The sequence below is a fragment of the Prunus mume genome, linkage group LG1 (genome assembly GCF_029339155.1).
Source record: "Prunus mume cultivar Tortuosa linkage group LG1, ASM2933915v1, whole genome shotgun sequence".
NCBI classification, from domain to species: Eukaryota; Viridiplantae; Streptophyta; class Magnoliopsida; order Rosales; family Rosaceae; genus Prunus; species Prunus mume.
The window spans coordinates 5276675-5342594 of record NC_142698.1 but is presented as its reverse complement, the minus strand read 5'-3'; the positions used below and the strand labels follow the sequence as shown (position 1 = coordinate 5342594).

The following is a 65920-nucleotide window of genomic DNA, read 5'->3' as shown; positions in this document are numbered from 1 at the left end:
GAGGAAATTAATGTTCTAGAATTTGTAAAGTTTCTTTTCTGGGAGACTGATTTAAATCAAATACCAATATAAAAACAACGACTGTTTGTTGTTATACCGTCATCTTTTTAAACTAAAGCGACGCAATATTTTTTTCGCGACGTGGATTCGTTTTTCAAACATCGTTATGTGTAATATAACCGACGTGGATTTTATTTTTATAATTATAAATATAATTTTTTTCCCCTTTTTCTTTCAATTTATTTTTCAAAAACAGTGCCTTATAAATAGAGTTTTTTTTCCCGAGGAAATTAATGTTCTAGAATTTGTAAAGTTTCTTTTCTGGGTGACTGATTTAAATTAAATACGAATATAAAAACAACGACTGTTTTTTGTTATACCGTCGTCTTTTCTTGTCGTCTTAAGTAAGACTAAAACGACGTAATGTATTGTTAACCGACGTGGATTATTTTTGTTAAACGTCGTTATGTGTAATATAACCGACGTGGATTTGGTTTTTTAATTATAAATAGGGTTTTTTTTCACGGGTGCTTTCAGTTTTAGTATTCGATTAGGGTTTCAACTTCTTCTTGCCCCTTTCTCTGTCTCACCTCATCTCTTGGGAGGCAATTGCTTGAATTTGGTTTGTGTGTATGTTTGTGTATCTGATTCACAAACATACACACATCACCAATTTTAAAAAATTGTCTCTCTGATTGCAAATCTGTGGCTGCCGTCGTGAAGTTTTAGGAGGCAATTGTTTGGATGTTGATGTGTGTGTGCGTTTGTGTAGATACACAAATGCACACACATCATCCATTTCCAAAATTGTCTCTCTGATTGCAAATCTGAGGCTGCCGCACAAATTTCAGAATCACTTTTTTGATGTTAATGTGTATGTGCGCTTGTGTATCTCAAAGACACAAATACACATACATCATTAACCTCTAAAGTATTGTCTTTCTGGTAAGATTATGATGAGCAACAGAGTTCCATCTTGTAAGATTTCCTAACCCTTGTGATCTCAGAAAAATCTGATTATGTCGGCGGTTTTCTATATAAACCGTCGTAGTTATTTCAATTCTTGTCATTAAGTAGATCTACCGATGTAGGATAACAAAATCCAAGAAATAAATTGTTAAAAAAAATTCTTATTCAGACGGCGGTTTAAATATAATGTATGACGTATAAAGTGGATAAATACGACGTTAAATTGTATAATACGTCGTTAAATGAAAACCCCAACTTGGTGAGATTTAAAGATATCGTCGTAGAAATACGAGAAAGACGTCGTTATATTTATCTTTGCCGTAGTTGTACATTAATTTAATACGACGATATTTTGTATTTTACCGCCATGGATTTATTTGTAATTATACGGCGCCTTATACGAAAACTTGGTCGTGTTAATGTCTGGGTAAAACGACGGCTTTTTTGAAATCGTCGCCTTTACTTTCTACGTTGGTCGGTTCATCACTTCCGCCGTTATTTGTTGGCTATGATTTCACCACTTGAAAATCCTATTTCAATAAGACGTCGGTTTTTTTAATTAAGTACGTCGTGTTTTAGGAACAGCCATTTGAATCTCCATTTTTTAGTTGTCTAAGGTGTTATTACACGGCGGTTTTATAAAACCGTCGTCTTTTAAAAAACAACGACGGTTTTCACTTAGACCGTCGTGTTTTTCTGGTCGTCTTTTTCACTTTTTGTAGTAGTGCTCTTTGATAGGTAGCCCTTGCGTTCCTCAAACCAAAAGGCATTACAACATATTCAAAAGCACCTATATGTCCTGGACACATAAAAGCAGTTTTGTGGATGTCCTCTTCTGCCACCATTATCTGATTGTAACTTGCATTGCTATCCATGAATGCATTTGGTTATGAGCGGCTCTGTCTACCAACATGTCTACCATTGGCATGGGGTACTCATCTTTGGGAGATGCCTAATTCATGTTCCTGTAATCCAAGCAAACTCAGACTGCTCTTGTCTTTCTTTTGAGAACCAGTACAATATTAGACAACCAACAAGCATAAATGGCTAGTCTAATAAAACCTGCCTTGAGCAGTCTTTCAATTTTCTATTTGACTTTCAGCTCTGTCTCCATGGACATTCTTCTTCCGGCATGCTTGACTGGTAAGTAACCTTCTTTTATCGGCAATTTGTGCTCCACCAATCTTTTGTCCAGTCCAGGCATTTCATAGTAATGCCATGCAAAACAGTCCCTGAAATCATGCAAAAGTGCAATGATTTCACCATTCAATGGATCTTCTAGCAATGCACTGATAAAGTTGTAGGCCTAGGATCATCTTCTGTCCCCAAGTTTATTTCTTGCACAGGGTCTTTCACCTTTATACTTTCATGCATGAATTCTACCATATTAACTGCTAGATTCTGCATAGAAAGCTTCCCTTCTGCCCAATATACCAACAATCCATTCGTAATGGATTAGATTGTTGCAGCTCGATCCTTCTCTTGTTGGTTTGAGTTAAACATTAAAGATTTGGAGGTTTAGGACAAAAGACCTATTCCAATCTTCTAGAGAACCGGCCAGACCTTCTTCAATAAGCCTCTGGGCAGTGACAACATAGGGGCAGCCATTCTGATTGACTCCAAAGAAAGTAAAAGGACCAAGATCATCATGATAATACCTGGCCTCGAAACATAAGGCAGAAGGTAAAAATGGTTGTGGATCGACCTCTACTATCTCCTCTTATGCTAGAGGGCCAACTGTTGGTGTATAATGGAAGGAACACATAGGCTCTGATGGATCCAGTCCCTCCCGAGCAGTGCATTGTAGGTAGTAGAAGTGGTTCCCACTATGACATCCACATCTAGTATCCCATGAGTCTTGGTGATGCCCCCAACGAAATTGGTGACTGTAAGACGTATTGGGATTAGATCTTTCTCTATTTTGCCCTGCTTAACCAACATATCGTAAGGTAGTAGATTGATCGCTGCACCTCAAACTACCCTTACTTTAGGACAGGAGTCCCTCCAAAGTGTGCAGTGATGAACATGGGTCTAAGATGATTGGCCACCTTCTTGGTAGGTTTGGAAAAACACAACTATTCTGCAACTATTTTTGGGGCATTTTGCCTATTTCGAAAACATTGTTTTGTTGTTATGGCAATTCCTCCTCTCAATTAGCTTGCAATCGAAGCTTTCTTGGGATACTACATCCCCCTCCATATCGTTTTTTTGTCCTTCTGCTGCTCTAAACTTCTCTGACAAGAGAAACACCATATTGATGCCCAAATCACCCTACAACAAGCTTTCCAATTCTGCATCGAAAGCTTGAGTTTCTTCATCTTGTTCTCCTCTGTATTTCACCTGTTCTTCTTCATACTCTTCAGTCCAGTTCTCTTGATCATCCTCTTCAGCCCGATCTTGCTATTACAAAGGTCCCAACTGATCGTCTGAAGATGGTTCATAATCCACCTGTTCTTTTTCATATTCTTTAGTCCAGTTCTCTTGGTCATCTGCTAAAAGGAATCCGGCCTAATCCTGTATCTGTGAGAGCTCCAACTGATTACTCAAAGATGAACCTTGGTGGAAAGAGGATTCATTTGGGAATCTTGCTCCCTTCAGTTCCTCCAGTTGATACACTGTCTGTTATGCTTGAATATCCTTTTTCGGATCATTCTCGATTCTGGCATAATTGACTTTGTAAACACTTGCATGTTATCCTTGTTCTTGAGGAAGGTGTAGTATTGCCTCTGGATCCTCTTCCTCTGTGTTCTGGTTAGCTCTAAAGTTGGCCTGCCATTCTTTCCTGCAGAATACCACCTGCCCTCTATGATAGTTTCCAATGGTCTATCATTTCCGGGCATTTTAATTGGCATTTCCTTCCTTTTTTGCTCAGTTATCTTTCTAACATGTTGGGCATGTTTCTGATAGGTTCTCTGTTTAGCTATGTTCCCGGATAGAACCGAAACTGTGGTATGTTGGTGTGATGCTCCGATTCTATAAAAAATGCCCAGAGTATGTCGATTCTATTCATCCAGAGTTATTTCTAGCTCACATTCGCACTTGCACCTACTGCACAGAACTACTCCAACTGAGATATTAGCCTTTGGCCTTTGGTTCACCTCTTTTGTGACCCTTCTACCCATTTTAGTGCTGACTTCCACAATCAGTTTGCCTTTCTCCTGTTTTGGCCAGTTTAGGTTGACCATGTTCACTTGAGGTTGAGGAAAAGGGTCTTCTGTCACTGTAGGAGGTTTCTCAGCTAGTTTGAGCCTTCTTGCCATTATCCCTTATTGTACAACGTCCATGAAAACAAGACAACTGTTATTGGAATGATTCCAAGAGTTGTGCATATGTCATACTGCCTTCCCTTGAGCTCTTCCAGTTTAGGCAATTTGTGACGCGTCTCTATGGCCTTTTGTAAGAGCATCTCATCGAACCTAACGTCAACTTTGGTCAAATCAAAAGAGTAGATTTTGTTTTGTGCTGGATTGTCTGGTACAAAATCGCCTGTGAATAGTGGCGGCTTTTAATCCTTTGGCGTCTTTGTCAAATCCTTGCAACTGATAGGATGCTTTAACTTTGCCATTTCTGCCACCGCCACCTCCATCTCTTCTGGACTCTCTTGACCCTCTTCCGATTCCACCTCAACCAAATGGACTGATGAAGATGGTGTCTTGTAGTATGTACCTTTGCAAGAACATTTCTCTTCTATTGTTCTTCATTTAACAGTTCCTTACACTTGGAGGCTTTATCTGCCAGTTTTGCCAAGTCTCCAAACACCATTCCATTGAATCTAATTTTCAGAGAAATCTTGAGGGCGATTTGAGCCATTTGGATGAAATGTTTTTCTTCCATGGGGATTCTGCATTTCATTTTGAGCTTCCTGAACCTAATGATGAAATCTTGAGCAGGTTCATCTTCACTCTGTTTAAGAGCAGCAAGATCATTGATGGTGACCTCTAATCTGAATTCTAAAATAGTAGTCGTGGAAAGCATTTTCTATCTGCTCCCATGTCTGGATGTAATTGGCTGGTAAATTGGTGTACCCAGTAACGGCTTGTTCAGATAGGGAATTCCCAAAAGGCCTAAGCTTCAACAAGGGATTATTCTCTATGGCTAAGCATTGGACTGAGAATCTGTCTTCTCCATTGAATAGAGTGAAGTTTGGTACTTTTAAAACCAGATGGCAAAGGCATTTGATCAATGTAAGTCGAATATGGCTTCCTGTAGGTTGGTCTCTCTCCCCTCCTGCCTCATGATCCATCTCTCTAATCATTCTCTGTAGTGCCCCAATGTCGTTTAAAGCATTAACATGAGTTAGGTTCTGACCCTGTTCTATTCAATTCTGTGTGGTCTGGGTACTATCTCCTCCTTTTGTTGTTTTTCTTCTTCTAAATCTAGATGGTTTCTCCAGTTTGCTCCCTATTCCTGTCAAAGTTGGCAAAAGGGTTAACTCCTCATCTGCCTATTCTAACTCCTGCTAGTGGGGGAAATGGATTAGGATCCATTCTTCTAGGTCTATAAGGCACCACTATTGGCTATTCAGGCAGATGGCAACCGGTGGTCCTTGTGGAGCCTCCGGCCATGGAGTAGGTGGGAGTTCTAGCTAATTTTAGGGAGCCAGAACTGCTACTAGGCCTACTGGAAAAGCTGGAACTTCCTGTTCTTGGATGATAAGGGCTCCTCCCCTTAGTCCAGCCCGAGTCTCTGACAGTTCAAGTACTCCAACCATCTGTGCAATAAGGGGATTTTCTTGATATGGCCAGGCAATCCTGGTGGAGGTCCGAAGGGAGTTCTAGTCATTGGACTACAGCGTCTGGATTTGGAATTCTTGCAGCAGCAACTTCACGATCCTTCCTGAATTTTCTGTTACCTTGCCATTACATCATGGAAGTCATGTTGTTTAGAGTATCTTGGCTTCTCTGAGCTGCAACCTCCTGCCGAGTATAGCAACCTATATCTGATTTATCCTTTGGGAGTTTGATCCGGAACGTCTACTCATGGTACTGCCGTGAGTTGATTGCCTAGCATCACTCTCTTCTGACTCATGTCCTTCCTAGAAATCTGGTTGATCTCTTTCCATGGAAAAGCGTGGAATTTGGCTAGATGTTTTTAGGAGTATGTATACTGTGAGGTCCCACCGGGCTTGCCAAATTGTTCACCCGATTTGATTTAGTTCCTGTGGTGGTATGGTAAAATTCCCCATTGGCTTGAAAACCATTGGTGGTCAACAAGTCAACTTTCTTTGGTGTGTGAGTATGCCACTGTTAGCGGTTAAAACCCTAATAGACTTATGGAAAATAAATAACTTGTGCCCCAAGTTACTAACTTTAAATAAGTGATTGTGAATTTGGGTGAGGAATATCTCCCAAGTTCTTTTCTTGCCGCAAATGGGTGAGGATTTTACAATATCTCATAGTAAAAACTAGTAATTTTAAGCAAAATAAATATTGAAAAATACATCAAACTGCTTCAAAGCGAACTGCCTTTTGCACAATTTAAACAAAAAAGAACTACCAAGTCTTGAATTGTTGCCTATGACTCAGGCTAGATTGAATATATCTGTGCTGGATTTGAACCTCAACACCTTCAACTAATGGGGTTCAGCTGGAAATCAATACAAATGTGGAGATTGGCAGAGCTTTAATCAATTCTAGCTATGGAGAGGCTTGCCAAATGGGTAGAATTGAGGTCTCTTCACCGACGGGACCGGAAGTGGTGTATGGACCATTGATGACCTAGAGCTCTACTTCAGTACCTATTCTGCTTAATTGTGGATCACCTGAGAGCTATTCTGGTGATTCTGAGATGTCAATGCATCTTTGTAAATTTGTTGAGGTTTTCATATTATGAAAAACCTGAATTTTGCTTGATTCTCATGTGCTGAACCAATTTTGTAACGAGAGAAATCTCGTCTCCTTTGTGAACTACTTCCTTGATTTGAACTAAAGTCTGAAATCTGAGTTCTACCTGTTCTGTGAAAGACTGGATGTCTTTTAAACCAAAAAATTTAATTGCCTCAAAGTCTGAAGGCTTTTGAGATATTGTGATCTTGCTTGATTTTGTCAGTAGTGTGACTGAGAGTTTTTGTTTTGATTGAATTTTTTTGTTGTCTTCAATCCTGTTCACACCCTCTCATATTTATAGAGAATCTGCATGAGTGATTATACTGTAATATCTGGAGGACATATCGTTGAAAGGATCATTTGCTCCAGCACAAAAAGGGTGGTGGTTTAGTCTGACGAGAAAGGTCCCCATCAAGAGTCAGTTTTCAAGGTTGATTAGTTTTGACTTTTTAGACAACCCTCTTATTTCTTGTTTATCTCTTATAAAACCACTTTTATACTGACGAGAAATCCTCACGAGTATGGGAAGGAACTTGGCCTTATTTTCTGGCATTTAATGGTTGTTGGGAGTGGTTTTCTGGTTTAACCTTTCTACCAACTCCCTAGCATGTCCTCTGCTCCTTCTGTAGACGTCTTGTCGTTGGGGATCACGTGGGCTTTTGTGGAGAGAACAATCCTCCCCATTTTCTGCTGATTTAATTTCTGAATCTGGTGATCAACAGTGGTGATCAAATTTTGAGCCTTTGAGAAAAAACAAACACTAGAAGCTGGGTATTTAATCAAACCAATTAAATCTGGATTCTTTAAGATTAAATTACCATAAATGGTAATTAACCCTTAACTTGTGAAAAATATTTTTACAATTGGCTTGAAATAGTCTGGGTCTCAAAACAATTTGGGTTGGTTTCCAACTTTGGTAAAATAAGACCCAAACTTTGTTATTGATAAACCCCAGTACCATGATGAGCTGACGGGCAGAAATTAGGCCCAAACAGAAGCATTCTAATTCATATACGAATGAGCAATATAATATATTACATTTAATTGATTTTGAAATGAGAAATCCATGCTTTGTTAACATTGATCATTGAAAGAATTCAAATGCTTAGTTCACATTGTTTTCAAATGAGGAATCCACGCTTTGCTGTTGTCCACTATGGTCGTAAGTCTCCAAAGCACAGAGCAATGGCACAATTATTATCCCGTCCAGAAGAGCATGACCTTCAGCAATAAGCACATATATACCACAAGAACAAGTGCTAGCATATAGAGGGGAACCATTTGAATCCCTAATAACATAACCCGCCGAACAGTTTCCATCGAAACGAACCGAGCCATCAAAGTTGATCTTCAAATAGCTAGGAGCAGCAGGATTCCATTTGATGGTTGGAGGTGGGGGCGACTGGTTTGTCAAAATGACGCTAGCTTCCCAGAAACTAGCTCCTATAGAAGCAGCCTTGTGTATCACTCTAACAGGATGAGGGTTTTCTTGGTTGAAAATCTTCTGATTCCTAGACTCCCAAACTTGCCAGCAAATGAGAAGCAACTTGCTTAGAAGAAGCTCACTGCTACCACCAATTTGAATATTTAGGACAGAGTTTTGTAATCAACGTACTAGGTCACTAGATGGAGGAGGAGTAGGACTGCACACAACTCCAAACAGCACGAACTAGAGGGTAATCCTCAAAAAAATGATTTAGAGTTTGGGTTAATTACGGTAATGGTCCCTGAATTTGTACATGTGTTTCACTTTGGTATATTCTCAGTTATTAAATTCTATAGCCCTAATATTTTTACTCATACACTTTCGTCCTTACCGTTCTGTCAAAAATTTTGTTGACTTCAAGAGTCATTAGTAACTGCAGTTCTCATCTTAAACAAAAAGATGATTTACTAGGCTAATGGTCCCTAAATGTGTAACCAGTTTCACTTTGGTCCCTCAATTTATTGACATTTTGTTGAACTTAGGGTGGCTGTGGGTAGGGATGATGAGGGGGGCTAGGATGAAGCCCTAATTATGATTACTCTATGTTTTTAATTGTTTAAGTTATATGCATTCCTGATTTTATTGTTGAAGTCTTAATCATTGTTTTACTTGGTGATTGTTTCGAAATTCTCTTCTTGATCACCATTAGTGTTGTAAATCTATAGTCTATTTGCTGCGCAATTATGCGATTGATATCATATTGCATGTTTGGAATGCTTCTTCGGATGTAAGAGCTGTGAATTCATGATGCATACCCAGATATATTGTGGTTTGTATGTAGAAATATTTGAACCTATCGTACCAAAGGGTAGATTTCATCCTTGGAAGAACTTGTGGCATATGTACTCGACCAAGATCATATGTGTGAAAACCGTCAACAACTATCTGTAAATGTGTTAACTTGTTACTGAGAATTTGAGTAAAGAGTATTTTTTGTTTTTGTTTTTTAGGTCAAGAGTAAGAGTATTAGTGGTGGATTCAGATGCGTTTAAGGGTCCGTTTTATAACCATTGCATTTTCACTTTTTAAAAAAATTAGTTTTCAAAATCATCCTTAGTTTTGAAAACAACTTGAAAGTGTTTTTAATTTTCAATTTTTGTTTTCATTTATTTTTTCCTCCTTTATCATTCATCCAATTTTACATCACCACACATACAATGCACTCCAATAGTCAAAACTTGTTATTTGGGACCTCTCGACTTGGACTCGGCTGCTCAACTCTTGCATTTGGGTGCTCACCTAGTCCGAGACTAGGGGATCTCTTGCTTTTCAATTCACCAAAAATTAATCCTAACCCCAAAAAATTCACTAAAAAATACTACGGACTAACTCTATGTAACATGCACTTTTATTCTATAACTTTAAAGTCATAATTTGATCCCAAAAAAATTTTCATTTGCAAATTCCACGAACTGTAATTAATTACCAAAACAACTATTAAACTGTTTTCGATTTTTTGAAAACTCAAATTTGGGTACCAAACAAGTTTCCTATTTTTTGTTTTTTTTAAATGAAAACTGAAAATTAAAAATTAAAAATTGAAATGGTTAACAAACAAGAGTGTTTCTTCATATGTTGTTACATCCTTAATTCTTGAAATTGCCTTCTTGGTATGCAAAATAATTGTTTTGCTACAAATTTCACAACCATTCACTGCCATAGAACCGTTCCAACTTGCTTGTTTTCTTGTTTACCTATTTCTGTGACTTTTAGGTTATTAGGTCTCAAAATCATTCTTCAATTAAGCTAGTTAGAATTAAGGGTCCATTTGGTATCTTATTAAAAATATATATATATATATATATATGAACTCAAAAATCATTTTTTTTAAAATATGGTTTTTAAATACTGATTTTAGAATCTAGAGAGAGAGAGAGAGAGAGAGAGAGAGAGAGAGGAGCAGAGGGAGAGAGAGGGAGGCGAGAGAGACAGACGAGAGAGAAAAAAACTGTAAAACCTCACTTTTTTGTTTTCAATAATGGGGGTGTTTTTGAGTTTTTTTTTTTTTTTTTTGTTTGAGTTTTTAAAAATGGGCTTGTCAAATGGGTTTTTCGAGTTTTGGACTTGAGATTTGTTTTTGAGTTTATAAAATTGGATCCAAGTAGAATACCAAATGGCCCTAAGTTATTTGAAAATCAACCTCTATGGGTATGACCTCGTTCTTACTTTCTGAATTGCAATACATTTGTACCTTGTGAGTTAGTAAAATTGGTTTGGAATTAATCTGTTTTACGTTGTTGTATATTTTCATGTTTATGCCATATCTGACCAGACCCTCTCAACTAGGACACATAGGATAGATGATCCAAATTAAAGGCCTATACACCCTAGCCCGATCACTACGGCTCGCAACAACCACCGGTTGGGATTAGCCTTTGGAATCTCACATGTTGATTCGACTGAACGAAGGTACCTGCCATACCACTTCCATCTAGGGACATGTGGTAGCCCCTCGAGTGACGCCAACAGTCCCACATTGAAGTAATGACCCAAGGTGCTCCACCTCTTTCCTCTATAAATAGGCCTCTCGCTCCAAAGCACCAGGTAATAGTAATTTGGCACTAGTACCGTTACTCTGTCTAATTACGTTACACACTCCGTCCTTAAGATAACTTAAGCATTCGAGAGCTTTCGTTGAGTACCACACTAGTGCCTAAGATCTTCACCTTTGCTACTCCTGCAGATCCGTTCTACATTTGCTGCAGGACGCACTCAACCGAAGGCAAGCTCACTTCTAAGTTGAATCCATTTTCCAACATCAACATTTGAAAAACACTAGCTTGTCCTAGCTATGCGCATTATCTGAATTAAACTTTTACAGCTCTACGTGGAATGATCGCACTCCATATACATCCTAGACAGAGAAAATAGAAATGAAACAAGGGATCCAAAGGGAAGCCGATTTGACAAGCAGAAGGTTCTAGGCTAAAGTAACTAATATATTTAACATTAAAAGTTTAAAAGGGATAAAATGTTTACACATATTTAGGCTTTTAAAAAATAACTTTATATTCTATCCAATCAAAAAATGTTAACAGTTGGAGAGTACCACTTGTAAATTTGCTTGTGTTATTCTGAGAAGTAATATCTCTCAATCAATCTTAACGAAGCCTTGATTGGCATAACCTAACAGATCATGTTTAGTGTATGTTGCTGTTGAGGACAAGAAAGGCCCACCAAGTAGACATAACACCACTGCATCCCACGTGATTTTCGTACATGACATTGTTCATCTCCTTATCTGAAAACGATCTTAGTCCCACCATTGCTGGGTTTTCTCCCTTCATTAATTAATGCATGGTTTCTTCCATGATTAATATCAACTACCTACATTATACATGTACTGATGTATATAAGTATCTGTAATTCCACTTCTTTCTTTTTTTCTTATATCTATTTACATGAATCTATACCAAGTTTTAAATAGTGTCAAGGAGTGGCTTGAGTTTATTCTTACAAATTATAGTTTGACATGGTTGATATTTCCATACCAAGTTTTAAATAGTGTCAAGGAGTTGCTTGAGTTTATTCTTACAAATTATAGTTTGACATGGTTGATATTTCCTTATAGGGAATAATATCAATAAATATTCACTTCAATTATCACACATGGAATAATTATAACACGTGACTGTACTACCGTACTATATATTATGCATAATAAAAAATGCCGGTTGATATTTGGAAGGAATTAAGTTAGGGATATGAAATATGAGAAGGAGGTAAAGAATGCTTGAAAAGCACGTCTTTATGTTTGTCCCCAGGCCCAGCACAGCCATTGTTAAATTTGCCTTCAACATGTATTCAAGTCCAGCTTAAATATTGTTTCACCGTACGTAGTTTTCAAAACCCCAAACAATAAAAAACTGAGCCACAAAAAAAAAAAAAAAAAAGGATAGGATTATAATTGATCAAAATAATTGGGTGCTAGTGATAAAACTGGTTGGATTATTCCTCTTGCTCAAGGGAAATCGCTCTCGATAAACATTTCCTTTCATTTTGAAAGTTTACCTAACAGAACTTGTCATGGTCTGGTTATTAGGCTGGGAAATGTCTGTGCCCACTTCGTCCACCGCGGTTCAATATATGGCCTACAGATCTTGCTTGTTGTAAGGTGTTCCCTGGTCTCTATTTCTCAGAACAAGCAATGTCTAAACATAACCAGAAAATGAAGGAGAGCAAGCTGCAAAATTAAAGATAACTACCAACAGGGCTCAAAACACTCAACTGTTCACATGTATAAATGCTGTTTGTGTCGATCTATTTGGGTATTATATGATTGGAACTAAAAGAAAGAGGAAGTCAATGAAGTTTTATTCACCACAAATTAATCCAAGGCTACTGGTCAAAGCCTCGTCGAAAAGTGCTAGTTAAAGTTAACTTTGGTCCTATGCTTTCCTTAAATAACCTAGGGTTCATCTGGATACAAGGATTCCAAATCTAAGGATTTGTATGCATGCCAAGATTTGAATAAGAATGAAATGAATAAAACAAATGGATTTCAAATGACTCCTTGTATAGTAATTCCAAATTTTTTTAATGTATTACATCTAGTTATTTCAAATACATTGAATTTAATGTAATTGAGTTTTTCTTTCAAATACCTCCATCCAAATGAAAACTAAGATCTCCCGACGCATATATTACAAATGTGGGATTTAGCACGAAATCCAATTATGCAGTATTTCTACATGTCCGTCTCAAGAGTTTACGCGCAATAAAAGGGAAAAGAAACTATTGAGACGAATATTTAGAAAAATATTGGTTATAAAAGGAAAACTTTTAAGAAGACCATTTAGAAAGTACATTGGAAAAATAGATAAATAAATAATCTTTTTAAGACGCGCATAGCGCGAATGATTAAAAAATGCCTCTTGCACATGCGGAAGTGTGTGCGAAGTGGCTAGTATCCCTTTAAAATAAAACAAAAACTGCGTTCATAAATCAATTTTATTCATCTTTTTTTGTATCCCTCTAAAATAATAAAATTCACCTCGACTATAGGCTATAGCCTCCTCACCTTGGTTCGAACAAAAGCGAGACCCCTTTTAAGTAGCTGGTTGCCAAATTGAAGCAGATGACAAAACTGCATTAATGAATTTTTGGTCATTAATAAGAGGGTTTTGTCCAAGCATCTTTTCCACACTAGACCAGCAGGAGACATTGATGTTGACACTGTAAGACCTTCTTGCTCACGTAGAGAGTTACTACAAATTTAAGTCGCAGTCCAATTGCAGCACATGTCTAAGTATCTAGGTAGCACAAGACTGTTCATCCATCTGTCTATAAAGACCCTGACCATCAAGGCACTCTCTATATATGCAGATAGAAGGACTTGAGATTTGATCAATATTACATGTTGCACTACTACTTGGACTAGCTCAAGCTATAACCAAGTCTAATTATTAAGATCATATGGCCGCCATACCGTTCAAGCACCTTCTCCTTGTGGCCTTCATCTTGCTTTGTTTCATCTCTATCACAGCTGAAGGTAAATTATTTATATATATTTCTTCTTGTTTTGACACATAATACAAATTGCACAAATTAAGTCCAATTACTTAGCACTAATTAAACTTGGTTTATGTCTTGTGTTTGTGATTCGTCGCAGGACGAAGCTTGGGAGTGGTTAGTAAGAGTGCTGATGATGGTCATCAGAAGAGCCATGATCTTCATGACCCCTTTAAACAGAAAGAAGAGGTGCCAGATGAGAGCAATGATTTTCTGGCTATGGATTACACTCCAGCAAGTAAAAAGCCTCCAATCCATAACTAAACAAGCTGCGCCTTGAGGCGATTTGACGACGCCTCCCCATGACTCTCGCAAGCCTCAAAAACGCTTTTCAAAACCTTGGTATATTGCAGTTTTGTTCAAGCAGTACTAGCAAGTTAAGTTTTGCTTCCTAGCTAGCCCAAAACTCAGAAGAGTGTTAGCTTAGTCTCAATCTAGACATATATCCTCAATCCTCTACACAAAATATGAGAAAAACTGCTGAAAATACATGCTACCAGAAAATATTGTAAAGCTATAAAAACAATATTTATTATCTTATGGGATGGTGCTCTGTACAGGTCTTCTGTTCACAAAACCTTTGCTTCCTCCCAATCCATGGGGAATATGATGCACCAGTAGTTCATTGGTGAAAAATGTCCTTTTATCCCTCCCCTCAAAGCATTTTTATATATGCATTCATGAGCACCACTAACTAAACGGAACTTTTTTCAAATCTAAAGCAATATTAAATTCAAAGACGACAACTTGGAAAAGGCAAGTTTTCCAAACCTAACCAATATTTAAATCAAGTCTATCATTAGCAGCACTAAGCCACTCTTTCGAGATTAATTGTTTAATCAAGTTATATATATGTCTTACCAGCTGCTGCAAAGAGGTGTGTTCAAGTACATATTTCATTGCTGGTTGTTGATCAATGATCATTACATATATTTCACATCTTGGTTGCACTAAAAAAAAGAGTGTGCATTAATAATGTTCGTCTTCATACTTCAGTGGTTGTTCATGTCAACTATTCAAATGTTTTGAGGAGACAAAGAAAGGCGGAAAAAAAATTACGTGTTGTTGTTTATGTCGTGTGAAAGTGTTGTTGTGGTGGGATAGCATATAGTGACAGGTATATTTAAAAATTAATATTAAGCAATAAATTCAAATATGTTATACATTTGAACCGGATCACTGTGACAGGAATAATGTCATCGAATTTCTTCTCTTAAGAGAAAAGGACATAGTCCAATGATGATGTGTGCGGACAAACCTTTCTAAGAATTAATGACTGCATATTGGATTCGGGTCTCGTACGTAAGAACTTTAGGCCAGAATTTGAAGACAAATATGTATGTTGAGAGTATCTCATTTTGGAAGATGGAAGCTGTGCAATTGTCCTTCAAAGATTTTGGGCTTCTCTACTTATTGCCAGTTAGTTTTGGGTTGGATACTAACATTCTAATATGGTATATAACAATCAATGGTGGATCCATGAATTTTTCTTTCGAGGGCGAAATCAAATATTGATTAAGTTTTCAACTATTTATTTCACACAATCTGCTGGTGCTAAAACTGAAGGCACTTAGCTTAATTCATTAGTACCAATAATTACATGTTTTTTTAAAGCTAAAACTAAATGCAGTATATCATTCATAATGATATTAGTTTTCGATAAAAGCTTTTATACAACCACATTGCATAATATTAAGCACACCAATAAGTCAAACAAATTCATTAACACCCAAGCAATTGAGCCATAATCACTTGCTGGCAAGAGTGCAACATGTTCATAGACATATATGTGGGCAGCAATATGCCAATACTTGAATATGCAAGGTGTACTCTGTTGGATTTGCCCCTATCTCAGCCTCCTCTTTGGGGCATTTAGTCGAACATCTTGCAGGCTTTGCACCATGCTCCAAAAACACAACAAACCAGCTGGGCAATTTCTTGGGTGGATCTCAAAAGGAGGGAGGGCAAGCGCCTGCACTCGCCTATTATAATAATCCTAACATGTTTCTTCACCCTCCCTCACCACTTGCCTAACCCCAAGTAAGTGGGAAGCACAACTTAGAGAAAGGGCAATCGGAAAATTACTGCAGGCACTCACAATAGCATTTCCGAACCAAAAGATTTGGATACACAAGAAACAGCAACAGATTTGCGAGGATGCTACCAGCAGACAATACACAAATGAGACATCATTAAAATTCACAAATATTATAACTCGACTAAAATACAAGATGTCACATGTAAATGTGATTTTTCTCAACTCCATTATTGTTTGTCTTTTTTTAATTTTCGGTTTCTAGCTAAGAATTCTACTGTTGAGGTTGAATTTGCATGCGAGGTAGTGTACACATTCCAAGTTTTCCTTTTGTGAAAATTTCAAAATGGAGGTTGTGTAGTCCAACTAGCCTTGCTATGCGGACATTTCCAGGTCTCTCAAGTTGCAGAAGCCTATGGGCATTACCCTGGCTATCTTAAACCGCCTTTTTCTTGAACTGCATTTCATGTATCAGCATTTGAGCTTTCTGGAGTAAACTGGAATCCTTGGAACAGATTATAACCGATTTTCTGCAGGTGCATTCTTCAGCCTTCATTTTTTTCATAGAAGAGCAAGCTAGCTTCTGCAGCAAGAACAGCTTCCTTTGAAACACGACACACTTCTGAATCTGAAATAGAAAACCAGCATGGAGCAGCAGCCTCAAACTGATCATCAGATTCTTCTTCGCATAAATCAGCTCTCACGCTTCTGTAAACAGTGTAATGCCCGCTTCCAGCTCTTCCAAAATGCTCAACAACAGCAACAAGATGGTACAAACAAGGATCTTCGCAACTCTTAGACCACTGCACTAAGTACACAAACGTTAATATTCAACCTAAAAGTTTGTTATTCATCAAACACAACAAAAAATATATAATATATTTTTGTAAGTGAAAAACAAATACAGGGTTTAGATGCAAAACTTGCTCTTTTATGAGGAAAAGCAAAAGCCGGATTACTCTAAAATCAAACCATATACAAGGATAACAGCATACTTAAACTACCTGATCTAATCCTGAGTGCATGGTTTTTGAAAACCCTGCAGTTTGGGGAAAGCTGGATTCTCCTGGTAAATCTTGTGCATTTGCAGCAAATCGAGATATATCTGAAGCTAATTCTTCTGATATTCCTCCTCTCGTTAATCCATAGACATTATTATGCTTTCTCTCATCATACTGCATAGTGAACTGATTGGAACGAGTGCTGGGGTTTCTACTTTGTACCTGAGCTTGCCCTCTTCTCATGTTTTCTTCCCAACTGTTTATTTCTGACCCCCTTGTTGTGAACTGCGAAAGGTCCAAAACCAATGGAAAAGAAATACGGCCCTACAATCACCAGTACAGCAGCCCACTACTATGACATCTTTCAAACCATATTCCCAAGCAAGGAATATTTGTTATCAGGTAACATAAGCAAGAAAGAAGAGGGGTAAAAAAGGAAGGCAATGACACATTGGCGTACTTATATTTTAATCTGAGTACAGAAATTGGTGACATGTGTCCAATTATTTCAAATGCTATATGCATTGGCGTACATATGTTCTCATGGATCAAATAAAGTACAGCAGGAAAGTTTAAAATACCTGAAGTTTTACAAGTTCTCCAAATACATTGATTGAAACACGTTTAAGATGAATGCATAGAATCTGCAAGGACACAATCAGACCAATGGATATTCTTAGTGATTGAAGTACATAACTACGGTCTTTAGAGGAAAAGGAAGATGTCAGGATACCTCAATAAAATACAGAATACAGAAAGTGAGAAAACAACTAGAGCAGAGTAGCTGAATTATGAAAAAAAATTCCAAGAATCCTGTATCTTTTTTGCAAACAGGGTTATGTTACTGATGTAAGTCATAGGTAACGAGATCAAATAAACTAGTTTGGGTTGTTCTGGTCAAGTTTTTAGCTTTCCTCTAATCTTCTCATTCATAGTTTCACATAACCATGTGGTTCAATTCCCAATTCAGGCTTAGCTTTACCAACATAATTAAACCCATCCTACGCAATGTATCTTTTGTATAATTTTGAAGCTTCTGTTGATATAAAAATAATCTACTTTCATTAGATGTTTAAACATGATGACCCGTGATATTAAATATTTGATGTTTAAACCTGATGACATGTGATATCAGAAAATTTCATAACTATCAATAAACATTCCAGTCTCTCTTTGATGTGGGGTCACAAAGTGAAATGAAAATTCCTTTGTTTTTCTTTTACCTTCTTTTTCCTTTTTTCTACAAGCCAAATGAAGACAATAAGGAAAAGAAAAAAATATAACGGAATGTTGGATCCTGTTACTAAACCTCAAGAACCAAACATGCCAAGTCAATCCACTTTGGGTTCATGCATATTTGACAGTTACATTTACAGTAGCTTCCCCAAAATGAACGATAATAAACACATTGACCATAATTTTTTAGTTAGATTGGGCTTCTTTTGTCTTATGGAAATATCTACATCTCTTCCTACAGAATTTTCCTTCCTTTTTCTTTTAACCATAATAAGCTGATTCCAACACCTTTTTAGATACCCATGTCATGCCAAATTTCCTTACTCAATCTTTTAGATGATGCCTCAAGCAAAAAAGAAATATTGGATGAAGCAGCTGAGTTATTCTCATTATGGGTATTATACATTTTTTGTTTTGTGCACAGCAAGGATTCCACACAAATAAAACCAAGTCTTCAAGATGACTACCATGTCATGCCAAACAGTTCCCAATTCCCATTTATCTTTCTTGCGAACAAGAACTGTTCATCAGTGTTGACACCTGGAAAGTACCTCAGAGCTTATGAAAATAATAAAACAACAAAAAAAACAAACCTTTGGGCAACGAGCAATACTTATTTGCTTGAGAGTACATGAAAATTTATTTGACCACGGTAGCTTATCTAGATGAAAAAGTCTTCGACAGTCACAGGAATCTTGCTCAGTGCATCTCTTAATCTTTTCAATATCTGCCTGCAAAACAAGCACACACAAGCAACAATTAAGTATTTATAGCAGTCAATAGCTCTGAAAGAAAGGGATAAGAACCTCAAGAGCCAGACTAAGGCTAGCATAAGGTAAAATAGGATAAATTAAAAAAACAAAACTAGTATTGTCCCTAAAAAGCAGTCTGGTCACACATCTAAGCATGAAAGATGTTACTTAAGTGTCCCAGGGATGCAAAGCATTTATGGAATGTAATAAATTATGAAGGAATGTTTTTAGTTTTTTATAATGTAAGAAGTAGGGTGTTGGAATACTAAAATGTTACTTAAAGAATATCAAAAGAGGCTGTTACTAGTGTATTCTGGAAATTCTAAAAGCATGTTTAGGAACGAGTAAGAGTCAACCATAGTGTATTATATAAAAGGCACAGACCGCTATGTCTGCATGCAGCAACCAACCTGGTTCAAAATAATTTGAGGTGCCAAGTTTCTAACTATCCTATCAGGCTTCCCTCTATTAAACCTTTAGAAATCTAGGATCTGATGGTGTTTGAGTATCATCATTTCTTTACATAATGTGTAAGAAGACTTTCTTTCTTTTTTACAACAAAGACGAAAACAAAAGGACAAGGAAAGGAAAACAAAGATAAAGGAGTAACGAAAACCATAATACTGCTGCATTCATCATATGGTAAATAAGGCTATTGAGTTGCATACATATTCTTATTGGGGATAAAGACTATAAAATTACCTCATTTACTCCTCTAGCAAATAAATACTTGACCGCAGCAATATGCCAACAATGGTTACAGTGGTAATTCTCAACTCTGTCAGCAACAGTGAACTGCTTCAGGCAATCCTCCAAGTTACATCCAACCATCTAAATAGAAATAAATTAGATTAAGAAGAAAAAGAATTGTAAAAAGGTGACATTTAGTTTTAGAAGAGAACAATCATAAGAACAGAAGTTCAGTGATAGGCTCAAACATACACAATATCAAAGAGTGAAAACTTCAGTTCACATACAATTGTCTCACCACCATCAAGAACTGGCGAAAGAGGCAAACTGTGAAAAGATTCCAAATTCAATGATATCTGCAAAATAAAAGAGGCGAGATCTGAAAGATACAAAATTTAATGATGCCTTAAATAAAAAGATAAATCATGGCTGAAGAATTGAACAGTGGCAAGTGAAAGTGGTATATTGTGAACAAATAACTTCATTTGCTAACATTTCGCACCTAAAACACAAGAAGACAGCCTACTACGATGACCAAGACTGAAAGATGCAAAATTCGAAACAATTTAAGGAAAATTAGGCATGTGAAATTCGCTCAAGTTCAAAGGAGTGGATTTGGAAACAGAAACAGTAGCACACCTACCAACGCCAGAGTTACAAATAATAAACTGTGCATATGTGCGAACATGAGATTAAGTATAACTCAAATAAGTGTTTCATAATATGAAGTTCCTTTAAAAAGTCATGTGAACCTGCGACGAACAACTTCGACATGTTAGGATGCTACCCAGAATTCCATCAAATGGTCCAAGGTAGTGTTGTTGCCATCTTGCCTGTTCACTCTGGTTCTCCATTCTCTTTGGAGTAATAATCCTACAATTAGAAGCAAATACTTCTACTAAAGAACATTGATTTGGAAGATAACAATCTGAAAATTCTTCTCTTAAAGAGGACAGAAGATGAAGAAATGCTTCTGCTGCATCCTACGTGCAAAAGTATTATGTATTAGACATTCAATTTTAATTTGCTCAAGTTGTGCATAGAAGGCAAAATAACACCTGCTGGCTTGTTAGATCGAAATTCTGAATATAATGTGCCATTGCAAGCATGACTCTTCGTGGACTTAATACAACTCTTCCTCCACCAACTACACGTAAATCTACAGAAATACTATAAAATTAATATGGTACACCTCATAGAAAAGCCAGAAAGTTATTAAATTTTTAAGACATGATGATATATGACTTCATTTTATGTCTTACTAAACAAAGTAGTATACCAAAAGGCATTTACATTTCCACTCAAACAAAATTCAAGTGATTCTAATAGGTTTGAACCTAACCTTCTAATAAAGCAGCCAATGCTATTGCAAGAGGAAAGCCAGAAACCTCATCCTCAACTGCTGAGAACTCATATTCCTCTAAAACCTTTTGAAGAAAGGGTTGAAAGTATGAACAGCTAGCCAGAGCCTGAGAAATTTTCAAGGGAGAAAAGAAAACCAACAATAAATCACACAATCATTATAAACTACAGAACTGCATTCATTTTGAATTTGGTATGAGAAAACACACAGACGCACATAATCTTCTCTTTTATGTTTTTAGAAATTATTTAACCTAATCAAAGGTATTAATCATGAGTCTGACAACATAATCTCTCTCTGTGTGATCGATTTCCATCGACTCAAACACGTATCAGTCAACGAACACTTCAGCACACGTGCAAGAATGCATATAATGTTCTCTTTTATGTTTTCAGACATAATTTAACCTGTCAGTGGGGCTGTGTTTGCGTGTGTGTGAACAATCTCATATTATTTAACCTGATCAATGGTGTTAACGTAGAGTGTGTATGTGTATATAACCGATTTCCATTTCCAAGCAGTTTATAAGACAGCAAACGCAATCAAACTGAAGTATTTGTTTTTCTGCTTTCCCTCCTTTGCTCTGTATTCTTAGAAGGCAACCATGCTACAAGAAACCACATACTCAAGTGTTACCTGTAAAATCACATTAAGAAAACAATTATTTCCAAGGTTTTGCAAGCCAGGTACCAAGCGCAGCTTCGGAGAACCATTGTCAGTCTTGGGCAGCCAGTCTAAGCTGCTTAGCCTGCTCAATTTCGAGTCTTTGAGAGCTAAAACAAAACCAGCAATACCCAGAAGACCAGCCACAGATATGTGAAACCCAGAAGATGAAATCAAGTTCGAACGAGAAAGAGCCTTAAACCCATGTTCGAATTGGCGAATCAAGGACTTCAAAGTTACCTCTTTTTCAAACTTCATTCTATCTCAATCTTTGGTACTCCGAATTTAGAGGACCTACACAAAGAGAGGGCAGAGACAGTGAACTAAAGAGAGAGGAACAAGAGTATTGCAAAACTGGTAAAGAAAACAGAGATTTCTCTGCAGAAACGTATATCAGCTTCTATGTGTAGATAAACAGAATGGTTTACCCTGAAACCCTTTAACAATTTGAGGTTGCCAGAAACCCTCCTTCTTTGCCTCCAATATCAAAATACTTTGCGTTTCTATAACTGGTGTCTGAACGTTCTCTAGGAGCCCGTTTGGAAGTGATTGGGTGCTTCACCATACAATAATTTTCATTAAAAATTCAATTATTATTATTTGGAAAAACACTTAGAAGTAGGCCAGTGAAAATGGCCCGAGCCTGATGGGCTGGCCCAAACTAGGCCCTATTTTTTGGGTTATGGTTTGGCCCGTTGTAAAAAGGATAGGGTCTGGACTACAATTTGGAAGCCCATAAACTGCCCTGTCCGCCCGATGTTTGAGTTAGTAAATAATATCTTTGAAAAGAACTTCTTTCTTTCCTGAAAAGTCAAATCATCTCTAATTACATCATAAGCAAGATAATTGACAAAATCAGCATACCATGGCTCTTTATCTTGAATGACAAAGAGTTGTTCATCCGGGAATGATTCATTGAGAGGCAAAATTTGTCCATCTCCATGGTTTTCATCAACAAGGCGCGACAAGTGATCAACAACAACATTTTCACTCCCTTTCTTGTCTCGAATTTCTAGGTCAAACTCTTGTAACAAGAGTATCCATCTTATCAAACGTGGTTTAGCATCTTTCTTGGTCAACAAAAACCTAAGAGCTGCATGATCAGAGTAAACAATAACTTTAGAGCCAACAAGATATGAACGAAATTTCTCTAAAGCAAAAATAACAACAAATAACTCATTCTCAGTTGTAGAGTAATTGAGTTGAGCATTGTTTAATGTCCGACTTGCATAGTAGATTACGTGTGGCAGCTTATTTACTCTTTGACCTAAAACAGCACCAATAGCATAGTCGGAGGCATCACACATTAGCTTAAAAGGCAAAGACCAATCTGGTGCCATAATGATAGGAGCATAGGTTAGTTCACATTTCAAGGTATTAAATGCAATCATACAATCTTTATCGAAGTGAAATACAACGTCTTTGGCCAAAAGATTGCATAATAGAAGAGTGATCTTGGAAAAATCCTTAATGTAACGACGATAAAAACCAACATGTCCTAGAAAGCTTCTCACTCTCTTCACTGAAGTAGGGGCTGCCATATTTGAGATAATGTCAATTTTTGCTTTGTCAACTTCAATACCCTTGCTGGATATTACATGCCCCAGCACAACACCTTGTTTCACCATAAATTGACACTTTTCCCAATTGAGAATCAAATTTGTTTCCTGACATCTTTGAAGCACTAGAGAGGTTAAGACAATTATCAAAAGAAGAACTAAAAACTGAAAAATCATCCATGAATACCTCAATAAATCTCTCAATCATATCTGAAAAGATTGCCAGCATACATCTTTGGAATATTGCTGGGGCATTGTAAAGGCCAAAAGGCATCCTCATATATTCAAAAGTGCCAAAAGGACAAGTGAATGTAGTCTTCTCTTGATCTTCCGGAGCAATCGCAATTTGATTATAACCTAAATATCCATCAAGTAAACAATAATATGCGTGACTAGCTAATTGCTCAAGCATTTAATCAATAAAAGGGATAGGAAAATAATCTTTTCTAGTGTCCGAATTCAACTTCCTGTAATCGGTGCAAACACACCAACTAGCTGCAAGTCTCGTTTGAACAAGATCTTTATGCTCATTTTTACCACTGTGATTCCAATCCTCTTAGGCTCTACTTGAACAGTGCTGACCCATTTGCTATTAGAAATCGAGTATATAATACCCACATCTAGCAACTTCAACACTTCAGCTCTCACTACTTCCTTCATGTGTGGATTGAGCCTTTTTTGTGGTTCACGAGTTGGTTTCACTCCCTCCTCCAATAAAATTTGATGCATGCACATGGTAGGGCTTATTCCCTTGATATCTGTAATAGACCAACCAACGGTTGATTTGAACTCTTTTAGCACCCTAATTAGCTTATCTTCTTCCAAAGGGATGAGGTCAGATATGGATGGTTCTAATGGCTCTATAAGAGGTGAAAGAGTGGAGGGATATGGCTTTAATGCTTCCAAGGCAGCCACCATCTCCATGAGTGCAAATTCTTCATCAAAATCATTTCGAGATTGACTCAAAATATATTGTAATGGATCATTGGATTGTGCCAGCAAAAACTTAGAGAAAACAAGTTAATCAAGTACATCAATCAAACAACAATCAATTGAACTAGAAGGGTGAGAAAGAGATTCAAACACTTTGAATTGTACAATTTCTCCTAAAACGATCATGGTGATGAGACCATTTTGCACATTTATGATAGTCTTTGTCATGGCCATAAAGGGTCTCCCAAGCAAAATAGATAACTCACGATCATGTATAGGAACCTCTTCCATGTCCAACACTACAAAATTCGCAGGCAAAATTAGTTTGACAACTTGAACTAAGATATCTTTCACTATACCTCTTAGATATTTCACTATTCGATTAGCAAGTTGCAATGAAATAGTTGTTGCCTTCAAATCCCCCAAACCTAATTGAAGGTACATTGAATAGGGCATTAAATTGATGCTAGCCCCCAAGTCAAGCATAGCCTTTTAAACTAGCTCGTCTCCAATGGTGATATTGATAGAAAACCTGCCGGATCCTTGAGTTTTGGTGGAGCTTTCTTTGAAGCACATGACTCACATTTTCATACACCATCACCTTCTCATTAGGTCCATACTTCCTCTTATAACTATTTAGCTCCTTGAAAAATTTACCATACGCTGGCATATTCCTAATGACATCAAGTAAAGGTAAATTAACATTCACTTTGCTTAAAATATCAAAAATTTCTTTAAATGACTTATCCTACTTGCTTTTGGCAAGTCTTCTTAGAAATGAGATGGGAGGAATGTAAGGTTTTTCAGCCTTGTGAAAATTTGGAGCTTCAGATGAAGAAGTGGCATTCCTTGTCGAACCTCATTAAATACTTTGTTATTTACTTTATATTTCAGCTTTTATTTATTTACAATACCCATTTTGAAATTCTTCAAGGCACCCAAAAATATGAAAACACCTACATGAAAGGGCGGAACTGTGTACAGCTGCATGGGGCTTTAGCCCAGGGCAGCTTTCGGCTTAAGTAAATTTTGCCCATAAGCTATAGGTTTTTATTATATTTAGCCCATCAAAACTAGCTTTAAAATATCAAGCCCAACTTTATGGCCCCAGAAAACTATACTTAGAAACAAAACCTGGAGAAGGAAGAGGATTCAAAATCGATGAGATTAAAAATAGCACTGGCATCTGGGAAAACTCATGATTCAGTCTTTGTCCGTATTTTGTCTCAGATTTTAGAAAAAAATTCGAGCAACCAATGTCTTGACCTGCCTCTTTACATGGTGGAAATAGAGTAAGCTGTTGAGACTCCAAGCACAAATGGCATCATCATCCAAGCTTCAAGCTATTCAAAGAATTGGGGGACTATTCCCGAAGATGAACTCTTTTCACAATTTAGAAAATAAGAAAGGTACCAAAGATGTCAATTATGACTTAATCAATTGAGTCCACATTACATTCTGTCTAATGAAGTTTGGCAGATTAATTCATTTCAAAGTTGATTTCTCTTGCAATAAATCTAATTCCGATTAATTCATTTCAAAGCTCTACTTCCGATTAATTCATTTCAAAGCTGATTTCTCTTGCAACAAATTCGGAAGAAACTATTCTCACACAGCTCAACAATATGGCCCAAAGTTTGTGACCTTAATTACTTTCTCTCAACTTATTAATGGCATGGTTGAAGAATACTTGTTCCCATCCTTTTCACGGCTTGACCTTTTAGCTATAGGGACAGTTTCACCGACCTAAGAGCCAATAAACTACGGTAGTCAGAAACTTCCCGTTGATTGAATGTCTATTTCAAAGTATGGAAGCCTTTAACTCTTCAACCACCAATTGTTCCAAGCATCAAAGCATTCTAACTTCCCCTTCTCAATGTCTTTAATTTAAATTATAAATGTTCTACTTTTCAATGTCTCCAGAACTAAAATTTCAGGTAGAAATAGGAATCAGCACCGGTTGAAAAGCAACACCAACTTCTAAAAACAGTAGATGTAAAACAAGAAACATAGTTAGAATGAGAATGCCAAATTGATTGATTGTATAAGAAAATCAGCCTCAGACATCCAAGGAAGGATAAAAGCAGCACAAGCTCTCAAGCCTGGCGAAGGCGAAAGCTCTTAGGCGGCCACTGCGAATGTTCTTGAGAAACAAGCCTTAGATTTGTCATCACAGGTTATTCAAACCAAACATACAGCACATTTAAATGGGATTTCAAAACTGTACGGAAATATAAATTTTGCCAAACCAAATTTCAACAATCTACGCCGGATTTTAAAAACAATTTGCAACATTAATGGAAATCCCGAAACCAAGCAGAAAACCAATTTACAGCATCAAATTTTAAAAACCAGAGGATTTTTGTATTGCAAAATCTCAGACATCCAAGGAAGGATAAAGCAGCATTAGCTCTCAAGCCTGGCGTGGCGAAAGCTCTTAGGCGGCCACTGCGAATGTTCTTGAGAAACAAGCCTTAGTTTTGTCATCATTGATTATAATATTTAAACATTTAAATTCAATAAAATAATCACAACAAAAAAACCAAGAACAACAGAGGTTTAAAACCCAGGTATCAAAAAATTATAAACAAAAATAATTAATTAATTAATTATATTTAACTGAAAATCATTGGGTAATTGAGATAAATTAATCCATCCCATCCAACAATGATCAGCCAGAAACAAACAGAAAACAGCTTACAAAGGTGAATGGAGAAAGATCAATTTGAGGGACCTGTTCATCCCCAAACCCTAAATCAAGAATAGTGGGCATGAACCAAATATATTTCTCAACGATAACAAAATCGAAAACCCAGAATAAAAAACCAACCAGTAAATACAGAATGCATTAAGAAAAACAGAGAAGCAGAGAAAAAAGTCTCAGACATCCAAGGAAGGATAAAAGCAGCACACGCTCTCGAGCCCGGCGAAAGGCGAAAGCACTTAGGCGGCCACTGCGAATGTTCTTGAGAAACAAGCCTTTGGATCTATCATCATCGACCGTTCATAATCACAACCCACAGACCAATACACAGCAAGCAACAGAAGAAAACAAGAATACAGAAACACATCTACAACAGATAATATGTAACCGGAGACGAAATCAGAGCAACCCAATCAAGAGGATTTTACAAGGTAGAAGGGAGGTACGAGGGAGAGGAAGGAGGAGGGGGTTTATTTATACAGGTCAGACAAGGTGGGGATTTTAGGGTTTCGTGGGATTAGACGGCTACGATTGGTTCGTGGAACAATCTTGACGATTTGAGAACTTTTACACGAAGGGGCATTTTTCGGATTGGGCTTTTATTTAGGGTAAACTACCGAATACCCCTGAACTATTTCAACTATCGAAATTACCACTTTAAATTAATTTTTCAGTTAATTTAGCCTCCATATTAAATTTATTCATCAATTTCACCCCTGATTTTGGCTTTTTCATAATTCCATCCAAATACCCATTAAAAATACCACGTGAATGGCACATGCGACTTCTGTTGAGGGTAATCTCATCCTTCTAATCCTCATACCCCTTTTAGCGCTCCGTATGCCCAATTCCCAAATCATACTTAGAGATTCGATTTGGGATTGAGAGAAAGAGAGATTGTGATTAAGAGATTCGACAAAACCCACCACTTTTTTACATAACCCACCCTTTATGACAGAACCCAACACCATTTGCAAGCATTCTAACATTCTCATTCCGCTTATGTTCATCAATTTCATGAACAAGACAAGAAATTGCAATTGAAGATAGGATGCATATGAACATACCTGCAGCTTTTACCGATCAAAGTATAAAAAAGAAAAGGTTTACAAAATGGAAATAAAAATAAAAGCCAACCCTTTTGTTGGCCGCCGCTCTTCCCTCCTCTCCGAACCATCGGCGCCACCCTTCCAAGTCATACAAAAGCCAGCTTAAGGTCTTAGAAGTGAAAGTGTATATCACAAAAAGCAAGAATAGTGGAAGAAGAAGATGAGCTTCAACAATTCTCAGGAACCCACAATACCTAGATTCTCATACATCCACTTTTGCTTCTTCTTCTTCTTCTTCTTCTGTTTTTTTTTTTTTTTTTTTTTGGTCGACAGAAACATCAATTTTTGCTTTATGTAGAAAATTTAAACCATGCCTTTTGAAGTGTGGGAGTGTCATTGAAGAGCTTTTGTTTTATTGAAGACATCTAAACAAGGATTTCAAATCAAATATAATTCTTCATAGATTAATTGAGATGCACAGGGTGATGAATTGACTTTAGGATATGCAACAACGTTAAAGGAAAATTCGACTAAGAGAAAACAAATTGATGAGTTTTACGGATGACACATTGCACATTGCACTTGCACATCCATCCATCAAAAAGTCTGTAGTTTATTTCCTTAGTTTTGGAGATAATTGAGGTCTTTAAAGGTCTCATCATTTTCATGTTTAATATAATTAAACTACTTGGCCTAGGACAACTATTACTCCAAATCATATTAGTAGTTGTACAATACTCCCATTATTTGTTTTGAAAACTAAATCAATTTCATAGAACTCTTTTATTTGAAATTGGGAATATGCACTCCTACTAACGAAAAACCTTGCATTCCTTAAGTTAAGTTCAATAGTTTTCTATAGACTCATGACTTATTATGGACTTGATTTCGATCTAACATCTAGCCAAGATGTCAGATCTTAGGTCTTTGGAAGGTGATTGATTTTATTACACGTCTTAACAACTTAAACATTCATGGTTGTTGGGCGTTAGACCCATAAATAATCCAAGTTATTGGACTTGATTATTCCTTCTTTTGTCTTCTTCAACGGGCTTCCACCTTCCTATTTACAAAACTATTTGAGAATAGAAGTCGTAAAGCCCAATGGACTTTAAGGGAGTTACATTCTTAGAGAGGTAGAATTTACAATTGAAATTGAGATAGGAGAGGCATGTAAGCCTCTATTTTATTTACAAACAAACTTTGAATAAATAAATTTACAACCATTAAATCAATCCTATTCCATTCATCTCATGAATAACGGCCAATCTCATAGTGTATTTGTATTCAGGGTCATAAGTCCATAATCATCCCTTCATCATTTAATCTAATTAGATAATTAATTTGGAATGCAATTCTAAAAACTTTTTATTGGATAATGTGGGCTTAATTTTGATGGAACATTTAAGTATGTTAATATGAATTATTCCTTTGATATGATTGTCTCGGTAAGATTTGAAGACTTCTTCTTTTAAATCTTATCCACTACTCTACATAGAGATTTGATCAATCATATCCTAGAAGTATTCTCTTTCCTTACTGAGTGTTCACCCGTTTTATGTGTGTTCCTGTGATGGTAGGGTAAAGTTTCTCATTACCTTGAAAACCATTGATTGGTCAACAAATAAAATTTCTTTAGTGTGCAAGTGTGCCACTGCTAGCAATGAAAAATCCTAGCAGACTTCTTAAAAATAAATAACTTGCCCCCTAAGTTACTGGTTTCTAAACAAGCGACTGTGAATTTGGGTGAGGAATATCTTCCAAGTAAGTTCTTTTCTTGCCTCAGACTTGTGAGGACTTCACAATTTTTCACAATATAAGATTGATAGTTCTAGCTAGAATAAATGATAAGAAAGTGAACTGTTTTTAGACGAAATTGTCTTTTACAAAACTTAAAAGGGAAAAACCAACTCCAAAAAAGACAAAAGGAGGGATGGACTTCCATTTCTGCTTGGATAAATGCTTCGATTCGGGCTGGATGAATATGTCTGTGTTGGACTAGACTATCAACAACTTCAACTGTTAAGTTTCAGCTGTAAATCGATACCAACGTTCGAGTTTGGCAAAACTTTAATCTATTTTAAGCCCTGGAAGGCTTTTTAAACGTGCAGAATTGAGGCCTCTTTAGTCTAGAAGGGGCGTAAGTGGTGGATTTGATGATTACTGAGCTAAAACTATACTACAGTACTTGTTCTGTTTGATCAAGGCTTTCCATAAATTTATTGAGGTTTTCATATTTGTAAAACCCGAACTCTGCTTAATTTGACTTATGCTGAACCAAATTTGTAATGAGAGAAATTTTGTTTTGAATGACTTATTTCTCTAAGTCTGAACTGGAGTTGGAAATTTTGATTTGTAGTTGGCTTCTTTCTTGTGGCTCAATGAGCTTGTGGAGAATTTTATTACTTATTCAGGATATCCACTTAAGTTCCTGTTGTGAAGCTGTTCAATTTCAACATGTTTACTCAAAAGCAAATTTCGCAATTGATGCTCTTGCCATGGGCTTAACTTCTCCTCCCTAAAGGAGCATGGACTTCCTCTTTCTAGTGTAAATGTTTTCTACTTCGACCTCTTTGAGCGCCCTTGGCCAACTAGTTCAACCTTTTCGGCCCTGATTGCCCAAAAAGGCTTTGGGCTGTAACTTTTCTTTTTCGTATTTAGAAAAAAAAAAACTCATGTACTAATGTGCCAACATTTGTTTCTTTTATATTTGGCCTCACATTAAATCTCATTTATTTAAAATCAACAAACAGCCAAAAGAGGTTTACCGTAGTGGAAGAAGGGTGTTGACATATAGACTAGTATATGTGTGAAAAATTCCCGCCCCACCATCCCCCCTTTTTTTCCACCCTTCTTGTAATTTAGAATAAAAACCAAAAAACACGAACGGAAGAAGGGTGTTGACATATAGACTAGTATATGTGTGAAAAATTCCCACCCCTTCTCTCCCTTTTTCCCCTTTCTTGTAATTTAGAATAAAAACCAAAAAACACACAAGTTTCGTGTATCATGCCAAATGAGTTGGTTGATGTGGTATTACTAATTACCTTATTGAGATATTTAGTCATATACCCATTCTTAGCATTAAAACTATAAATAAACCCTACACCATTTAATTTCTATAAACAAACTAAAAAAAAACCCAAAAAATGATAGCTTGCCCTATTAAATTGAATTTTGATTATTAAATTACTTTGATGTCCTATTGAGTGTTTTGGGCTTTTTTATGATGAGATTTTAGAGTCGAGTTTGTTTTAAGAAATCAATGACAATTTTGTAATTTAAAAGAAGTTAAAAGCTTTTTTGTTATGTTGTAAATAGGCTTTGGGTGTGTTTCTAAAGTCCATTTCATATAGGGTTTTTTTTAATAATAATTTGGGTTCCTATATTTGGTATAATAATGAATCTCCCTACTTTATTTTGTATCCAAGCTAAATGGAAGAAGTGATTAATCAAATGTAAGACCTTGGATGAAAAATAAATATTTTTAATTATGCAATAACTGAAAGTTCTATTTTTCTTTCTTCATTCCCCTTTTTCTTTCTTTTGATTAGACCCGTTCCTAAACCCCATTGCAATCAGTTGATCAAAATTCTGGATGTCCTTTTCCCCTTTTTTCCTTTGACAAAATGCAAATCCCACTGAAGTGTTCGACAGCGGGGGTTTACCTCTAAACCTCCATGAGCTGAAAGAGTAATGTCAACCTAATTACAAGCGTTGACTCCTTCCCAATAATAATTTGTAAAAGCAAACAGACAAAAAAAATAAAATTGTGCATATATTTCATAGCAAGGCTCAGCAGCAACAATATCATAATCAATGAAAAACAATTATGGTCAAGAAGTTTAGAAAAAGAAAAAAAAAAAGGGATGTTAATGAAATCATCTTGAGAAGGGTCCACTATAATGACTAGAGCTGGACCATTGCTTCGATTGAAAATCAGCAGCTGTACTATTCTGATCACTTGTGGCCGGTCTTAGGGGAAGCGAAGACTGAGTCCAAAAAAGTGAAGAGAAAGCAGGTGGTGGTGGCGAAGAAGAAGATGAAGAAACAGAGGAGGCAAGTGGAGAAGAAGAAGATGAAGAAACAGATGGAGTTGCAGGGGATGACAGAAGCATCTGATCATAAAGGCTCATAGGTTGCTGCCTCTGCACATCAACCGGCTTACAGTAGCTTAGAAGGTTTCTTGAAGCCTCATGAGAAGAATGCTGCATGGATTGGAATGCTTGAGAGTGGACAATAGGCTCGGTGGATGTAGCAACGGACAAAAGGGTATTGGAAGGAGCAGAAATTGTCAGTTGGGTGGCCGGAGAATCGGCAATCGGTGTTCGGAGCCGGACGTTTTCAGGGAAGTTGAGCTTGGCCTTGTTGCCCCTGAACCGGAGGGCGGCTTCGTCGTAGGCTTGGGCAGCGGCCTCTGCTGTTTCAAATGTGCCTAGCCACACTCTTGCAGCCTTGAAGGGGTCTCTGATTTCAGCTGCCCATTTGCCCCATGGCCTCTGCCTTACTCCTCTGTATCTTCTTCTTATTGGTTCTGCTATTTGGGTAGCGCTGTATACAAATGTGCTTGGAGGGAATGCTGTTTGTGTTGGTGGTGTTGTGCTTGAGCCTTCTGCAGATACTGGCAACAAATATGAAAAACGTTAAACAAAAAAAAGAAAACAAACGAACAGATAAAAACAAAACACAGAGGCCAAGAGAGATAATTCATCACTCTATTATTATTTTTCTTATGGTCTGGATTGTTCAAGTAACTTCATGTGAAAGGAATTGAACGCGTGCACGATTTTATTTCAATCAGTCAACCCTTGTAAAATCCAAAAGAATTAAGTGAAAAATGAAATTACCTCCTAAAACAGGGGAAGAGCTCTGCCGTGGAAATTCACCAAAAGCTCTACAAAGCCTGGTAACCGACTGGCTACCATCACCTTCCTCTTCTTCTCGTCCTCTCTTCGTCCCAGAATCCGAACCACCTACGCTTGACGAAATCAAACCACCACCAACATCTTCACTCTGTCTATTAATTACAAAACTACTCTCTGCAGCTGCCAGCTCCTCATCCCCAGCCACCACATGCGCCAAAGCCGATACCATGGCAGACATCTCTCTCTCCCTATCCAACCGCAGCAGCATTGACGACCCGGCGGAAGCTAATATTTCACTCCCTCCTCCTCCACCACCGCTGCCGCCCCCGCGTTGTCGTTGTTGCTGCTGCGGCTGTTGTGAAAAAACAAGGGGCTCATAGAGCCATTCTTCAATGCTATGCTCTGTCCCAGTATTGCTATGCCTTGCGGCACGTTGGTCTTTTTCCGCCACTTTTAGCACACACATATATATTATATATCCACCCAAAGAACTTAAAACACACCAAATATTGTAGAGCTGAGCTTAGGCAACGTCAAGAAATTAACAAACACAAACGCCCACCACACCAAGCTTAGCTTTGAACCGGCATCTAAATATATGCAATATTGCTGGACGCTCTACACACACGCATATATATATATATATATATATATATATTAATTAAACGCCGCCAAGAATATATATATGTCGGTTAAATGGTCTTTGCCGGAACCATCTTCATGTTGAAGAAATCCCATATAATATTAAATATTAAAATTGAATAGTATAAACCGTCTGAGAGAATTCGGTGCTTGCCTTGGCAACCGGCTTGATTTTAGAATGGATAGATATAGGAAGGAATTTTTATTGGGTCAAAAGCAAAGGGTGTGAACTGAAAAATTAGGAGGAGTTTGTCGTGTGAACCGAAAATATGTGACAGGCATTTGAGCTTAGGGGGAACCCAAGCCAATCAATCAAAATGACGGTTTCGAAATTAGTCGGTATTGGGTTACAAAAAGAGAAGCTACAGCCGACATAAATTCAGACAACCTTTTTCGCCTGCTGTTTTCGGTTTGGTTACAACTTGGATTAACTAGTTTTTAAGGAACTATAGTAAAGTGAAAAGCCGTTTTATTTTTTAATAAAAAGAAAGGAAAAAGTCAATGGGGGTGGGGGAGAGGTTTGACCCCTTGGGAAGTTTGAAAGTCTAGCAAACTTTGTCTCAGCTCATATGACATCAGCCCCAGCTCTGCGATTTTTAGGCCCACAAGATGTCACAAAACAAACCCATTGCACCTTGTTACTAAAAAGAAATGCTATTTGGACAGGGTGGTATAACTCAGTTAATTGAGCTTTTTCACTTTTATTTATGTGGGTAGATGTTTAAAACTCCTAAGCACCTAATGAATATTTGTGTAAACCTTCTCCTCCAATATCTTGTACAAAAATAAAAAATATTATTTGTACCACATTTACTGACAATTTCTCTAATATAGGTGAATTCTACGCTAACCACCTCTCTAATAGATGTGCGCTCCACAAATATAGATGGCCCCACATGCATTTGTGGGACACAGCTCGATTAGAGAGGTGGTCAACTATGCGATCTATAAATGTGATACAATTGGTATTATTGGAAAAGAATAGACTAAAATGTAGCAAGGTCCCTAAACTAAGAACCGATTTTACTTTTCGTCCTCAACTCCAAAAATTGTTATGGTTGTCCTCCAATTAGATCTCATGTTGCATCATTGGTCTTTCCGTCAATTCTATTAAGTTTTCTGTTAAATTAAGGGAAAATTGGCAAATTCATAACAAATATTTATGAGATAAATAAATGCATTAAAAAAAAAAGTAACTGATAAACTTTGAGATATAGGTTTCAGAGAGTCCATGGTTGCTCAAAAGGGCTGAAACAGAGTCTGCTCCTTGTGAGGATTGCAACTCTACCCTTTTGGATGATGAAATTGCGTCTTTTGGCGAGATAACTGACATGACTTGACCCAAATTTCACTTTGAAATATGTGTCGAACTCTATGCGTGTCCAACACTGGCAGTGCAGGCACACTTGACCAAATTGCCCTTTTAACTAAAGCTAAAAAATTATTTTAAGGTTTGATTTCTACAGAAAAATCGGCAGAGTCTCCCTTGTAAATTGCTCGTTTCCCAATAATTTACACTTGTACAAAATGCAATTCTTATATCCACAAGCGTTCAACATGCACAATATTAGAGCACACACACAATCTAACAGTAAATCTGTGTGGCCTTAGGCCTTACAGAAATCCTAGGGTAATATCAAAGCCTACTAATTAATTTAATTTACAAAAAGAGTACGGTTATAGTAGAATATCCTACATAAAGGAAGTGGATGAGTGGTGGGTGATAAACGCCTAGCGGTGGTGCTCCGGTACTCGATTACAACCTGAGGGTGCAAAACATTAAAAGCGTGAGTAGACAAAAGAAAGTTTTGCAAAATATAATATCAACATACTAACCCCATTGTTAAAACCATTTGAAAATTCATTGAATCCATGTTCTATATTTGTACAAAAATCAAGCATGCATATTTATATTCATATAATTGTTCATACATCCAATCAATTCATCAAAACCATTTGAAAGCATTGGAAAATAATAATTCCTTTCCACCTAGGTGTAGCCTTCATAAATCTGTCAATTCCATGATTTTTCTATTTACTTCCAACATTATGCCGTCAATTCCAAGTGTCATATAAGCGATACCTCCTCGCAGAACTCGGAAACACAAAGTTAATCCGAGCCGCATTCCTCGCAGAACTCAGGAGACACTTGGTCAACCAAAGGCAACAAGAATGGCCTTGGACATCATTATATCCGAAGGCAACAGTTTATTCAAAGGCAACATTTTGGGTACCTATGGTGGTTTAAAATTCCTTCCTGAAAAATTATAATACTGTTTCTCACTCAATCTTTAAATCATGTTACCATTTCCTTTTCTACTTTCCAAGCCATTCACATTTAATCATAAACAAAATTTTATAAACGCATTTGAATTCAAATTGTATGCTTGGAAAGAAAAAAACCATAAATAATTCATTCAAGATCAATTAATAAAACTTTTACTACATAAAATTCATTTATATAAAAAAAAAAACGTCCACTCACAGTGCGTCCGAGCTCGCCTTACCCTTCAAGGGTCTTTCCTGCAGGCTAGGTGGAGCCTAAGTAACTATTTAAGCAATTAAAATATTTAATTAATAAAATAGCTCAACCACAAATATTTAATCAAAACCCTGACCCCCGACCTTAAAGTGCGTGTGCGTAACTTAAGAAAGTTCCTAGGCCTTCAATAGTTGTGACAATTGGAATGGTCTGAAAAGACCTGAGATTGAATATACGATTAAATTCTTATATTAGTCAACCCGGTCCCCCACCCCCTCCCCCCCGGCCTCCGATTAATAATCCGAAAGTCCAACGAGTTCAACAAAATTTACTAAACACGTCCTGCAAGTTTGGTCTAGATCGAGCGGTTGGATCAATCACGATCGCACGATCGGACAGTCACCGTTTTACGTAATCATTGAATCATTGATTCGGAGTATCCGGGACTTTGATTCTCAATCTGTGAGTTCCTACATGATCCTAAAGGTTCCTAGATCAACATATTTGGAAATAGAGTCTATCCAACAGTCCGAACATATCGAACCCGAATATCGCATAATATGTAAAACTTCGTACGACCGTCAAACGATAACCAAATTCGAATATGAACATACTGTCGTGCTCGAGACAACATGGAGATCATTTTAGGACCAATTGGGCCACCCAGACTCAGCTCACGCTCCCCCGCCATACGCGTCGGCAGAGTGTGGGTGGTTTGAGAAAATCCCGGCAACTGAAAAATTCTCAAAACACATAACAACACTTATACCTACATGATCCGGACAACTAGTGGAACAACTTTTGTTCTTCGCCATGGCCAAAAAGTGGTCGAAGCTTGCCGAAAATTTGAGCCGAAAATCGGTCAAAACTTAGATCGTAAATCGAACTTCAAAACTTCAAAATCAATCCTAGCCAACCCAACCATCAACTAAGTCACGTTGAAAGGATGAGAAAACATACCTGATGTAGGGGTCTTTTTGTTCCAGCAGCCTGATGAATGGGCTTGGGCTGCCGTAAGAGAAAAACGAACCAAGATTCCCCAAGTGTTTGAGTTCAGAAACCAGGCTCCCAAAAGAGTTTTTGAAGAGCTTGATGCAACTCTAGAAAAAACACTCTTAGGTTCTTTTCACCAATAGCCAAGTGGACATAATAAGTTGTTGAGTGGCTTAGCTTGAGTAGCTTGTAGCACGGGAGCTAAGCTTTCATAAGTTTAGCAATTAGAGAGAGAGAGAGAGAGAGAATCGTGAGTTTCTTACAGAGAACAAAGGGTTAGAATAGAACAGAGGAAGATTAGGGAGATTTCTTTCTTAGAGAAAGGAGAAAACAGACAAGGAAGAAGATTGGGTGGCTTGAGTAAATTCTCAGTTGCTTGACAAAGCTTGGTCAGGCCTTTGATGTTGATTTTGTTGGGTAGATGAAGGTGCCTTTTATAGGCACAAAGAATCCCTAATTTTGTCTAACCTCCTTCTTCCTTTTTCTTTGCTTCTTTCCATTCAATCCTATTCGGTGAAATTTTCCTATCTAAGGCGCCTAGGTAAGGAGCCCTTTGTGGTTCCAAGGTTTTGGCACAGCTGGTCTTCTCCATAGGGGTGAAACGTCTCCCACTTTCTTCTTGGTTTTCCTACGGGAGCTAACAGAGGAAAGAAAAATGAGTAGAGTCTTTTGTCCAATGGGTATTCATCATTCCTTCATGGATTTCCTTTGGTCCCTGCCATGGCTCTTTGTTGACCATCTTGGGATTATGACGAGGGTGAACCACGATGGCAGATTTTCCTACAAGTTGCTGGGCTGGGCTTGTGCGTACAATATTGGTTTATTAACATATTATTTCCAGTGCCTAATGGGTTTTCGTCAAGTTGTTGGAAACAGCCTTTTAATTTTGGGCATTTTATTGATGCTGGCTTTGTCTAAGTGCTATGGCAGACTATTAGATATCCTCCTAAGGCATTGGATCATTTTCTCCCCTCTCTCATCCTAACCCATGTGTTTGGGATCAAGAAATGGGCTTGAGTTTTGGGGCTCCCAAGCAGCCCAAAACTTCCATTTCTTGGCTCATCAATGGGCCTCATGAAAGTTTGTTACCATCCATACCACAACGCACTCAAGCAAGGCCCGAGTATTTTGCTTGGCTTGAGCCCACTTAAGCTTGTAGCGTGGCTAGGTGTAATAATAATGATTTTTCCCTTGGCATTGCATGTCGCTTGGCGTGCTTGAATTTTGTCGCTTTGAAGATGGATATGACGCTTGACGGGATAATTAGTTGGGGCTCATAAAGCCAGTACTTATTTCAACTCTTAGCATGAGAGATTGCATATTTATTTGGCATGGCACGTGGTCGTTGCTCGTGCAAGCGTGAATGACGAATTTTGCATGCTCCAAACAGGGTCTTTTTTTAATAAGGTGTCGCATTGGGCCAGGAATTTATTTGGGCCCAACCCTGGATTTTTGGGCCTCAACACCTGGATAGATAAATGTGGTGATCGGAATCGTCGGAAATGATGATGAAAAATTCGAAGAGAAAACTGGCGATTTTTTAATCTAATTTTGGAGGCACAGTGGCGGTTGAGGAAGGGATGAGATGCAAAGAGGAAGGTGTGCGTTCGTTTGGGACCAGTCTCGTGGTCAACGGTGGCGGAAGAGTGAGATTGCTTGCCAAACAATGGTCGGCTGTACGAGATAGGTGAGAGATCGGGGGAGGAGGAGAGAGAAAGGGGAGAGACGCGTGAGAGAGAGAGACCAGTTTTTTTTTTTTTTCAATCTGACTTCAAAATATTTATGGTTGTGCCACTGCTCTTCCATTGATCGTAACTTTTTCTTTAAAACTCCGATTTGAGCCCATTACATGTCTACGAACTTGTATTGATGCGCTTTACGCAATGGTGCTACTAAATCCCCAAATTATTTATAGAAAAAAAAGTCAATTTTTAAATCCATTAAAATACTGTCAGGGTAAAATTGTCTTTTACTTGAATAATTTAAGAATTAATTACTAATTTAGGAATGGGATATTACAACAACCCACATAAGTGGCCGGACACGATGGTGGTTCCGGTGGCCTGGTTCATGGTTTGGGTGGCTAGGTTGCTGTCGTTTGTTAGTTTTATTTATTTTTATTTTTCGGCTTTCGATACGGATCTGCTGTTTCTGACATTGCGCGACAAATTTGCATTGGAGGTTGAGTAGGTGTGCTTTCGGTTGCTGAATCTGGGATTTTAATCAGTTTTTGAGTTGTGTGTTATACTCTCTAGATCAATTCAACTTCTTGTTGTGTTTGATCGCTGGAGAAGATTTATTCATATTCAACACCATAGTGTCTTTGTACTTGTTCCGTTCCTCTTATCAATAAAATACTATGGCTCTTTATCGAAAAAAATTTAGATGACAACGTACGTAGGTTTAATTTAGTAGTTTAAGAAAGGAAAAATGTTTTCAGAATGCTTGCACCCATCGATCCCATGGAGACGTGTGGGCAAGCAAAGACAACAACTTTATTGCAAAGGAGCAATTTCGGTTACATGGGGAGAAATTTCAGTGGTCTAAGTAACAGTGAACATTGAAATTTCTCTTCTTTCAGTGATTGTAACAACGAAAAATCTGGAGAGTTTCAAATGACACTGTCTCATAAGATGTGGCTTCTGTTTTCTTGCACTTTAGACAACTCCAACAATATGATTCGCTAGCTCATTGCCGACGCGCAAGCAAGCGGCCATGAAGATCAGGCTACTCATCAAGAACAAGTTTGAAAATCGATTGAGGAAGAGGAAAATCGACCCTAGAAGCTTGGATTTTCACATGGTGGTGGTGTGCTAAGAGTGGAAGCGAACGTGATGGGGAGAGAAGTCAGGTTCGATGAAGGAAGCTTGTCGAGCTCGTCTATGGCGGCTTTTGCCTTCTTGAGGAGCCAATCTCGGGCCTTTTGGATTTAGGGTTGCTATGACCATGTTGTGAAATCCGCATATTATGGTTTTTTTTCCTTTCATTTTTTAAATCTGTTTATTTTCTAAATGTTTTGGTTCTTAATAATAATAATTAAAAAAAACTCAAATAATAAGTCACGTGAACCACATGTGTCCATTTAGATGTTAAAGTACATGAAATTCAAAAATATTAACAGTAAGGGATAAATTGACTATTTTAATGACTTAAGGTGTTAAATTTACTGATTTTTAGCTAAGGGGGGTTAAATTATACAAGGATCATAGTTAAGGGGGTAAAACAGCTAAAAATCCTGTTAATTATTATAATATAGATACTTGTGGATTAAACCAACTAAATTACAATCTTAAGTAAATAATTTCAATGTAGTCCTCAAACTCTATTCAATTAGTAAGTTAATATAGTTCTAACTACTCGTTTTGGCTCATTGCACAATCTATCTCATAATTTGAATTGTTTACCTTTTTGATCTTCATTGCAAGATCATTCTTGTCAAAATTAGTTCAAATTGAAAAGTATTCGAACACACGACCTCATATATAGAAATAAATTTTTTTAATTATTTGAACTACAAACTCCATTTAATGTTATATATTTAAATATAAATTATAGGAACATTCATCGTTACATTGTTGAATTACCATCGCTTTTGCATGTATAGAAAAAAGAAGGAAAAGCATAGCGAAATTTAGGAAAAAACCCAAAAGAAACAAGCAGCTCTCAAAAACACCCAAACACTTTTCAAAATGGCAAAAAGGCCCATTATCTTTAGCTTTGGAGACATGCAAGTCCTAGAACTCTTTCCTCTGCCATCAGCATGTGAATATTTTATCTTCAAGCAACCAGGCCATGCGAAGCCTTTGTCACTTTGCATCTGTCCAAACTGCTCTTACTGCGCAACGACAGTACAAGATATAGTGTTTTGTTTCTTTATACATATTTCATAGTGCATGTATAGAGAGGAATCGTTTGTTTGCCATTAGTGTGCATGTGAAGTTCATATGAAACTTCAGAGAGATAGTATCAGATAGAGAGTTTTAGATAAAGAAGAACTCTTCTTCTTATCCTTAGCCATGGTAGAAGTCGGTGTAATTTGTGTATATAGTTTGTAACTCCGAAGAAAGAAGTACAGAACACCAGAGAAGAAAAAATCTCAGTACTTCCTCCTTCAAATGTTCAATAAAACTCTCTTTGTTCATACACTTTCCCTTATTGTATTTACTTATTCTGACCACTGTTAATACCGTCGTTCACTGTCAATATTTCAAACCACTGTTTATACCCGGTGATAACAGTAGTTCCAGCAACATAAGCAATTAAGTAAGTCATTTTTCTCTTTTATTCTTGGTTTTCTTAGTAGACTTCTTGTCCAAAATAGGGAAACGCTGTTCATAATTATGTTATTATCTTGCTAAACTGACGATCAATACTGTGTTTAAGCACTTGGTCATGTTTGATATTTGTTATAACAATAATTGGATGTCTGTCAGGGAACCTTTGAGTTCAGAGGACCTCTGAGTTTTGCTCCATAGCCCTTAAGTTGGCATCTTTGCAGTTCCATGTTCTAGTTCCATGTTCTAGTTCCATGTTCTAGGCATGGTGTGTGGTTGTTATTTTAGCCTTTAGAAAACCTTGACCGAAACCCCGCTTTAAAAATGATATCAGAGCTTTAGTTTAGCACCTTAATAATATAGTTATAACAGTAAAGTACCTTGAGGACAGAAGTCAGTCAACACAACTGATAAAAACCAACATTTTATAATCTGTTAAAATTTTGTTAAGTACCAGAAAACAGTAAACCGTTTGCATGTTTGGCCCTTGGTGGACACCTATTAGAATAAAAGAAAGGTTACAAGAATTAAAGAAACGGAAAGTAGAATACCAAAAAGAAATTAGGAATCTAGAAGAATTTATAAAATCACCATAAGTAGATAATTATTCTAGAAGAAAATTAGAAGTATAGAATAGCATAACAAGAAACCAGTATCATTTAGAAGTCTATAAAGAATCTATAGAAGCTTTCCAGGAGCATTTAGGCATCTTAAAATAAAAAAGTAGACTTAGATAAAATTTATGATAGAATACCTTAATTTAGAAATCAGTGAACAACAAAAGAAAAAATTAACTCTAGATAATAATACATTAGTTTGTTATTTTCCACAAAAAGAACACAAACATCTTTTACATAGCAATAGTAATCCCTTAGAAAATAGTATTATTGACCTTTTAATTAGTCAAGCAAAAAGTGTAAAAGTTGAACATAACAAAAATAATAGGATAATTCAACAGTTACTAGAATATTTTCAGAAAAATTCCTTAAGAACAATTAGACAAAACTTAGACTATACAACATCCCAATTAGAAGATAATAATAGGAATATCCAAAGATTTCCTAGTAAGAAAGAAATCAAAGACCTCATAGATCTTATAGATAGTAAGCCAAAACAAATAGAACTCCAGTCACTAGAAATTATTGAGCAGTTAAAATTAGAAGTGCAAAAAATACAGTTAGTACAAAAAACATTAACTGAACAAGTAGAAAAGTTACATAGTAAAATAGATAGACTTTTGGCTTAATGACATATTCTAAAATTAATAATAAATATATCAAAGCATTAGAAGAAGTTGGTCAACTAGATAAGGAACCAGTAGGTCTTACAGAATTTACAACATCTGTAGTAAGTAGTAATATCCCTATAAGACAAAATAATTTAATTATCCAATTAATTTTAAATCTAGCCGAAAAAGTAGATCAGTTAGAAGAAAAAATAATAGAAATTAATCAAGTAGTACACAATTCCACTTCTACACTACCTAAAGACTTAGTTGATAAATTAGAAAACTTAACCTTAGGAAATAATCCTCATAGAAGAAAAAGTAGAATAAATCCATTTGATAATAGTAAATGGAACTCTTTAGAAGAAAAGGAAAAGAAATAGTTAGAACAGAAGATATATACCCTAGTGAACAAGAAGCACAAGAATTTCTTAGAAAAGGCTTTGAAAAATCATAGAAAAATAAATATAATTTATATCAATTAGGAAGATTTGAATATAGGCATAGTATTGTAAGTAGCATCAGTCAACATGAAGTAAGCTGTATAGATAAAGAAGTAACTCTTAATTTACTTAGTAACACAGCAATAGAACATCTTAGAAAATCACATTATCAACAAATTCATATAGGAACAATTATGATAGGAATAGCTGGACTCACTAGAGCACAAGTATACATATATGATGACAGATGGGATAACCATCAGCAAGCAGCTATAGCTACAGCAAAAGTAGATCTTAGCACAAACTTAGCAGTCATAGGATGTATTCCAAATTATGTCATGAATATTAGAGAATTTAGTAAACACATTAAAATTAGCATAAGGACAAAAAATTATAATATGAAAGGCGAGTACAAAAATTTAAGCATCAGTCTTATGTATGTAGGAAAAATTTCAGACTGTTATAATTACAAATTTAATGTAGAATTCCAAAATTTAGTACAAACTTTTGGTAGTAAACATGTTAATATGATAAAGGCAAAACCAGTAGATAATAGTTTTTTAGAAGGAACAGAATGGATTTTACCTAACTTACAAGTAGCAAAAAATAAACAACCTGATAAGGCACAAATTTTTGAAAATCGTATAGGTGAAGCAGTAGTAAGATGTACTAATTATAAACAAATAAATGATATAGAAGACTTAGAAAGTGAATTAGAAGAAGAAATACATATGGCGTTTGATAACTTGGAATTAAATATGATAGAACATAATTTTGATAATATAGTTGATAAACTCATAGATGACATAGATAATATAGATGAAGAAGAATATATAGAAAAATATAAAACTTATGATTTAGGATTACATAGATTATCAGATAAAGAAATGAAAGATTTAATTTTAAATATAGGATTAGAACATATTTTAGGAGAAAAAGAATTTCAAAATATGTTAATAGAAGTAGAATGCATGCCAGTAGAAGATCAATATAGTTCATCTGGACCATCTGTAGCCCCTGTAAGTAGAACAGACCAACAAAATCTTAGGCAAACTAATGAACCATATAGAGAAAATAATGAAAAAACAGGTAGAAATGCTTTTCAACAAGAAGCATTTGGAATAAGAAAAAATAGAATCCCTTATAAAGGAATTGAACAAATTAGTTTAGCAGGAAATATTAAATTTAGATCATGTAGACCCACAGGATTGGGGAAAAACTATAGAAAGATGGGCAAAAGGATGTGTACATGCTGCATTAATGTTAGATTTTTGTAATAATAAAGATATGTTAGATTACTTTGAACATACTTTAGATGGAATGGTTTTTGATTATTTTCAAGCATGGAAAACTAAAAATCCAATAGAACATCAAGCAGCAAAAGAAATGTTTAATATAGATGCTTTTGTTAAATTAATTAAATATGAATTTTTAGACCATAATAGATTAGATGGTAGAAATGAACAAGAACAAATTAGAGCCATAAGAAATTTAGAACAATTACAAATTTGTGATTTGCAATATATTAGTGAATATACTTCAGACTTTTTCAAGTATTTAGGAAGAACAGGTAGAATTGATGATCTTAATCTGTTAGATACTTATATGACAAAAAATTAAAGACCCAATAGGAGAAAGAATTTGGAATGATTAGCAGAAGCACCCTAGGAAATTAGATGTATCCATAGGTGCAAGAATACAACATGTATATGATATATTACGAACAGAATGTAGACAAATAAAAGCAAAAAGACAAATTAGAAAACAGTTTTACATGAGTTGTAAAAATATAGATTTACCAAAACAGTATGGATGTCATAGGAAATTTAGGCAGAAGAAGCCATATAGAAAAAGCTATAGAAAATATAAACCTTATAAACAACAAAATAAAAATTTTAGAATACAAGAAGAAAATATATCCCTAAGCAATTTAGGAAAAGAACAAATAAACCATGGATTAGAAAGTATAAAGTACCTAATAAAAGCACATGTAAATGTTATCTTTGTGGTGAAGTAGGACATATTAGACCTAAGTGTCCCAAATTAGGAAAACAACCTAGAGAAAAATTACAATTAATTGAGCAATTTCAATTAGAGGATGATGAGGACTTAGAATCAATCTATAGTCTAGATGATAACCTAAGTGATAATGAAAGTATTTATAGTGTTAATGCCTTAGACTCAGAATTAGAATTAGATTACTTTAGTAATTCCAATAGTGAATTAGATGAACATATGTGTATGTTTGAAGAACAAACAGAGCATGAAGAATTTAAATATGTTAATTTAGGATGGCCTCAAGAATGTAATCCATGTAAGAAAGTAGTGGTAGAAAAATATTACACTAAGACAATAGTTTATTGTAAACCTTGTTTTAATAATAGACCAATAGAAATACATACAGTTGAAATAGATAATCAAAAGAATAATTGCCCTAGTATAGAGAAACAAAAGACTAGTTCATTAATAACAATTAATTGTGAGTTAGAATTGTCGAAAGAAAATAAAATTCAAACAACAGCTATGATAGATACAGGAAGCACAAAAAATGTAATAAAAGAAGAGTTAGTGCCAGAACAATATAGGCAAAAATTAGCTAGACCAGTAAGAATCATACAGTTTGATACAAGACCTGTATACTTAACACATTGTATTAATAATATACCAATTAGGATAGAAAGACAATAGTTTAATTTACCCTTAACCTTTATATCCCCAGTAAGATCATATCCCTTTATCTTAGGATTAAATTTCTTAAAAAGTTTATAAGGAGGATTTTTATATACGCCTCCAGACATTACATTTTTTAAGAAAGGTATAACCACTGATCAAAGTAATATATTAGAGTCTTACAATAGTATTAACATAGAAGAACAAAATTTTAAATATAACATGGAAGAATTATAAGAAATAAGTAAAGAAAAAAAAAATGAACAAAATAATCTAGAATATGATGATATAATATTTGATCATGAGTATCCACTTATAGGAAACATTGAACCTCTAGAAATTATGCAAATAGATAGACCAAAAAATTTAGAAGAACTGTTACAATTAGCTGAACAAACTAGAATTCTAATAAAGATGACCAAACATTTAAGAAGTATAAGTGGATACTTATTCTTATTCTTACTCTTATTCCAAGCTAATTGTAAGCTGAACAAGCTAATTGTAATAATGTCTAATTTTGCTAATATCTTATTCTTATTCCAATGTAATGCCATTTGGATTAAAAAAATGCACCATCGATCTTTCAAAGAAAGATGACCAAACATTTAAGAAGTATGATAATTTTTGTAGTGTATATGTAGATGATATATTAGTTCATAGTAAAAATAAAAATGAACATAGAAAACACTTAGAAATTATTTTGAAAGAATTTATTGATAATGGTATAGTTATAAGTAGAAATAAAGTAGAACTTGAAAAACAAGATATAGAATTTTTAGGTATGTATATTAAGTTAGGAATCATACAATTACAAGAACACATAGCTAAAAAAGTGTTAGAATTTCCAGATAAGTTAGAGGATAAAAAGCAATTACAAGAATTTTTAGGTTTATTAAATTATGCTAGAAGTTTTATCTCTGATTTAGGAAGAAAGATTGCAGCTTTGCATAGCAAAACTAGTAAAACAGGACAAAAATATTTTAATAGTGAAGATATTAAGTTAGTTCAAAGCATAAAACAAGATATAACTCAACTTAAACCGTTAGCATTACCATTAGATAATAATTACAAAATAGTTGAAACAGACGCATCATCAATAGGATGGGCAGAAATTTTATATCAAAAGAAACATAAAGAAGAACCAAAATCAGAAGAAAAAGTTTGTAGATATGCATCAGGAAAATTTAATGATACACATGCTAGACTTCCAGCCACTGACTTAGATTTTAGGAGTCATTAATTCTCTTGAAGCATTTTCATTATTTTTACATAATGAAATATTTACTATTAGAATAGATTGTCAAAATATTGTTTCTCATTATAATAAAATTACTACTAATAAAAAAGTAGCTCGAAAATGGGTCAATTTTGTTGTTTCTATTACAGGAAATGGATTTAAGCCGATATTTGAGCATATTAAAGTTATGGATAATACTTTAGCAGATATCTTATCTCGTATTATTCATTAACAGGTATGCAGTATTTTGGACCATCATCATCTGGTAGCAAAAATAATGGTACACCATCACTAGGTGGTAATCCATTAAGCATAAGTAATCAAGCACGATCAGTAGTAAATACTTATTTTTATAATGGAATTTCTGTACAAGAAGTTAGAAATCCTGCTTTAAAGTATCGTACTCAAGTATCATTAGCAGAAAAACAAAAAGTTCTTTTAGATAACTTTTGGAATGTTAGAACAAATACTGAAAGCATGAGAAAATGGTATGAAAAACTTATTAGAGCCCTTGAGCAAGAATTTGTGGCCTATAATTATGATTATAGAATAGCAAAACAACAACTTGCTTTGTTGCAGGAAAAATATTTGGAGCAAAAGAAGGAATACGATTGCATAGTAAAGCATTTTAGAGTCATTAATATAAGATGTCAAAATCTACAAGAGGCTAATAAGCCCACCTTAATGGAGCATAATCTACAAGAAAAAGAGGCTAACAAGCCCAACTTACTTGAGCATAATAGTGAATTTTCTCTTGAGCAAAAATCTAAAAATCCCTATTTTCTTCAAACTCTAGCTAGAGAAAGGTATAAGTTTTTACCAGTAGATGTTAAGAGTCATATGATTAATTTAGAATATGAGCAAAATACATCTCTTCAACTTTATATTCAAGCTTTTTTTTTCAATTTAAAAAGTAATCCACATCCTGGCATCACAATTATTACCAAAAATTGTTCCCATTACACTATTTACTTAGCCAGCATTAACATGATTGAATATAGGGAACTGCATTTAGAGCATAAACAAAAAATAATCGTAGTTACTCCAGCATTATTAGCACAATATGGTTATTTAGGGAAACTTTATATTGAAAAAGGTGAGCATTTAGCTTCATTCCCCCAAAAATTTAGAGAAATTATAAGTTTTTATCTGCCTCTCTGGAAAAATGTAAAATTAGATTTCACTAGTATACCCCCAGAGTGGTTTAAAGATAGCATTTACCCAGATTTAGCACATCATAGGATTGTTATTTCTTTTGATGAATTACTTAGTCCGGGAGAATTAGCACAAACAGGAATGCCTACTAAGCAAGACATCCAACAATACGGAGGAGCAATAATAGCCGAGCAACAGCTATTTAATGATGATCGTCTGACCCTCCTGTACTAGTCCAAGTTTATCAAGGTGTATTCAGAATCCACATCCAGGAGACCAGATGATATATATAAATACAGGCACTACATGAGCAAAAGTTTTTGTGAAATCTACAATCGGATAGCAGAACAGATTACAGCAGAAGATAATGACAACTCATACTGGAATAGCTTAGGAGAAGAAGAGCTACACAACATAGATAACAGGATGGATGCATGAAGACCACGTGAAGAATCCATCCAGCAAAACAGCCGCCAAATTTCTTGGCTCCATACAGCAGCAACATATGAAAAGAACAAAGATTTCAGCTTCATACGGCTAGGATCCCCTAAGAAATCTAGAAATGAATAAGGGCATTACTGTTCAACCACTTTAATTTTGTCATTCTTTATAAATATTGTACCCATTTTGGATTTATTTATAAGTCTCCCAAAACCATATCAGTGAGTGGACTTCGTGTTTGGTGTATATGTATCCACGTTGATGGTGACATGGACATTTGTAATTTGCTCCCACATGTACAATGACGGTGTTGGTTTCTCTCAAGTCGACTTGAGTCAAAGAATCACATCATAAGTTTGTTTTGTTGTCCTATCTCTATCTTTGTTCATGTGGTGGTGGATCCGAAATGAACAAACAAAAAGCAGGTTTACGCGTATAGGGAGCTGCTACTAGATCGGTCCACTGTTTGACATTTTGAATGCACGCTTCCAAAGGCCATTGCTACAGAGTTTGCAATGCGATAAGACCTACGAAAATTGTCAATGCCCGAGTGGGAAACCTGAGACTTCGTTATGGTGATGTACGGGTACGGGCACAGTCAAAACAGTCCCATACTCTTATTTTTTTTATTAGATAAAAATGATATTAAAGAAGGGGAAAATTAAATTTAGAATTTTGGATAAATATTTTTAACTACTTGAGTTATAAGATGATTGCAAATAAATTATTCTTTTTATTTAGAGGTAAACATGAAGAGTGTTTTTTTATATATTCTATTTTTTTTATATTTTAAAAAAAAAAGTGTTTACCTTATATCAAGGTTAACAAATTCATCACACGCCGATCATATTTTAAAGGATTAAATGTAATTTTGATCACTATGTTTTTATTTTCTCAATTTGGCTATTTTGTTTGACTTTGTTAGTGTTCTAAAGGATCCAGTTAGCCCATAAAAATAAATGTGTACTAACTGAGTTTGGATAAAAATTAAATGCAAAATAAAAAAATTGGCTCCAACGTGAAAAATGAAGATGGACCTCTATCCACCAAACTTGCCGGTTTTATTTTTCAACAGAGAAAAAAATCAGTTCTCATTTAGTTGGGAAAGACACTTGACAAACAAAATGTGAAAATAATAATAATAGGAGTTGGGAGAGTACCCTACCTCAATATCTACCACGTGGAAAAGAAGATTATCTCTTAAATTAATTAATTGAACCAATTTATTTGGCTAATTAATTGATTGAGATAATATCTTAATTAATATGATATTATCTTAATTTAATAAGATAATATCATTAATTTAGATATTATCCTAATAAAGAGAAGATAATATCATTAATTCAGATATTATCCCAATAAAAAGATATAATCAAGTCCGATTCAGTCCCTACAAATTTGGGTAAAGAATAAACTCATCATAATAATAGTTTATTCTCTACGAAGCCCTAGCCTCTTCTTCTATAAATAGACGACTTCATTCATCATTCAACGTACACCTAAACCTACTCCTAATACTGGAGAAAAATACCCGAAACTCTCTCTCCCTCTCCACTCTCCATATTTTCTCCACACGGCTCCAGCCACTAGACACGACTCCGGCCGCCCGGTTCACACCATACATACAATTCCGTACCCTTTGCTTAGCTATTGTTTTCCTATAAACACTCGAACTGACTTAGACATCGGAGGGCCTTTGGCCAACACCCCCCCAGGTGTGGTCTATTTACTCCAATATTTTTTTTTTATAGGAATCGAGGAAGAGAGAGAAGGAAGATTGAAGGTTGAAGGATTTAGAAGCAAATATTCTCCCACAAACTTTATTTGAACAAGCCATCACACTAGGCTTTTCTGCTTCAAACAATGAGGTAGAATATGAGGCATTGCTTGCAAGAGTGCCCCTAACAAAACAACTGTCGATCAAGAGATTGACCATGTACTCAGACTCCCAGCTGATCACAAATCAAGCCTCAGGCGAGTACATGGAAAAACATCCAAGAATGATCCAGTACCTCGACAAAGTCCAAGGACTTTTCAAAGAATTCCCTACTTTCACCATCCAACAAGTTTCACGGGCAAAGAACACTCATGCAGATGCGTTGGTGAGCCTAGGATCAGCACTGGATACCCAGTTCAGACACTCAATCCCAGTCGAACACCTTGACTGGCCAAGCATCGAAGAAATAGAGCCAATCGACTCAATGCAAATCAATGAAAACCCCATCATCGACTACTTAGTGAATGGAAATCTGCCAATGGATAAGTCCGAAGCTAGGAAGGTCCAGCAGAAAATAGTGAGATACTACATGCAAGGCGACAAGCTCATTCGCAGTTCATACTCCGGCCCTCATCTCACTTGCATAAAATTCCCTCAAACACTTGAGGTCCTCTGCAAAATTCATGACGGCGAGTGTGGCAACCACTTTGGGGGCAGGTCACTCGCCCAGGAGGCTCTAAACATAGGCTATTTCTGGCCAACTACGCACCATGACTCCATTAAATATGTCAAAAGATGTGATCGCGGCCAACAGTACAAACTGGTTCCTAACTTGCTCACCAAAATCTACATCTGCAGAACAGTCCATGGCCTTTCATGCAATAGGCCATCGACCTAGTGGGCCCTATGCCAACGGCACCTGCCAAGAAATAAATGATGATCGTCACCACTGACTTACTATACTAAATGGTTCGAGGCCGAACCTCTATCATCTACTAAAGAAGCCGATATGGAACGATTTATTTGGAGAAACATTATTTACCATTTTGGCTGCCCACAATCACTAGTTACCAACAATGGCTCACAATTCATCGGCAAGCAGATCACTGCATTCTTCAAAAAAATATGGCATCAAGCAGTAACTGTCTACCTCGAGATATCCTCAGGGCAATGGCCAGGCTAGGCATCCAATAAAATAATATTGAATTGTCTAAAGACGAGATTAGAAGGCGCTGAAGGGAAATGGGTAGATGAGCTTCCTGGAGTGCTATGTGCTTATCACACCACCAAGCAGAGATCACCTGGCGAAACCCCGTTTTCCCTCGCCTATGGAACTGAAGCAATCATTCTTCCTCACGTCACTGTCTCCTCCATAGGCAATGAAGTGGGCTGTATTGAGCAAAACTCTGAGCAGATGAGGCTCAGCCTTGACTTACTTAAAGGTGAGCGCAAGAAGGTTACTGTCCAAGTCTCCTCTTATTAACAGCGGTTGAAGTCTTATTACGACAAAAGAGCCAAGATTAGACTGTTTCAACTAGGCAACCTTGTGCTAAGAAAGACCTTCATCACTACACAAAGACAAGGGTCTAAAAAGATGAAACCCAATTGGGAAGGCCCTTACGTGATCAGCTGGTTCGGGGGTAGAGGAAGCTATACATTTGACACCATGAAAGGGAAGGGGATTCCATGATAATGGAATGCCTGCCACCTCCAAAGATATTATCCATAACACTTCCTTATACCTGCTCAGTCCCCAGCAGGATGACTGAGCCATGCACATTTCTAAAGAAGAGAAGCAAGTATTGCAAATTCCAGACTGTGCCATAAAAAAAAAAAACACACACACACACACACACAAGCGATTGCCCATAAGCAGCGTCCTTCGGGAGATACAGGCGGCGACGAAGCATCTTTAGAGAGACACACCTACAAAGAAGCTTCCTAAGGGAGACTCAGGTGCGCTAGGAATTTACTCTGGAAAGTATCCAGGTTCCTATCCGTTTCCTAAAGGGGGCATGATGGTCATATAGTTGCCCATAAAAAGCGTCCTAAGGGAGAAGCAGGGCAACGACTAGAAGCGTCCTTCGGGAGATGCAGCTCGCAAAGTAGCATCCTAAGGGAGAAGCAGAGTGCACCAGGAATTTCTTAAAATGAGGTCTCCATACTTCCTGCGGGAAGTATCCAGGTTCCTATTCGTTTCCTAAGGGAGGCAGGATAGTCAAGCAGTTGCCCATAAAATGCATCCTAAGGGAGACATAGGGCGGCGGCTAGAAGCGTCCTTCAGAGACGCATCTCTCAAAGTAGTATCCTAAGGGAGTTGCAGGGTGCGCCAGGAATTTCCTAAGGGAGTTATCCAGGTTCCTATCCGTTTCCTAAGGGAGGTAGGATACTCATACTGATTGTTCATAAGCAGCGTCCTAAGGGAGACATAGGTCAACGACCAGAAGCATCCTTTAAGAGAAGTAGCCCGCAAAAAAGCATCCTAAGGGATACACAAGGTGAGCCAAGAATTTCCTAAGGGAGGTATCTAGTTCCTATCCGTTTCCTAAGGGAGGCATGATAGTCGTACAGTTGTCCATAAGCAGTGTCCTAATGGAGACGCAGGGCAATGACCAGAAGTGTCCTAAAGCGTTTTCCAAAAAATGCAAAATACGCTGGAGTCCCTCAAGGGGGACCCTGGCTTTTGCCAAAATCCTAAGGGAAATGTTCATCCAAGACACTAGCCGGTTACTCAAGCAGTTCACAAGACAATATGCAAATTGAAGTTGAAAAAAATTATAACTAAAATTTCTATAGCAAAGTGACCAACCGGCCAAGTTCAAACAAAAAGAAGATAGTCAAATAAGACCAATTATTCTAAACAAAAAGTAGACTACAAAAGCCGAAAAGAAATAAAAGAGTCTTCATCTACTCCGAAATGCTAGCACGAGATCCCTAATCTACCGCCTTTTCAGTCCACCTGATCACCACGTTCTCAGCAGCTTCATACGCCTCGGTAGCTCCACACGCTGATCTATGACGTCTGCCACCACCCCATTAGCTGCGTCCTCCTCTGCTCCATCCTTTTCAGCTACCGCCTCTTCAGCCACCCGCTCTTCAGCTCATTCCATGTTCACAACATTAACCTACTTACTTTGCACACGGAGCAAGTTAGGACAGAACATCTCGATGTCTTCATCTCTAATGGCATAGAAGGGATCATTTCCATTTGTGCAGTCCAAGTAGCCCAACTTGTAAGCATCCATGGTAGCTTCGGACTTGGATTCTTTAGCAGACTTATGATAGGCACGAAATCTAGCCAAAATTTTGTCATAGCTATAAGAGATGTCGGCACTCTTGCACTCAAGATGGAAGTAAGCATCTTTTCGACAAGTCAAGTCAACAGTAGAAGAGTTAAGCTCGAAATCCTTCTCAGCAAGAGAACTCATCACTCGATATCATCGCCTCAAATCGACGTCCTTCTTCTCATAACGGTCCTCGGCAAAGCTTGCTAACTAGCTCGACATTCTTCTTCTCTAACTCACTGAGCTGAGTAGAAGAGGGCACAACAACAGACGAGTTCTAAATGGTCTCAACAACAAAAAGTACTCCTTTTTGAAGCAGATGAAATGTTGCTTCCCTTTGTTTTTCCAAAGAAAGACATGAAAAAGTATCAAGATCGCCAGCCTGATGGATATGATCAACCAACTTGAAGCAATGAGATAGGCTTGACTGGAAGTTCGTCTTTAGCAGATTTGACACTTCTACATCCCCTCCAGGACTGGACTTGTCCACCTTGGAATCAGCCGCTGATGTTGTAGAAGACCTTTCCCCAGGGCAGATGACTCTCTCGCCTTCGTAGCCGCCGCCATCCTCACCTCCAATGGAGCCAACAATGCTTAATCAATTCCACGCTTAACTGATCGTGACTTAACAACTCCATCGTGATGGTAAGCCTATAATTTATATATATTTTATGCCTCGTTTACTTATTTATTTGTTAATTTCGTTGGGTTAAATTGGTTGTTTTAATTGGTTTTGTGAGATTTGTGAAGGAACTGTGGAAATAGGAGAAAATGTGCTAAAAATGGCAAGAAGATGAAGATTGGAGATTAATCAAGTCAAACAAGAAGAAATAAAGAAGACCATATTTTAGAAGGAATCCTACTTTTATAACAATTGTAATTATACCTTAGTTAGGATTTCTAGGAGTCTTATAAATAGGAAGTTTAGGTCATTGTTCAAAGGACCATCACCCATCACCCATCATCCTCCATATTCTTACTCATAGCCTAAATATCCAAAGGAGAATACGAAGAAAGCTTGCGCAACCTTGGCATTCTACTTGGAGAATTTGGTGCCTTCCATGTCTTCACCAACCATCATGATTCTCAATAAGTCATTCATGAACTAATTTCTTTTATTAGGGCTACGATGTAGCCTAGCTATGAATACTCAAATTCTCTGATATTGTTAATTTTATTTATCTATACATGTTGAGTGCTTGTTACCGTTCTTAATGCTTTCAATTAATTGGCCACTAATTGCATGATTGGAAGAATTAGGTTGAGACCGGAAGGAGATTCCTAGTAAATAGCTTCTTGTAACAAGTACCATAAATTACATAGCCGACTCGGAAGACTAGGTTATGGTTTGTGTAATCTTTATTGTTTTCCACAAATCTTAATGGGTTCTTAGCTATCTAAATCCATAACTAGGAATAGAGTGGGTTGACTGTAAGGAATACAACTGATATAACTCGGAAGAGAGTATTAGTGAGGTAAGGGAAAACGATTATCAGCATGTTAGGCAATTAGAATTAACAAGCTAGAAGGATTTGGGTGGGATTAGCTTGGTGAAATCGGTGCCCTAGTGCTTTATCATCTTTATTTTCATACTTTACATTATTTCCTTAATCTCAATTTATTTTCTCTGCTTAATTAGATTTTAATCATCATAATTCTCTTTTTGTTTAATTCAAATATAATTAGAAATAAATCACTCTAGTATTTAATAGATTATTTGATCCCTGTTGGAACGATACTTTACTTACTACTATATTAATTTGAGCGATATTGTCCACTTGCAATTAATCACATCAAATTTTGGAGTCGCTGCCGGGGATTGACTTAATCTGTTAATATTAGTGCGTTTTATTTTTCTAGTTCTACTTTGAATATTTAAGTAGTTAAATTTTTATTTCCATTATTTTTCTTTAGTTCACTTTGATTCCTATTTCACTTTATTGGATTGTTGTTTCTTGTTTTTTGTTTTTTATTATTTTAGGGCTGTTGCAACAAAAAAAAAAAAAAATCGAAAAGAGAGAGAACAGCACAAAGCAAGGCCAAAGGATTAGAAACGGAGCTTCATAAAGGAAACAAGCAGCTCTCTAGTTCCTTTTTCCATTCAAATTTCTTTTCCTTCTAGAATTAAAGTTTCTTTCTAATTTCCTTTGGGTTTTATAATTAAAGTTTCTTTTCCTAATTTGTTTGGGTTTTATTTCCTTCTTTAATTCTATTGTTCTCTCCTTATTTAAACTGTAATAACCCAAACCCAAAATTAATATTTAATTATTAATTTATTTGAGAAAAAGACAAAAATACCCCTAGAATATTTTATTAGTTTAAAAGTTGACTTTTTGACCGGGAAGGAATTTGGGGATTTTAGTTGTACCGTTGCGTAGAGCGCGACGAAACGAGTTCGTAGACATGTAATGGACTCAAATCGGAATTGTAACGAAGGAGTTACGATCAAAAGAAGTTCAGTGGCATAACCGTAAATATTTCGAAGTTCAGATTTTATAAACCCAGATTTTTCTGGTTTTCGGGAGAGGACGAGCCGACTTTGGGAGCTGTTTTCTCTCAGCTCCGACCCCGATTCAGGCAAGACCAGTGCCAGACGAACCACCAATCATCCCTCTTCCAACTTCAGCCCTTCGCCGCCTCTATCTGCTGCCATAGTCGCTGGAAAGAGCCGCGAAATAGGCGGTGTTCGACGATTCTTTCGTAAACTTTCGCCGCTCGTTCTCCGTCATCCGGCCACCATTTCTGGTGATCCAGGTATGGAAACTCATCTATTTCTCGAGCCCTAGCTGCTGGTTGGGTAGGATTTCAGAAATTGCTAGCGTAGATAACTCGATCTTGGATCCAAAGTTTAGCCGAATTTCGGGTTGAGATTCCGCCACTTCCGGCCAGTTTTTGGGGTAGGTCCAAGAACAAAAGTGGCTCCAAATAGGATGTTTACCTAGGATAGGAGTCTTGAGCCGAGATGTTGAGATTTTCCAGCGAAGCGTTATCGCTTAGGCACCACGCGCTACCAGCGTGTGGAGGCGCGTGGGTAACAGGGTGGGGACCACAGTCAGTCCTAGAATGATCTCCTAGTCCTCAAGAGCGCGTGGGATTTCACCGAACTTAATTCGGATATCGTTTGAACCCGAACGGATCTCGCCATCGTGCGATTTCCGGGTTCAATACGTTTGAACCGCTTGGATTGTAGTTATTTCCAAGTATGTTAATCTAGACTTTTCCAGGATCGTATGGTATTTGATGATCGTAAAACGGAGTCGGATACTCCGAAAGGTCAGCCCTAGAGTGAGGTTTACTGATAAAACAAACCGATTCTGTGTCCGAACAGAGAAAAGAACTACGTGTGGCTTGATCCTCGAAAGGCGTAGGCAGCCTACGATTATCAGTGCAGCCACGAATCGAGTCCTCGGTTGTATTCTGTTTTGGGCATTTTGGTCATTTATGAACCACGTCACAGTGTCGATTTTAAGCGAGTTTCGACCGGATTCCAAAGTGGAAATTGGATCAGTCGTTTCATAAACAATCCTTTGTCCTTGTTTTGCAGGTATAACAACTTCGATTATGAGCATACGGTGAATGACTGGTACCTGCTCTTCAACTAGCGAACTAGTTGAATTAGAACCTGAGATTGAACAAAAGCTTCGAGCAATTCGTAAGAGTCAAAAACAAGATAGAGAAAAGAAGAATCAACAAGAAGAAGAAGAGATGGCCCTTGTATAGAATGAAACAATGGGAGACCTTGATATCCCGACAATTCCGACGTCACCTTTAAGCATCGTTCTTCCTGCAGCTGCCAGGAATTTTGAATTAAAAAATATCCACTTTAATATGATGCCTTCTTTTCATGGATTAAGTTATGAAAATCCTTTAACTCATATTAGAGATATTTTTAACATGGTTTCTAACATGGCTTTGACAGAGGGAGTCACCGAAGAACATCTCAGGATGAAAGTCTTTCCCTACACACTGAAAGATAAAGCTAAGATGTGGCTAAACTCCTTAAGGCCTGGATTATTGACTAGCTGGACAGAGGTTCAAAACAAGTTCTTGGAGAAATTCTCTTCAACTCAGAAAACTGATGCACTAAGGGATAAAATCATGCAATTCAGTCAACAGACCGATGAGTCATTTTCAGAAGCTTGGGAAAGGTTCAATAATTTTTTAATACAGTGCCCTCACCATGGTTTGCTTACTCTAGTTCTCATGCGTATTTTTTATAAGGCACTAATCGTTTCGAGTAAGGCTGCAGTGAATAACTATGCAGGTGGATCTATTAAGAACAAGACACCAACTGAATGTCAAACTTTGTTTGATACACTAGCAATTGAAACACAGCATTCTGATACAAGAGGTAAGCGTGCTGGAATTTATGAAATTGGTAGTTCTAATGCTTTTGCTTCTAAAGAGCAGGTTGCCACTATAACCAGTAAATTGGACGCCTTGCTTGCTATGAATGGGAGAGCACCAACACAAGAGATTTGCTCCATTTGTGCTGTTCTCGGTCATGCCACCATATCTTGTCCTCATGGGGTTGATTTTCCAGAATTTCTGCAAGAACAAGCCAATATGGTGAATACCTATAGACGTCCTAGCAATGATCCATTCTCCAACACATACAATCCGGGATGGCAAAGGCACCCCAATTTTTCATGGAGCAATACTCAGAATGTCCAAAAACCACCACTTGGTTTTCCACCTCAAGAGAAAAAATCAGTTAACTATGTCTACCACCCAATTTATGACTAAAACCAAAACCCAACTTCAGAATCAGAGCGCTTCTATTCGGAACTTGGAGGTGCAAGTAGGCCAACTAGCTACTGTATTGAGTGAAAGAAGCCAAGGAGTATTGCCAAGCCAAACCGAGGTTAATCCAAAAAATCAAGAGCATGCGAAGGCAATTACACTTCGAAATGGGAGACCCATCAAAACTGCTGTAGATTTGGACTTAGGAAAGCACCACCAACAGTTGAGAGATACGAAAAAAGCTGAAGAAAATAGCCTACCAGCCGCCTTAAGCTCAACCGAAAATTCAGCAACACATGCAATGAATTTTTCTTCTTAGACCAACGAGTAAGCATCCACAAATCTCACCCCAAAATCCTATGTTCCACCAATTCCTTTTCCACAACGCTTGAAGAAAAATAAGAAGGATGCACAATTCTCCAAATTTCTTGGAATTTTTAGGAAATTGCAAATTACCATTCCATTTGGTGAAGCACTGGACCAAATGTCGAGCTATGGAAAGTTCCTTAAGGACATCTTAAGCAAAAAGAGACGTTTGGACGATACAGAGACGGTGAAACTGACAGAGGAGTGCAGTGCAGCAATACAAAGGCAATTACCACCTAAGCGAAAGGATCCAAGGAGTTTTTCTATTCCGTGCACCATTGGCACTATTTCTTTTCAAAGAGCATTGTGTGATCTAGGTTCTAGTATTAATTTAATGCCTTTGTCTGTAGCTAAAAGAATTGGTTTGGGGGAAATTAAGAAAACTAATATTTCTTTGCAGATGGCGGACATATCACTTACATATCCTCACGGCATCCTTGAAGATGTACTAGTGAAGGTGGATAAATTCATATTCCCTGCTGATTTCATAGTTTTGGATATGGAAGAAGATGTCGACACTCCAATTATTTTAGGCCGCCCATTTCTCATTACGGGAAGAATGATAATTGACGTAGAAAAAGGTTCTTTGATCCTATGAGATGCCGATCAAGAGGTGGAATTCAAAGTTTTTGATGCAACCAAGTATCCCATTGATTCAGAGTATTGTTTCCATTTAGAAGCAGTAGATCATGTTGTTCGACCACAATTCATGGCGGACCACCCAAATGATCCACTAAAAGCAAATTTGATTCATGAGATAGAGGTAGTAGAAGAGCCACACGTGCTCGAAATGGTGAACTCATTGAAAACCAAGGCCGTCCCAAGCACCATTGCTGCACCAACCTTCACTTTGCAAAGATACTTAGAAGAAAATTGCAATCAACAAAAGGAGACCTTCGCTCTCCATGATCCTGGGTGATAATCATCCCAAAAGTCGGGCTAGGGACTATAAACCAAGCACTTGTTGGGAGGCAACCCAACTAGGTACCTTCATTCCTTTCTTTTCATTTTTTTTAAATTTTTTTTAAAATTATTTCTCTATGCCTTTACTAATCGTTACATGCATTTACTTTAAACATTGAGGACAATGCTTAGTTTAGGTTTGGGGGTGTGGAATTTTGTTGTTTATGTTGTTTTTGGAGGTTTAAGTCATAAAGAAAAAGAAAAAGAAATAAAAAAACAGATTTTATGTTCCAAAGAAAGGATTTTGTGTTTCAAAGAACATTTCTTGAATTTTTCTAGCCCCAAGATGATTGCAAACATGTTGCAGATGTGTTATAGATGTTGTTTTGGTCATTATATGACTTTAAAACCCAGAAAATAGCAAAAGAGGTTATTATGTTCTTATTTTGGTCAAAATAAATTTTTTTGCCTATTTTCCTTTTTGATGTTTTTCAGGTAAATTTGAAGCCATCAACATGTTTAGAATGGTTATTATGATGATTTGAAATAGGTTTGGGAGTCTCAAGTGGTTTACATGACGTTTTAGGAAGTTTGGAAGCTAAAAAAGTGGCCTAAAACCCAAAAAAAGGCTAGCTGCAATTTGCCCAGAAATATGAAGATTTTTCGTCACAAAAGGGTTTTCAGCGGCGGTGTTCATCAGATTTTTCGTTGCTAAAGGATTTTCAGCGACGGTGTTCATCAGATTTTTCGTCACTAAAGGTCAATTTTTTAGAATTTTCTAATTTCATTCCAAATCAATTACGATCCATTCCATTCGCGATCAGAGGTTTCTAGGAGATATTCCAGGTGTGTCCTCTTCCTTTTGATGAAATTTCTTTATTCCTAAGAAATTAGAACTCATAAATTCATGCATATTTGTTTGCAAATCACAAAATTCCTTTAACTTTTGAAAAAAAATAAAACTTTGTTAAAGCCTGTACTTTCTCTTACTAATAGTGATGTATATGTAATGTTTGATAATATTTCTTTAACTAAAGTGTTGCTATGAACGTTTATGCATCATAATTATAGCACTTCACATAGCCATACTTCAAGTATTTTGATGGACAGGGTAGCTATAGTTGGATGATTGTGGAGAAATAGGGGAGACTACCATTGTGAGATACTTGAGCCAAATTGCCATTTATTGAGAGAGTATTGGGAATTATTCTTATACACTATTTTCTTTCTTTCTTATTTAGATTGATCTCAATTAGGCTTTTGAATTGAATACTAAGAACTAATTTCTCATTTGTATGAATAATCTTATGCTTTCACTTTTGAGTGGATGAACCTTGAGAGATGATGTTAGGCTATGCATGTTCTAACCACTAAATAAAGCCTCATGTCCTACCCATTGTGTCCATCAACCCTTTGAAGCCAAACACTTAGCCTTTTATTTCATCACCCACAATATTTCCTTACCCTTTTCACCCTATTTTTAGCCATACCCTATAACTTGGGATATGCCATGACACATGAAGACAAGGATGAAGGTTAAGCTCTACATCAACAAAAGACGTGGAGTGTACCGAGGAAATATGTGCTCAAAGTTCAAGAAAAAGAAAAGAAAAAGAAAAAAAGAAGATATATATTAAAAAAAAAAAAAAGAGAAAAAGAACAAGAAAAAAAGTGAAGCATATCAAAAATCCTGGACGCCTTTGTGAAATAAATTTGAAGAGCCAAGCCTTATGACACGATAAATGTCTTGGTATGTCTCAAGTTCTAGTATCTCCTATCCTTCTTTCATAACCCATAACCTAGCCCCTCATTACAACCATAGTAAAGACCTAACGGATCTTTGGGGACTTCTTACTCGGAAGTGGAGGTATGTACTTCATCTGTGGTTCTTAGTATTTGATTTCCTGTCCATGAGATCTATTTTCAGAAATTGCCTTTTATTCATTTTGGATGCATATGTGTCTTACATTTTGATTTCTTTACCTAACTCCATTCACATATGCTGGCTAAGAGTGCAACCCTAGGTTCTGTGAGAAAATTGAGAGTTATCCAGTGAGGCCTAGAGTCGAGGCGAATTTGTACACATGCCAAGTGTGGTTATCTTTAAGTTCGAGTACTTGGAGTATTGGCTTTACACTTACACTATGGTGCATTTTATTTGTAGTGGCATAACTTTAGTTTTTGAATTGTGATTGACATTCATTGGGTATTATTAGTTTGTTGGAAGTATTGCTTTAACGAATTTGTTTTGCAAGGAGCGTTTGTGGGTGTCATGACTGGTAAACTCTCAGGAGACACAACTCCTCTTGCTAGGGACACCTAGAGGTTTAAAGGCTTGTGGCACATGCTATGAAACGACCTGACCCAAATTCCACTTTGGAATCCGGGTCGAATCCTGTGCAAAATTGACACCTAGTGCCTGTGGGTCGTAAATGACCAAAATGCCCTGGAAGGCGATAACACAAACTCGGGGCCCTATCTCGTGGCTGCACTGTAATCAGTAGGCTGCCTACGTACCCTTCGAGGATCAAGCCACACGTAGTTCTTTCCTCTGTTCCGGACCTATAACTGGTTTGTTTTATCAGTAAACTCCACTCTAGGGCTGACATTTCTGGAGTATCCGGGACTCCGTTTTACGATCCGTCAAATACTATACGATCCTGGAATTACCTAGATCAACATACTTGAAAATAACTACGATCAAACGGTTCAAACATAGTGAACCCGGAAATCGCACAGTAGGCGAGATCCGTTCGGGGTTCAAACGATATCCGAATTAAGATCCGCGAAATCCTACGCGCTCATGAGGACTAGGAGATCATTCTAGGACTGACTGTGGTCCCCATCTTACTGCCCACGCGCCGCCACACGCGCTGGCAGCGCGTGGTGCATAAAGCGATAACGCTTCGCCGGAAAATCTCAACATCTCGGCTCAAGACTCCTATCCTAGGTAAAACACCCTATTTGGAGCCACTTTTGTTCTTGGACCAACCCCAAAAAGTGGCCGGAAATGGCCGAAACAGTGACTCGAAAACCGGCTGAAACCTAACTCGTAAATCGAGCTATTTACGCTAGAAATTTCCGAAATCCTACCCAACCAGCAGCTAGAGCATGAAAAATAGCTAGAAAACCATACCTCACTCGTCCGATTTGGTGGCCGGACGACGGAGAACGAACGCTTGGAAGTTCTGTCAAAAACTATCCAGCGCCGCCTGTTTCGTGGCTGTTTCCGGCGACTATGGCGGCGGATAATGGCGGCGAAGGGCTGGCGTTGGAAGAGGGAAGTTTCGTGGTTCATTTGGCACTGGTATTGCCTGAATCGGGGGTCGGAGCTGAGAGAAATCACCTCAGAAAGTTGGCTCCTCCTCTGCCCGAAACCCAGAAAAAATCTGGGTTTATAAAACTGAACTTCGAAATATTTACGGTTATGCCACTGAACTTCTTTTGATCGTAACTCCTTCGTTACAATTCCGATTTGAGTCCACTACAAGTCTACGAACTCGTTTCGTCGCGCTCTATGCAACGGTACAACTAAAATCCCCAAATTCCTTCCCGGTCAAAAAGTCAACTTTTAAACTAATAAAATATTCTAGGGGTATTTTAGTCTTTTTCTCAAATAAATTAATAGTTAAATATTAATTTTAGGTTTGGGTTGTTACATGCTAAGTGCCATCGAGATTACCTGCGAAAGTGGTTTAGTTTAGTTTGTTTGTTTTATTTTATTTTTTTGATTTTCAGTTTTGCTTGAGGACTAGCAAAAGATAGGTTTGGGGGTATTTGATAAGCCTATAATTTATATATATTTTATGCCTCGTTTACTTATTTATTTGTTAATTTTCTTGGGTTAAATTGGTTGTTTTAATTGGTTTTGTGAGATTTGTGAAGGAACTGTGGAAATAGGAGAAAGTGTGCTAAAAATGGCAAGAAGATGAAGATTGGAGATTAATCAAGTCAAACAAGAAGAAATAAAGAAGACCCTATTTTAGAAGGAATCCTACTTTTATAACAATTGTAATTATACCTTAGTTAGGATTTCTAGGAGTCTTATAAATAGGAAGTTTAGGTCATTGTTCAAAGGACCATCACCCATCACCCATCATCCTCCATATTCTTACTCATAGCCTAAATATCCAAAGGAGAATACGAAGAAAGCTTGCGCAACTTTGGCATTCTACTTGGAGAATTCGGTGCCTTCCATGTCTTCATCAACCATCATGATTCTCAATAAGTCCTTCATAAACTAATTTCTTTTACTAGGGCTACGATGTAGCCTAGCTATGAATACTCAAATTCTTTGATATTGTTAATTTTATTTATCTATACATGTTGAGTGCTTGTTACCGTTCTTAATGCTTTCAATTAATTGGCCACTAATTGCATGATTGGAAGAATTAGGTTGAGACCGGAAGGAGATTCCTAGTAAATAGCTTATTGTAACAAGTACCATAAATTACATAGCCGACTCGGAAGACTAGGTTATGGTTTGTGTAATCTTTATTGTTTTCCACAAATCTTAATGGGTTCTTAGCTATCTAAATCCATAACTAGGAATAGAGTGGGTTGACTGTAAGGAATACAACTGATATAGCTCGGAAGAGAGTATTAGTGAGGTAAGGGAAAACGATTATCAGCATGTTAGGCGATTAGAATTAATAAGCTAGAAGGATTTGGGTGGGATTAGCTAGGTGAAATCGGTGCCCTAGTGCTTTATCATCTTTATTTTCATATTTTACATTATTTCCTTAATCTCAATTTATTTTGTTTGCTTAATTAGATTTTAATCATCATAATTCTCTTTTCGTTTAATTCAAATATAATTAGAAATAAATCACTCTTGTATTTAATAGATTATTTGATCCCTGTTGGAACGATACTCTACTTACTACTATATTAATTTGAGCGATATTGTCCACTTGCAATTAATCACATCAATGGTTGGGCGGATGAGCAGTCCTCCCAGTTTGATCTATCCATACTTGTGCAGACGACTCGAACCTCGGAGAGCAATATCATAATCTCTTTTCCTCTCAGCAGGTGAACAAGTTCGTGAGTGGACTACTTCGCGGAGCATATCACAGTCTCCAAGCTTGTCTACAGGAGGCTTGAATGGAACATCCCGAATATTGTGCATACCTCCAATCTTCTTGTTATCTGCACCAACGAGATGTTCAACCCTAGTTGATGACAGGGGAATAGCTTCTACTTAAGTCTTCTTAGCATAAGGGATCCTTGGCTTCTTCCTCAACGGGGACACATCCTTTGCCGACAAAGTTGCAACTTCATTTCTTGAAGACTTGACATCAGTCTTCCTATTTATGGGGGGTTGGCAAAACAATCCTCCTGCCCAGCCGGCAGATCATCAGAGTATAGACCATTTTGCTTCCATCTCTCAACATCTTGGGTAGGGGGTAGACCACCAACTTCCTCACGATACTCACTCAGCAGCCACCAGCGACCACCGCTGCTCCAACCATCTCTTGGCAATCACGACGACCACTGGTCCCACCCAGTTGGTCCTCGCTGCTAAAAAGAGAAGACGAAGAAAAAATATTTGTGCTTGACTTACCTTGGGATGCAAGGCAACTCATCTCTTCGACAAGCAGTACAAATTCTCCAAGATCTCTCTCAAGCTAGAAAGTAGAGAAGTTAAGTTTGCAATGTGAAGAAGAGTGAAGAGAAACCCTGCATTTATACAAGTTGGGCATCCTAGGTCAAAAAGGAATCACAAGCCCATTCCTACTAGGAACCCAACTCCAAGAGCATTTAGAAGCCTACTCCAACTGGGAATCCGATCTGCAAAAGGGGTCCAACTCATAGAACAAAGTCCAGATATAGTTGGAGAGCCCGAAAAATAATTTCATCTCCTACATGCCACACAAGCGCCATGCAGAAGCTGGGGGGCATTTGTGGAAGCAAATATTTTTGTCTCCAATCACGGCACACCACGTGGAAAAGAAGATTATCTCTTAAATTAATTAATTGAACCAATTAATTTGGCCAATTAATTAATTGGGATAATATCTTAATTAATATGATATTATCTTTATTTAATAAGATAATATCATTAATTCAAATATTATCCTCATAAAGAGAAGATAATATCATTAATTCAGATATTATCCCAATAAAGAGATATAATCAAGTCCGACTCAATCCCTACGAATTTGGGTAAAGAATAACTCATCATAATAAGAGTTTATTCTCTACGAAACCCTAGCCCCGAGGCTCCTATAAATAGACGACTTCATTCATCATTCAAGGTACATCTAAACCTACTCCAAATACTCGAGAAAAATACTCGGAGCTCTTTCTCCCTCTCCACTCTCCATATTTTCTCCACACGGGTCCGGCCGCCCAGTTCACACCATACATACAATTTCGTACCCTTTGCTTAGCTATTGTTTTCCTATAAACACTTGAACTGACTTAGGCATCGGAGGGCCTTTGGTCAACACCCCCCGGGTGTGGTCTATTTACTCCAATCTTTTTTACAGGAATCGAGGAAGAGAGAGCAGGAAGATCAAAGGTTGAAGGATCTAGAAGCGAATATTCTCCAGTGAGATTATTTGCACAAACATCTATGGTCACTCAATCTTCCACCAATTACCTTTTTGATGTCTATAAAAAGACCTCAAGATAAATGTTCCAGTGGCATTTGTTGGAAAATCAACAATCAGTATTACACTAATAATAATTTAACAGTT

The 65920-nt window shown here is 36.9% G+C and overlaps 4 protein-coding genes, 5 non-coding genes and 1 pseudogene across 11 annotated transcripts; 3 read left to right on the top strand and 7 right to left on the bottom strand.

Moving 5' to 3' along the window:
* The first annotated feature begins 13573 nt into the window (after positions 1–13573).
* Positions 13574–14331, top strand: LOC148920821 (uncharacterized). Its single transcript, XM_089043978.1, has 2 exons — positions 13574–13771; positions 13892–14331. The coding sequence occupies exons 1-2, from the start codon at positions 13696–13698 to the stop codon at positions 14053–14055; spliced, it is 240 nt and encodes a 79-aa protein (XP_088900104.1). The 5' UTR covers positions 13574–13695; the 3' UTR covers positions 14056–14331.
* Positions 14332–15980: 1649 nt separating this feature from the next.
* Positions 15981–22095, bottom strand: UBP27 (ubiquitin-specific protease 27). Of its 2 annotated transcripts, none has more exons than XM_008246402.3 (11): positions 21960–22095; positions 21505–21825; positions 20848–20974; positions 20564–20664; positions 20258–20488; positions 19793–19861; positions 19518–19646; positions 18657–18794; positions 17409–17471; positions 16831–17151; positions 15981–16629 (listed from the first exon to the last, which is right to left on the bottom strand). In XM_008246402.3, the coding sequence occupies exons 2-11, from the start codon at positions 21787–21789 to the stop codon at positions 16372–16374; spliced, it is 1722 nt and encodes a 573-aa protein (XP_008244624.2). In that variant the 5' UTR covers positions 21790–21825; positions 21960–22095; the 3' UTR covers positions 15981–16371. The 2 variants fall into 2 exon arrangements, with proteins under 2 accessions (XP_008244624.2, XP_088908889.1); XM_089052763.1 differs by having other exon boundaries at positions 16408–16629; positions 16822–17151.
* A 3983-nt stretch (positions 22096–26078) lies between these two features.
* LOC148920820 (small nucleolar RNA SNORD14) lies at positions 26079–26202 on the bottom strand. Its single transcript, XR_016123474.1, has one exon. It is a non-coding gene; the product is annotated as a small nucleolar RNA SNORD14 (small nucleolar RNA).
* A 194-nt stretch (positions 26203–26396) lies between these two features.
* Positions 26397–26518, bottom strand: LOC148920819 (small nucleolar RNA SNORD14). Its single transcript, XR_016123465.1, has one exon. It is a non-coding gene; the product is annotated as a small nucleolar RNA SNORD14 (small nucleolar RNA).
* Positions 26519–26673: 155 nt separating this feature from the next.
* Positions 26674–26775, bottom strand: LOC148920818 (small nucleolar RNA snoR99). Its single transcript, XR_016123445.1, has one exon. It is a non-coding gene; the product is annotated as a small nucleolar RNA snoR99 (small nucleolar RNA).
* A 124-nt stretch (positions 26776–26899) lies between these two features.
* On the bottom strand, positions 26900–27025 carry LOC148920817 (small nucleolar RNA SNORD14). The gene has a single exon (XR_016123485.1). It is a non-coding gene; the product is annotated as a small nucleolar RNA SNORD14 (small nucleolar RNA).
* Positions 27026–31530: 4505 nt separating this feature from the next.
* On the bottom strand, positions 31531–33403 carry LOC103342762 (ethylene-responsive transcription factor ABR1-like). 2 transcript variants are annotated; one of them, XM_008246401.3, is made up of 2 exons: positions 32624–33403; positions 31531–32388 (listed from the first exon to the last, which is right to left on the bottom strand). In XM_008246401.3, exons 1-2 carry the CDS (start codon positions 33105–33107, stop codon positions 31658–31660), a joined length of 1215 nt encoding a protein of 404 aa, XP_008244623.2. In that variant the 5' UTR covers positions 33108–33403; the 3' UTR covers positions 31531–31657. The 2 variants fall into 2 exon arrangements, with proteins under 2 accessions (XP_008244623.2, XP_016652354.2); XM_016796868.2 differs by having other exon boundaries at positions 31531–32397; positions 32624–33402.
* Positions 33404–50137: 16734 nt separating this feature from the next.
* Positions 50138–50818, top strand: LOC148920816 (uncharacterized). The gene has a single exon (XM_089047110.1). The coding sequence runs from the start codon at positions 50138–50140 to the stop codon at positions 50816–50818; it is 681 nt and encodes a 226-aa protein (XP_088903236.1).
* A 6466-nt stretch (positions 50819–57284) lies between these two features.
* LOC148920815 (small nucleolar RNA R71) lies at positions 57285–57391 on the bottom strand. Its single transcript, XR_016123421.1, has one exon. It is a non-coding gene; the product is annotated as a small nucleolar RNA R71 (small nucleolar RNA).
* A 985-nt stretch (positions 57392–58376) lies between these two features.
* On the top strand, positions 58377–59232 carry LOC148920814 (uncharacterized; annotated as a pseudogene).
* The last annotated feature ends 6688 nt before the right edge of the window (positions 59233–65920 follow it).

Coding starts and splice junctions, on each gene's coding strand:
- LOC148920821 (XM_089043978.1), top strand. CDS start 13,696: ATGGCCGCCATACCGTTCAAGCACCTTCTCCTTGTGGCCTTCATCTTG. Junction 13,772..13,891: donor CATCTCTATCACAGCTGAAG/GTAAATTATTTA, acceptor GATTCGTCGCAG/GACGAAGCTTGGGAGTGGTT.
- UBP27 (XM_008246402.3), bottom strand. CDS start 21,789: ATGAAGTTTGAAAAAGAGGTAACTTTGAAGTCCTTGATTCGCCAATTC. Junction 17,472..18,656: donor GTATTGCTCGTTGCCCAAAG/GTTTGTTTTTTT, acceptor GTGTCCTTGCAG/ATTCTATGCATTCATCTTAA. Junction 17,152..17,408: donor GAGAACTTGTAAAACTTCAG/GTATTTTAAACT, acceptor TGGTGATTGTAG/GGCCGTATTTCTTTTCCATT.
- LOC103342762 (XM_016796868.2), bottom strand. CDS start 33,107: ATGTGTGTGCTAAAAGTGGCGGAAAAAGACCAACGTGCCGCAAGGCAT. Junction 32,398..32,623: donor CTCTTCCCCTGTTTTAGGAG/GTAATTTCATTT, acceptor ATTTGTTGCCAG/TATCTGCAGAAGGCTCAAGC.
- LOC148920816 (XM_089047110.1), top strand. CDS start 50,138: ATGTACTCAGACTCCCAGCTGATCACAAATCAAGCCTCAGGCGAGTAC.